This window comes from Quercus lobata, unplaced genomic scaffold (genome assembly GCF_001633185.2).
Source record: "Quercus lobata isolate SW786 unplaced genomic scaffold, ValleyOak3.0 Primary Assembly Scq3eQI_310, whole genome shotgun sequence".
In the NCBI taxonomy this organism is placed as follows: domain Eukaryota; kingdom Viridiplantae; phylum Streptophyta; class Magnoliopsida; order Fagales; family Fagaceae; genus Quercus; species Quercus lobata.
The window spans coordinates 1-72089 of record NW_022154778.1 but is presented as its reverse complement, the minus strand read 5'-3'; the positions used below and the strand labels follow the sequence as shown (position 1 = coordinate 72089).

The 72089-nt window shown below is 36.7% G+C and overlaps 5 protein-coding genes and 1 pseudogene across 5 annotated transcripts; 3 read left to right on the top strand and 3 right to left on the bottom strand.

The window, feature by feature from the left end:
* Positions 1–1768: 1768 nt before the first annotated feature.
* Positions 1769–5763, bottom strand: LOC115973344 (pentatricopeptide repeat-containing protein At1g79490, mitochondrial-like). Its single transcript, XM_031093605.1, has 2 exons — positions 3005–5763; positions 1769–1823 (listed from the first exon to the last, which is right to left on the bottom strand). Exon 1 carries the CDS (start codon positions 5553–5555, stop codon positions 3051–3053), a length of 2505 nt encoding a protein of 834 aa, XP_030949465.1. The 5' UTR covers positions 5556–5763; the 3' UTR covers positions 1769–1823; positions 3005–3050.
* Positions 5764–16343: 10580 nt separating this feature from the next.
* On the top strand, positions 16344–19840 carry LOC115973347 (extensin-like). Its single transcript, XM_031093607.1, has 3 exons — positions 16344–16790; positions 18045–18965; positions 19517–19840. Exons 1-3 carry the CDS (start codon positions 16709–16711, stop codon positions 19546–19548), a joined length of 1035 nt encoding a protein of 344 aa, XP_030949467.1. The 5' UTR covers positions 16344–16708; the 3' UTR covers positions 19549–19840.
* A 6951-nt stretch (positions 19841–26791) lies between these two features.
* On the top strand, positions 26792–28326 carry LOC115973346 (annotated as a pseudogene).
* A 12229-nt stretch (positions 28327–40555) lies between these two features.
* Positions 40556–43421, top strand: LOC115973345 (receptor-like protein EIX2). Its single transcript, XM_031093606.1, has 2 exons — positions 40556–43259; positions 43345–43421. Exons 1-2 carry the CDS (start codon positions 40556–40558, stop codon positions 43419–43421), a joined length of 2781 nt encoding a protein of 926 aa, XP_030949466.1.
* Positions 43422–60938: 17517 nt separating this feature from the next.
* Positions 60939–66491, bottom strand: LOC115973343 (COBRA-like protein 6). The gene is made up of 6 exons (XM_031093604.1): positions 66127–66491; positions 65929–66008; positions 63630–64089; positions 62918–63071; positions 61980–62257; positions 60939–61429 (listed from the first exon to the last, which is right to left on the bottom strand). Exons 1-6 carry the CDS (start codon positions 66182–66184, stop codon positions 61146–61148), a joined length of 1314 nt encoding a protein of 437 aa, XP_030949464.1. The 5' UTR covers positions 66185–66491; the 3' UTR covers positions 60939–61145.
* A 2576-nt stretch (positions 66492–69067) lies between these two features.
* On the bottom strand, positions 69068–71429 carry LOC115973348 (cx9C motif-containing protein 4-like). Its single transcript, XM_031093608.1, has 2 exons — positions 71306–71429; positions 69068–69448 (listed from the first exon to the last, which is right to left on the bottom strand). Exons 1-2 carry the CDS (start codon positions 71389–71391, stop codon positions 69343–69345), a joined length of 192 nt encoding a protein of 63 aa, XP_030949468.1. The 5' UTR covers positions 71392–71429; the 3' UTR covers positions 69068–69342.
* Positions 71430–72089: the final 660 nt, after the last annotated feature.

Here is a 72089-nt window from a genome sequence, read left to right as displayed (position 1 = left end):
TTGTTACACGTGCCAACCTTTGACCCTGCTATAATAAAAATTTCAAGAAAATGCCAGTTCATGATATAAAGATAGTTGAAAATGGTATGAATTTATTAATCTTCAAAGTGACTATCACACCATAATTGGTGCAATCACCTAAAAATGACATTACCTGTATATTTGTCTTTGTATGGTTGACAGTCTTGAAAGGTTGTGAATTGATCTGCATTTCAGGAAGGAGGTCAAAAATGTATTGGATGAAACATACAGGTAATATATATATATATATATATATATATATATATATATTTCAGAGAAATAGAAAATGTAACTAAATATACATAGCAAACTATAGACAAGTGTGGAGGGAGGAACCTGCATTTCCAAACTTATTGAGTGCCTGGAAGGTAACTAAGACAACCAGAATTTTTAAGGTGAGTAAAAGCAGCTGCTGTTGTGAATGACAAATTAAACAGTGACCATTTCAAGAACATTTCCCAGTCCTGTGACTTCCCTAGTCTGTCCGAAACTTACGCTAAGTAGGAACTCTCTTTCCAAGTTGCTTCCATAACCACTAAAATTAGACATGGAATAGAGATGGTTTTGTTAGATGAATTTAGGGGCATCATTCATAACTAAACCGTTCCATTCTAGTTTTACTATTATTCCAGAGCCTTTAAGAAGAGCATATTTTATCTATGAACAATTTTTTATAATTAGAGGAAATAATTTTTTTCCACACCTGATTCAAACTACCATTTGATTATTCTAACAAACCAACCAAGCTAAATGGGAGGCTTAACCACACTAGCTTCACATCCCAAGCCAATCAAATTTCAGCAAAGGTAGCTCAGCTTGATGAGCTTAGTACTCAGTTGACTGGGCTAGCTTTACATCCCAAGTATGAGATTGGATAATCTTTGTCATGTCCATTCTTCTCAAGGACATTACTCAAACGCAAGAACAAAAAATTAAATTCACTAAAAATAAAGCTGAACATAAACCAAAACTGAATTCCTACTGTACCTTTTAAGCTCCAACTCTCTCTTGTGGAACAAAGCATCTAAATTTGTTGCCCCTACAGGGATATTCAAATCCAAATTTTTGGCATACTCAATCATATCAGGAAATATTGTCAAATCCAATAGGAGTAACTTGCTTATCGTCAGTAGCTGCAGCTATATTTGACTCAATAAAGAACAGGCCTGCAAAAAAAAAAAAACTATCATTTGGAACTTAATGCAGGTAAGTTAAGTAAGAACAGATTACCAACATCTCATTTTTCTTTTCTTTTTTCTTTTTTTGAGGAGGTGGGGGGTGGGGGGGAGTTCTATGGCTGATAACTGTTATTTACTTATTTCAAAATCTAAAGACTTCGAAACAAAAGAGCATTTGCTTAATCAACACTGGAAGCTAAGCATAAACCAGGTCACCTTTGGCAGTCTTGAGTGCAGAGAAAAAGTTGTCAACTTCACTCTTGAACAGAGTAACAGAAGAAAAAGAACACAGACTTTGGAAGTTGTGGGGCAGGCCAATTTAGTGTCATGGGCCAAGCAACAAACAGAAAGATATGCATCTTGATATAAAGCAGCTGAGGCACAATGAGTCAAATGCCACCTTATGAGGTAAGGCATCCAGGAGAAGCAGATTTCATTTGTATTCCCCTCTTTCAAAAATTTAATTGGGGCTGGGGGAGAGTTTTGACCTGCAGTTGTCACAACTTCCCAGCCTGCCTTGACCTGTTTTACAGATAGAATAGATTTGATAAAAAGATAGTTTCAGGATTCAAAATTTCTTATCTGCTTTAAAAAATAAGCCACACGCAGACAGCATGCTCCTATCTGCATGTAGTCATACACAAAAAATCTCAAACAAACATTTCAAATGCAATATCAAAGCTAAAATGATAATTTTTGCCAAAAAAAAAATAAAAACATATTTTGAATATGAATGAGAAAAATACTACACATATCACTTTTATCCAAAATTAACAGATTAATCATTTTCGGCTATAAACTCAAAAAGCTCCTCATTTGCCACCGTTTGACAAATTGTCATGCCTCTCAAATAATGTACATTGAATATCACTTGGTCATGTGGTCACATCAATATAAATATTGAACAAATTCTGTGCAGATAAAACATTGAAATCAGTCTAGGATAAAAGCATATCAACAACAACTAAAATTTCCAATAGCCAATATGACATTGTTATGTGAATTTATATTATAAATGTAATGGCATGGTGCTTCATTTGTAAAAAAATGTGGTAAGGATGTGATTCATTGTTTCTTCACTGTGCAGTGGCATCAGATATGTGAGGTATGGTATACTCCTTGTTTGGTGTGTCATGGGTAATGCCCCTTTCGGTCAGGGAGATGATCAAGGGTTGGAAGGGGTGCTTTGGTAGGCATGGGAATGGGGCTGTGTGGCAAGCAGCTCCATTGTATCTCATGTGGTCCATTTGGAATGAAAGTAATGCCAGTTACCATGACCAAGCTGAAATATACATTCCTCAAGTCCTTGTATGAGTGGATATAGCCGCCTACATCATTTTTGATTGCAGGGTTCCTAGATTATTTGGCCTCCTTGAGATTTTCATAGTTGTTTCTTTTACATATTTCTTTTGTTCTTTTCTTTGTATGTCCTGTTGTATACAGCTAGTGTATTGGGAGCACATTTTTTTCAGATTTCAATAAAATTATTTACTTATCTAAAAAAAAAAAATTATAAGATTGGAAGCTACTAAAAGCGAAGTTCAAGTTTCATAGATATTAGAACAATCTGAGTTTCAGAAATAACATGGATTTTCAAAATACAACTCAATGTGTAAACGTTTGTCAATTGTGAGATTAACACCTTTTCTTCTTTGAATTTTTATCATTTGTTATTTATTTCTTAATTAAAAATTTTATTTTGCCAATACTTCCACTTCTTTTTTGGCCTATATGCATGTCTCATCAATATGAAATAAGAGACCCAAGGTAGAAAGAAGACACCACTGAAACATATAATAACTTACAGTTTTATTTCACAAATACAAGGCCTATAACTGATATCAGATATGTTTACATTGCTCTCCTTGCAATTAGAGGCTTGGGAGGAGACAGAGATCTAATTTCAGGTGCTGAACTGGGAAAAAGTGTGTTCAGCTTGTGCAGGAGGATATCAGACCTTGATGGAATCTCATTTAGAAGAAATTGTTGAACAATTGGTTTCTTAAACCACTCCATGACAGAATCTCCAGGGGCTCTTAGAACCACCTTACTGACCTCAAAAGGAGATTCTACTGAACTCAACATCTGTGCGACCACAATCTTCAAGGTAGGTCCAGTAACCAATTTAATGCGTCTTGGGACAGCACCGTAATACAACATGCGTTTTCTGAATCTATGGAGGGTGTGTGCAACTGCTATAAGAGCAGCTCCCACTGACAAGTTTCTAACATCAAGGGACCAAGCAATATGTTGATCGAAGACTATTGCCTTTGGGAAAAGCTTATTCTCATAGGCAACCTTCCAAACACATCGAGCTCGGTTTATCTGCCCCATAAGAACAAGATAGTTGAGAAGAACATTGACAAAGTACCTTGCAGCCCCCTCTTCCAACTCATAATCGATGCTCTGAAAGAATTCCCTCACAAAAGATAAAACCGGTTGTTTCCTCTGCTCCGGGCCTGTGAAGAGTCCACACATGAAAGAGTGTGCCCTATGTTTGGTAGCACTAAGAATAGACATCAAATGCTTCTCATTCTCCTCTTCCTGGCATCTCACAAGATGCGCTAAAATTGATGTGTATAGTATGAGATCAACTTTTGCAGCAGAGCTCACATATGTTTCAAGGAGAGGTTTGGCTGACTCATACAAACCATTCTTCATACATGACTCAAACAATTGTCTGATTATAAAATTATTTGTTCTAATAGCTGATGAACCCATGAAGCGTAACCATCTCAAAGCAAGATCAACAGCACCATCCTTGATATACACCATCAAAACATCACTAGCACTCACATCAACAGAATACCCCATGGCCTTCATTTCAAGTAAAATTTTGGCAGCCACATCCACAAGCTTCTTGTTAGCCAAAAGCGTCAATAGGGCAGTATAAGTACTTAAACCTGGTCTCAGACCTGCATTCGTCATCGAGTTATAGAGCTTCATGCAAGAATCTACTTGTCCAGTGGCTGCATGCATTTCCAAGAGACAAGAATATGTAGATGGGGTTGGTAAAAATCCAGCCTTCTCCATATCTTTAAAGGCAGACATAGCAATATCAAGCTTCCCTGATTTTGCGTGCGACTCAACAATCAATGTGTACAGCCCAAAGTTAGGCCTGAACCCTGCTTTCTTCATCTCATCCCAAAGCCTAAGAGCAGCATCTAACTTCCCGGCCTTCACATATGACTCAATCAAAGAAACATACATAGTAGCAGATGATCGGAGCCCATAACCCTGCATTTCCATGTACACCTTCATTGAGGTGTCCAATCTCCCAGCTTTGCCCATTGAATCAACAAGTGATGAGAAGACACTGAAGCCAGGCCGAAAATTCCTCTCTTTCATCTCCTGGAAGAGCTTGAAAGCGGCATCAAGACGGCCTGATTTCGCCAGACTTGGTATCATCAACTCATAAGTTGACCCATCCAACAAACACCCTGCTGCTTCCATGCTTCCATATATCTCAAATGCCTTATAAGGCAAACCCTTATTCAAAAACAATGTAATAAGAGAGTTATATGTTTGGACATCAATTTTACAACCTGAATCCTGAACCTTCTTAAAACAACAAAATGACACCTCCAATTTCTCAGCTTTAGCCAAATACTGAATTACCCGATTATACGCAGTAAATGATGAAATCCCATTATTACTAGAATCACCAACCATTTCATCAAACAACAATTGGATTCCATCAAAATCTCTATTTTGGTTTAACCCATCAAACAGCATCGCATAACACTCATCATTTGGCAAATACCATGGCTGCCTCCTAGCCCATCTAAACAAACTCAAACAAGCATCACTATCCTTAACAACCTTCAAGGCTTGAGTAATGTGAGTCATTGTTGGTACAAATTGTAGTTTATCCAACTGGGTCTCCAACTCAGGTCCCCATTTCCACCTCTTCACAACCTCAACAATCTTAGCAACAGCAGAAGCATTCAAAAATGGCTTCTTTATCCCACCCACCATCACATGGTCATCAACACCAGGCTCAACTGACCTCACACCTTTCCCACTGTAAATAACACTCCCTGATTCATCCAAATATTCTATCTCCTCAGTCCACTCACCATTCCCACCATCACTGTTCTTCACAGAGCAGTAATTTCTACTAAAACTAGGGCTGACAAAATTAGGGTCTTTTGGTAGAGAAAGCCTTTGGGAAATTGAATTGAGACCCATTATGGAGCTCAAAAAACTGAAGCTTTTGCAACATGAATACAGTTCAACTGTGTACAAATTAGGGGTTTTTGAATTGAAAGAGTGAAATGAAGAGGTATAACTAGAACTAGGGTTTCTGGTGAGTGAATTGAGAGTTCTAGGGTTCAATTTCCTACAATTAATCATTGAAATTTTCGTAAGAAAACAGAGAAATTTAGAAATGTAAGGAAGAAAAAATTTCAGGGTTTTTGGGTATTGGAAATGCTTACCCGGCTAAAACCCTTTGCATTGATGGGCCGGTCGATCCGAGTCCGATTCAGATTATTTATGGGTTTCGGTGTTCATGGGTCGGATCATGAGGGGGGAATCGTAAGATAGATGATGAGATTTCTGAAATTGACTTGAGAGTCAGCAGACAGGTTCGGATTGGGTTCTTCGGGCTTCCAATTTTGGGCCACAGTTATGAAGAAATTTTCAGGCCATTCTTGTGTTACAATTATAGAGATTAACATGATTTTTTTTTTTAATGAGGCCTGGGTCCAAACGACCGGTTTGTTGGATTAGGCCCTATCAAACTTTGTTGGATTAGGTAATATTTATTATTCAGAGTTTGCCTCGATACCACGGCCTGCATTAAAACGGTACTTTACCCCTAGCTGTCCAGTCAACTGCTACGCCTTAGCGCCTTTCAAGAAAAACCAGCTAGCTCTCGGTTTGAGTGGCATTTCACCCCTAACTACAACTCATTCACTGAATCTTCATATATATATATATATATATATATTTGAATATAGATTGGTTGATTATTTTCAAGAATAGTTATTTCACCACTCTTTTTTTGAGGAAATCATTGGCATTAATAATGGGTTGGATTAAAAAGTTTTGATTTCTTTTTTTTAGAAACAAACACACATGTTTGGGGACATTTTTATAGTGACCCTTCAGTCTATTAATATTACTAACATAGTCAATGCCTCATTAACCCTTACATCATGTTAAGCTACAAAATTGGTTATAGTCTAAGACTACCACTTTATTCAATAAAATAAACATTACTACATATTTTGAAAATCTAACTGTTGAATTGCATGTTCTTTACGCTCTTAATACAAATGTCAAATTTTGTGTCAATCAAATATTATTTACTATATAATCTATAAGCTTATATTTTATGTATAATTTTAAATTACAAAAACTTGCAATTTAAACTATTTATTTATGACATAGTTATTGATCTTTAATTTTCTAGAAATTTTGCAAGTATGAAGGATATAAGAAAAATATGTAATCTAACAGTGAATTTGTCAAAATTCACTTCCAAAAAAAAGATATTGAGTAAGATTGTAGCCTAAGGCTACAACCAATTTTGTACCTAAAATTTGTCCATTATTTAATCCAAATTGGCAATTTAGAAGGAGAAAAAAATCCTCATCAACACTATATTTTATTATAAAATTAAAAATTAATTAATTAAATAATTTTTTTTTTCTTCCCCACCAATAGCTATAGCCCAAGGGACAATTAAGGTGGGTTTGATATTCAATCTCTTTACTTAGTAGAGATGCTTCAAAGAAACATAGTGGAGGAGAAGGAGGTGGAGGGGAAACCTAATTGATTTGGTTAGCCCTCTGTTTCTTCCTTATTCTTATAATCTCTACCTATATTAAGGTTGTTGCAGGATTGACATTCATCCATAATAGGACCCACACTTCAAGGAATCCCACTTAACATTCTTCTAAAAGAGTCTTCTCATTTCTCCATCGAGAAGACCTATTGTGCTAAAACCATTAAATTATTTTCAATGCTGTCCATATATTAAATTTCAATACCTATTCCTTGGTGAATTTCTAAATGAATAAGTGAATATGGAACACCAAATTCCTTCTTTTACAAGGGATTTTTTTTTTTCCTGCCATATGAAATTTCAAACTAAATCAAAAAATAGGAATTTGAGACCATTTTAACAGATTTCCACCTTCACTCAAAGTCCATTAAGCAGTCTACATTCTTTTTACGAAAACTTCACCTTAATCCAAGCAAGTCTTTTGAATAAGTTGATCAAATTTTGCACAAGTGAAGTGAAACTAAATTTGCGTGCATCTATCTCAAATCAATTTTGAAGGTACACTAAATATAATATTTTCTCGAGAGTCTGTTTGCTTGAGATGATAGTAAAATGGGAGGATAAAAAATAGAGGGAGTATAAAAAATTAGGAGGAAAGAAAAAAAAAATTGATTTCTTTCATGTGTATCTAGTTGAAGGGATGGAACAATCTAAGGATAGAAAGTGGGTGCACCTTTTCTTCTTTATTTGATTGAGAGGAAAAACTAAAAACTAAAAAATAAGTTGATACTTTCTAAATTGATATTAATCTATATATTCTATATATAAAACCGAAGCCTCTGAAACTCCCACAATTTTCCACGTCACCACTATTTTTCTTTTTCTTTTTATTCTTTTTATTTTAGGTTTTATAGTCAGACTGGTGGGCCCTTATGATGTTGAGCTTGGCCCATTTGAATCTGTAAAGTCGGTTCCGTTCTTCATCTTCAACTATAACTCTGTTTCGTATATAAAGCTTTTATTTTACAACATAGTCATGTGTGTTAAACAGAGCTGGTATCAAAGAAAAACAGTTCACTTTGCTGCTTCATTATAGGTATGATCTCTCTCTCTAGCCTAAAATACTTTTGGATAATTTTCTTTTCTGGGTTTATTTTTTTAGTGAATGATATAGACATATAATATATTGCTCAATACTTGGTTTCGTTCAAGGAAAAAAGGAAAAGAAAAGAAAAGTTCACAAATTAAAAACTGATATATATTAATCTACTGATGTGATTACAATACTCTTGCAAGGAATTGTTACAGTAGTTTTGTGTTTTTTTTTTTTTGGCCGAGTGCAAGAGCAGTTTTTTTTTTTTTTTTTTTTTTTTTTAGCTGAGTGCAAGAATAGTTTGGTGTAATTTGTACTACTATGTATTTTATATATAAAACCCTCATATGATCTTGCAAAACCACTCTATAAAAAAAATTGTCATCAATAACAAGAAGAAGAGCTTATTCCTGACCATCAAAACCACAATTTTCCTGTCATCAATAATCAATTTTATATTAATGTTGTGATATAGTCCATAGTCTTTTTTATAATTAATTTTAAGGAGAAGTACAGTCCATATGGGAATGGTTTAGATGTTTCCTATTGGATTTTGGAATCTTAGATTGATTAGTAGAATAATATGGAGTAAGGATGTATATTATTCATATTAAAAGTGGCAATTCACATTGATAAGAAACTAAACAAGGACGTGTGATAACCTCTATACATATGGTGGTAGTGTAGCGTTGGTGCATGTGGGAGTTAGAAGACAAAATTTTGTCTTTTTTATTTATTTAAAATATGTATCCTACTTTGTCGATACCTATGGGAAACTATTCAAATTTTACAACAATTTATTTGTTCATATACTATCATTTTTTTTTTTTTTTGGGATAAATAATAAAACAAAAGCAGCCACTTATTTATTTATTTAAATAATGCATCATTCTTGATTAATACCCATACAATACCTATGGGAAACTATTTTAAATTATAAAATAATTTTTCTATTCAATGTTTTTTTTTAAATATATGTAATTTTAAATTTAACTATTCTGTGCATCGCACGGGTTAGCGACTAGTTACTATTATACGTATACCCCTATTAAATAAGAAATAATATTTTATTAATTTTCATTTGACCTATAATAGCATTGTATTAACAAATTAATATTAAGATGGATGCACATCATTCATTACGGGCTAATGATTCTTTTAAAATATAAAATTATCAAAAGACATTCTCAAAAAAAAAAAAAAAATCAAAAGACAATGATTCCATCATAATAAATTTCTTAATTAAGTACATATAAATAAAAATAAAAATAATTTCAAATAATTAACTATGTTGCAACAATATATTTATAAAAAATTATATAATGTTGCAATTAAAAAAAAAAAATTATGTCTGAAAGAGTCAGAAGGAAAATAGTGCACCTTCAACAAGCCCCCCAAAAAAAAAGTCTAGAAGAATTCATTGAATGGGTCACCTTCTTCAAAGAAACCCATAAATAACTCCTTGGCTCACATTGTTCACATGAATGATGTAATGGGACAATACATATATGAAGAAGACATCAACCAGCAAACGAAGGACAATCGTGTCTCGAATGGAACTTCAAGGGGTAAATTTGTAATTTTCCTTTAGACTCTTATTTTTACTTCCCATTTCTATCTCCATTTTGGACAAATGAAAACTGTTAGCCTAGGTGGAAAATCCCCAACCACACCACTTTTTTTCCTCCTAATAAATCAATAAAGTCTAAAGGGATTTCTTTCCCCTTCAAGTTTATCTACTATGATAGGGGGAAAGTAGAAGTGTTCACCAAATTGCAAAAATTGCACCAAAACCGCCAGCAAAATAGTATAACTTCACCACACCGCAATTAACAGTGCACCGCACCACACCCTCACCATATATTAATATATTTATTTTTTTTAATATTAAATATATTATTAATAGTTTAATAATCCTAATTTTCAAAAAAAAAAAAAAAAAGGGGGGGGGGGGTTAATAACCCTAGCAAGTTTTGATTAGGAAAGCTACCCCAAAATAAAGAAAAACTAGCTCAATAGTTTAAAACTTGGCCCAAAACAAAGGGAAAAATTAGTTTTGGGCTAGGTAGGAAAAACCCAAAATTTGAAAAATATATCAGCTTCAAACCACATCTTATACACTACACTGCACATGTGATTGCAAAAATAAGGCATGATATAGTTATGGTTTTGGCTAAATTCTAAATCGCACCCACCTACCATACATGTGACCGCAAAAATGAGGTATAGCGCGGTTATGATTTTGGCTAAAGTGTACCACAAAGCGCGGTGCTAAAAATGGCCCAAAACCACACTGCACCATGAACACTCTTGGGGGAAAGGGTTAAGGATTTACCCGATGTGAAATATTACATTGTTCAAGGAACCCTAGATGTTGTTTGAGTAAAGGATCTCCTCAGTCCACTCACTAGACCCACCATCACCATTCTTCACAGAGCAGTAATTTCTACTAAAAATAAGGCTGACAAAATTAGGGTCTTTTGATAGAGAGCCTTTGGGAAATTGTATTGAGACCCATTATAGAGCTCAAAAAACTGAAGCTTTTGCAACATGAATACAGTTCAATTGTGTACAAATTAGGGGTTTTTGAATTGAAAGAGTGAAATGAAGAGGTATAACTAGAACTAGGGTTTCTGGTGAGTGAATTGAGAGTTCTAGGGTTCAATTTCCTACAATTAATCATTGAAATTTTCGTAAGAAAGCAGAGAAATTTAGAAATGTAAAGAAGAAAAAATTTCAGGGTTTTTGGGAATTGGAAATGCTTACCTGGCTAAAACCCTTTGCATTGATGGGCCGGTCGATCCGAGTCCGATTCAGATTATTTATGGGTTTCGGTATTCATGGGTCGGATCATGAGGGGGGAATCGTAAGATAGATGATGAAATTTTTGAAATTGACTTGAGAGTCAGCTGACTGGTTCGGATTAGGTTCTTCGGGCTTCCAATTTTGGGCCACAGTTATGAAGAAATTTTCAGGCCATTCTTGTGTTACAATTATAGCGATTAACATTTTTTTTTTTTTTAATGAGGCTTGGGTCCAAATGACCAGTTTGTTGGATTAGGCCCTATCAAACTTTGTTGTATTAGGTAATATTTAGTGTTAAGAGTTTGCCTCGATTTGGTATCGCTCTTACGGCCTGTATTGAAACAGTACTTTACCCCTAGATGTCTAGTCAACTGTTGCACCTTTCAAGAAGAACTAGCTAGCTCTAGGTTTGAGTGGCATTTCACCCCTAACTACAATTCATTCACTGAATCTTCATATATATATATATATATATATATATAAATATATATTTGAATATAGATTGGTTGATTATTTTCAAGAATAGTTATTTCACCACTCTTTTTTCGAGGAAATCATGGCATTAATAATGGGTTGGATTAAATAGTTTTGATTTTCTTTTTTAGAAACAAACACACACATGTTGGGGGATATTTTTATAGTGACCCTTCAGTCTATTAATATTACTAACATAGCCAATGCCTCATTAACCCTTACATCATTTTAAGCTACAAAATTGGTTATAGTCTAAGACTACCACTTTATTTAATAAAATAAATATTACTACATATTTTGAAAATCTAACCATTAAATCGCATGTTCTTTACGCTCTTAATACACATGTCAAATTTTGTGTCAATCAAATATTATTTATTATATAATCTATAAGCTTATATTTTATGCATAATTTTAAACTACAAAAGCTTGTAATTTAAACTATTTATTTATGACATAGCTATTGATCTTTAATTTTCTAGAAATTTTGCAAGTATGAAGGATATAAGAAAAATATGTAATCTAACAGTTAATTTGTCAAAATTCACTTCCAAAAAAAAGATATTGAGTAAGATTGTAGCCTAAGGTTACAACCAATTTTGTACCTAAAATTTGTCCATTATTTAATCCAAATCAGCAATTTAGAAGGAGAAAAAATCCTCATCAACACTATATTTTATTATAAAATTAAAAATTAATTAATTAAATAATATATTTTTTTTCCTTCCCCACCAATAGCTATAGCCCAAGGGACAATTAAGGTGGGTTTGATATTCAATCTCTTTACTTAGTAGAGATGCTTCAAAAAAACATAGTGGAGGAGAAGGAGGTGGAGGGGAAACCTAATTGATTTGGTTAGCCCTCTGTTTCTTCCTTATTCTTATAATCTCTACCTATATTAAGGTTGTTGCAGGATTGACATTCATCCATAATAGGACCCACACTTCAAGGAATCCCACTTAACATTCTTCTAAAAGAGTCTCCTCATTTCTCCATCGAGAAGACCTATTGTGCTAAAACCATTAAATTATTTTCAATGTTGTCCATATATTAAATTTCAATACCTATTCCTTGGTGAATTTCTAAATGAATAAGTGAATATGGAACACCAAATTCCTTCTTTTACAAGGGATTTTTTTTTTTCCCTGCCATATGAAATTTCAAACTAAATCAAAAAATAGGAATTTGAGACCATTTTAACAGATTTCCACCTTCACTCAAAGTCCATTAAGCAATCTACATTCTTTTTACGAAAACTCCACCTTAATCCAAGCAAGTCTTTTGAATAAGTTGATCAAATGTTGCACAAGTGAAGTGAAACTAAATTTGCGTGCATCTATCTCAAATCAATTTTGAAGGTACACTAAATATTTTCTTGAGAGCCTGTTTGCTTGAGATGATAGCAAAATGGGAGGATAAAAAATAGAGGGAGGAAAAAAAATAGAGGGAGTATAAAAAATTAGAAGGAAAGAAAAAAAAATTGATTTCTTTCATGTGTATCTAGTTGAAGGGATGGAACAATCTAAGGATAGAAAGTGGGTGCACCTTTTCTTCTTTATTTGATGGAGAGAAAAACTAAAAACTAAAAAATAAGTTGATACTTTCTAAATTGATATTAATTACTATTATACGTATACCCCTATTAAATAAGAAATAATATTTTATTAATTTTCATTTGACCTATAATGGCATTGTATTAACAAATTAATATTAAGATGGATGCACATCATTCATTACGGGCTAATGATTCTTTTAAAATATAAAATTATCAAAAGACATTCTCAAAAAAAAAAAAAAAAAAAAATCAAAAGACAATGATTCCATCATAATAAATTTCTTAATTAAGTACATATAAATAAAAATAAAAATAATTTCAAATAATTAACTATGTTGCAACAATATATTTATATAAAATTATATAATGTTGCAATTAGAAATGAAAAAAAAAAAAACAAAACACACAAAACATAAAAAATTATGTCTGAAAGAGTCAGAAGGAAAATAGGGCACCTTCAACAAGCCCCCCCAAAAAAAAGTCTAGAAGAATACATTGAATGGGTCAACTTCTTCAAAGAAACCCATAAATAACTCCTTGGCTCACATTGTTCACATGAATGATGTAATGGGAGACGTTAACAACAAAGCAGAGTCATCTTCGGGAGTGGAGGATAAGAGGTAGAGTATGCTAGACATTAGGGAGGGTGATGATCATAAAATTGACAATACATATTTGAAGAAGACATCAACCAGCAAACGAAGGACAATCGTGTCTCAAATGGAACTTCAAGGGGTAAATTTGTAATTTTCCTTTAGACTCTTATTTTTACTTCCCATTTCTATCTCCATTTTGGACAAATGAAAACTGTTAGCCTAGGTGGAAAATCCCCAACCACACCACTTTTTTTCCTCCTAATAAATCAATAAAGTCTAAAGGGATTTCTTTCCCCTTCAAGTTTATCTACTATGATAGGGGGAAAGTAGAAGTGTTCACCAAACTGAAAAAACCGCACCAAAACCACCAGCAAAATAGCATAACCTCACCACACCGCAATTAACTGTGCACCGCACCACACCCTCACCATATATTAATATATTTATTTTTTTTAATATTAAATATATTATTAATAGTTTAATAATCCTAATTTTCAAAAAAAAAAGGGGGGGGGGGGTTAATAACCCTAGCAAGTTTTGATTAGAAAAGCTAGCCCAAAATAAAGAAAAAACTAGCTCAATAGTTTAAAACTTGGCCCAAAACAAAGGGAAAAATTAGTTTTGGGCTAGGTAGAAAAAACCCAAAATATGAAAAATATACCAGTTTCAAACCACATCTTATACATTACACTGCACATGTGATCGCAAAAATAAGACGTGGTATGGTTATGGTTTTGGCTAAATTCTAAACCGCACCCACTGTACCATACATGTGACCGCAAAAATGAGGTATAGCGCGATTATGATTTTGGCTAAAGTGCACCGCAAAGCATGGTAATAAAAATGGCCCAAAACCACACTGCACCATGAACACTCCTAGGGGAAAGGGTTAAGGATTTACCCGATGTGAAATATTACATTGTTCAAGGAACCCTAGATGTTGTTGGAGTAAAGGATCGCCAGAGCAATGAACCTATTTGAAATGGCTCATTTCGTACTAGAAAAACCCACGTATGAACAAGGATTAATTTTACTTCCCCACCTAGTTGCTCTAGGTTGGGGGGTAGGTCATAGTGGGGAAGTTATAGATATATTTCCATACTCTGTGTCTAGAGTACTTCATTTAATTTTTTCTTTAGCCAAAATTAGGAAAATGTTAATCCATGCTCCATTTTCATTCCTTTTTTTTTTTTTTTTTCCTATACTTTCCCTTTTCACTCTAACCAAATGCAACCTTAAATAGTTAAACTTAACCAAGATCAAAACCTTTAGATCTACTAACACCTTGTTTTAATTTTGGGCTACTAGAAGCACATTCATTCGGACAAGTAATAAAAATATCTATACAAGACAATAATATTTAATTTAGTTAGCCAACTTCATGTCTACATCTATGAGAAATATCAATCAAAATCTACCGTCAATGATATAGATTACAACCACACTCAACAAAACTTCACAGACAAACTAAACACTTTCGCAAACAATATTCACAAGCCTTATAAGAACAAACTAACCCAAATCTAATTACACCAAAAACAATCTCTTAATATCAACTAACAAACTCATAAACAAGATACTCATAATCAAAAAACTGTGAATACACCCAATGGTGCTTCACATTTACAAAATAAACAAACTTTCAACTCATACACACTGACATCTTTCAATCCTAAAAAAATTGTTAAACTACTTTTCAAAGAAACTCATTCCACATACTTCTAAGAGTATTCCTCTTTCCCTAATGGGAAGATCTCACTATCAAATTGCTTCCTCTACAAGGAAAAGAATTTCCACCCTAAGAAAACTTTTTTTTGGAGGGGGGGGGGGGAGAGGAAAGATAGTGACACTCTAAGAAAACTCAATCCAAATTAAAATAGGAATTTGAGGTCATTTTCTAACAAAATAAAAGCACATCGTGTGCATTCTTGGGTCAAAGTGGCGAAATATAAAAGATCTCGAGGATATACAACCATGGGCATAATTGCAAAGAAAATGAACAGGTCTAAAAGTAGCTTGCACTTTCCATAACCAATTCTAATTGAAATTATTCAAAGGATGATAGTTCGATGTAGAAAGTAATTTGTAAGATGAGGTTCTATTCACATTCTTTGCATTTTTACGTACTATCTCTATTTCTAGAATCAACCTCAACTTTGGAGGGGAGAAAAATGGTGCTTTGCCTTGGTATAGGCCGCTAGGAATGTCACTAATTGCCTAAAGATATCTCAAGTGGCAATGGTCATTTCATTGGTTTGAGTCGATTGAAATGTGTGCAGCATGAAACACTTTTGAATATCCTCAAAAATCAATAAACTTAGTAACACAAAAATATTCACAATTGTTAAGGTGATATGTGATTAATATACAATAAAAGTGAGGTTAATAATGGATCATATTACATGTCTTTTCTCTAAATAAAAAGAAAATAATGATCATATTAAAGTAATGCTAGTCTAATCCTAACTTATCCCCTCAACAAGTTATAAAATAAATAAAAATAAAAATAATAAAAAATTGTAAAGTTTGGTGCCTCTAGATTGCTCTTTTGAATATGGGACTGACACCAAGGCTACAGCTATAGTGTAAAACTTGTGAAAAGGAATTTCCTAGTCAGCAAATATAATTAGAATAAAATATATGCTATGACATAAAATATACATAGTAATATACCTTGTACACAAAGAGCGATAGTGGAATAAAAAAAATGTATAGAGAAGAGCACTAGAGCCATACGACAAGGATCTTGGGCATGGTCCTCCTCCGACATGAGAGAGAGAGAGAGAGAGAGAGAGAGAGAGAGAGAGAGAGAGAGAGCTTTGAGTAGAAAGCAAGCAAAACCAAAAGTAACAGAAAAAAACCGAGCTTTCATTTTTCTCTATACCAAGCAAGCATATATGCCAACTGCTTATAAAAATTCTTTAGGCAAAAAGATGATACAGAAGCAGAGGTGAGAACAACTGCTTAACATAAAATACACCTTCTCTTAGACCCTTTTTTTATATCCTTCTTTTGTGTTCCTTCATTTTCACATCATTAAGCAAAGTGACTGTATGACAAAGTTGGGCTGCTAAAGAATCAATCTCTATAGCCACTTGTCCCCCCATGCTCTTACTTTGTCCGCTTCTAGGGCCGTCCTACTCTGATCTCTATATAAAGCTCTTATGCTTGGCTTGAGATTTTGAGTGTTGTGGAGTTGGTTTGTAAAAAGCTAGCTAGCTAGTTTGGAAGTTCTGGGCATTGCAGAAAGCCATGGAAACAAGCAAAGGTTACAAGAGATTCTGCATTCTTCTTCTCTATGTAACTATGGCAGCCATCTTCTTTAACCAATGTGGTAAGCCATTTGTGTCCAGGTGTTGTGTTTTGCTTATGAGTGAATAGATAGAATTTATTTATCTGATTGATTTACTAGAAACTGATTTAGTGTAAATATATAGAATTTACTTATCTAATTTATTTTACTATAAACTACTATTTAGACTATCATATCAATTGCCTATTCTTCATCCTTAAGCAAACAAAAAATGCACCAAAGCCACGTCATAGCAGAATATATAATTGCTTGATACGATAAGATTACGAGTAACATTAGCTATATGCATGAGTGGGGTTACTTTTGATTTTTGAAGTTGCTTTAGTTTCAATAATTTTAAGCTATAGTACAAGAAAGCATAGCTCTCCCATGACTTAATTTTTGGTAAATATTATATCACTTAATAAATTTTTATTATATTGAATTATATACTTTTCTTATTAATATCCTTTAAGCTTACAAAATTTCAAGATAATTAAATATTAATAACTCTCATTTTCTCAATAATCAAATATCAATTACTATCTTATGTATAAAGCTATTAAAATTAAAATTTTATATAATTTAAAATTATGTACAAGAAATGAGTTTTTTAATTGAATGGAAAATATCTTATTAATACTCATTTAGTGTGTTAAGAAGAACAAGAACGTGTTTAGTTTAATGGTGGGAATTTTAAAACAGTAATTCAATAAGAAATTATTAAGTGATGATAGAAGACTATAGATGCATGTAGAAATTCTGGTTTTTTTATTAAAAAATAATAATAATAATAATTAAGCTGGCTGTTGTAGTAGTGTTCTAGAAGTAGAACCTACTCCTCCCGACTGAATCATAAAATGTAGCTGTGTTGTGCACAATGGAATATGCCTCAGTAAACTCTTATATTATTATTGTTATTTATTTATTTATTAATGCTACTTGCTTACGAAAAAAAGTTTATATGAACTTAAGTTTCTCTTGAAATGATACTCATCTTTTTTTCTTTTTTAAAATATACTCTTCAAATGATACTTAACTTGGCTCTGCAACAACAAGCTTTTATACAACTTGTACAGAAATTGGACACATTTTAATAACCAACATAGAGATAATCACAGCACTAATTCTTCAAAATCTTAAAAACAATTTAGAATTACCATTCTCATTAACAAACTTTAATTCAATAATAAAGGCAGTAAATTGTGCATTTCAAATTTACAAAAATTGAAAGTTAAACCAATATCGCAAAGTCATATATTAGTTGACTTGGTTTTTCTATGTTTTATTGAGCAGATGCTAGAAGATCAATGCAACCATTCAAGCATCCAAGACATCTCAGAAGTTCAGTCATCAAAACCACAAAAAAGTTGAAAGTTACAAAGCACTTAGACATTGATCCAATGTTGGATTCATCAAATGTCCAACCCTACAGTTTGAGTTCACCATTTTCTTTACCACCATTTGAGTCACTAGGTCCAATGCCCTTGCCTGAAAACACACCTCCATTTTGTACTTATCCACCTAATACCCCACAACCTCCCACTACATCCATTCCAACTCCCACTGTTCCATCACCATTTTACTATCTCCCACCAGTTCTTCCAGCCCTAAGCCCACCGCCAAGCCCAACTGGCACATTACCCGGCCCGCCCACAACAAATCCCCCCGAAATTCTTCCAAGCCCACCTACCACAAACCCACCAGAAATTTTTCCAAGCCCACCTACCACAAACCCACCAGAAATTGTTCCAAGCCCACCAAGTAGTGTACCAAGTCCCACTACCTATGTTCCAAGCCCACTAGGGCCCATATTAAGCCCACCTTATATTGAGCCCAGCCCACCAGGCTACGTCCCAGGCACACCTACATATACACCAGCCCCCACTGTTTTTGTTCCAAGCCCACCATTGTTTCAACCACCAGTGGTGTACCCACCACCAACAGTGCCGCCACCACCAAACACTCCTCCAAACAGAGCCCTTTGGTGTGTGGCTAAGCCATCAGTGCCTGACCCAATTGTTCAAGAAGCCATGGACTATGCTTGTTGGTCTGGAGCTGATTGCGATTCAATTGAGCCTGATGGGTCTTGCTTTCAGCCCAACACTTTGTTTGCACACGCTTCATATGCTTTCAATAGCTTTTGGCAGAAGACCAAAGCGGCTGGTGGCACGTGCGAGTTTGGAGGCTCAGCCATTCTTGTCACAGTTGATCCAAGTGAGTCACCCCTCTAATTTTCACCAGTTCTTAATTTAATCTTTTAAGTTTTTTTTTTTTTTTTTTTTTTAATTTAATCCTTTGAACTCTAATATGTTTTCCATTAATTCATTTAGTCTAAGTTTGTTCAATTTCATTATTAGTTTTAGTATTTTTCACTTTCTAAAACGATATTGTAGACTTAACACTATGAATTGAACAAAGGTAGATGAAATGACTATATTAGAAATGAATGGAAGTTAAAAAGACCTAAATTTTATTTATAAAAAAATAAAAAAAATAAAAAATAAAAAAAAGGAAGAAGAAGAGTAGGACTGAATTTAAAATGTTTTAAATTTGAAATTTGTTTAACTCATAATCTTTTGATAAAGTACAAAGTCCAGTTGAAAACAATTTTGTATGGGATCTTTGTTCTCTGTTTTTTTTTTTTTTTTTTTTTTTGGGGGGGTGTGGGGGGTCAAAAGGGCAAAACATGTACATTTTGTTTACATATGCTACTGTATATTACTAATCCTACTTCTTTTTTTTTTTTTTTTGATGTGTGTTCACAGGCTATGATGGGTGCCACTTTGAGTACTATTAGCTTGAAGATGCAAGACCCACTTTTGAAAACTAGAAGACAGATTTGGCCCTCTTTTGTCTCAGGCTCTCTCCCATATATATTTCAAATAATCAATATATGTTATAGACTTACAGTGAATTCAACATGAATTTTGTAAGTAATATTTATAGATTTTGATAGGTTGGTCCCTTGTCAGTTTAGGGTTTTAAGATTTTTGGTTTTAGGTTCTTATCTTGAAAATTTTCCTTTTGTACATGGGATCTACCTTTAATCTCTTTGCATAAGATGTATAAACTGCATGCATTGCAGTATTCTGATCATATGAAAATAATAAAATTTGGATGATGAATGAACAAAATATATATGTGTGTGTTGGTGCAATACAATAAAAATTTAAGGGAGAAACAAAATTAATTAAAATATTACAATTTTTTTCCTGAAAAATCTCAACACCATTAGACTGAGGTGAGGTTTTCACTCTTTTTAAGAAGATTTTAGTCCTCTAGGTTGGCAAAGCCCAAGATTGGGGCAACAAACCTTTTCTAACTTGCCTCATCTATCTCATCTCTTCATTCTCCCCCTATGCACGTATGTGACCCAATTCATTTGAGGCATATTAAAAATCACACTTATAAATAAATAAGGAGTCTCTCTTTTTCTTTTTCTTTTCTTTTTTCTTTTTCCTTTTTCTTTTGAGGAACAGGAGTCTCTCTTTTAACAATGTGATCTACATATTTTTTGAGTTAGTTTAAAAACACTAATACCTAAACCCCACCCCCAAGGCTTAAACTAGTGAGTTAATGGAAAAACCCCCAGCCCTCATGGCAAGGGGAGGTTCCACTTTGCCCAACATGGGCAAGAACTCCTAGCAGTCTAGCACTAACTCAAGGATAGAACTATTCTTGAACCTTGGAGGGCAATTCCCCCCCCCCCCCTCTCAATACTATTGTGTGTGTGCAAATTTTAGCAATTTGGTTCAATAAAATTATATTTGGCCCCCCTTAATAATATTATTGATCATTTTAAATGCCATAAAAGATTTTATAGATCTAAATCCTAAAACAAAATTAAAAAACCCAACAACATAAATTATCAATAGTAAAGCTAAAAAAATAAATTAGTCCAATCAACCAATTTTACCTAAAAAAACTAAACCCTTTTAAAAATATTAAACAAAATAATTTGGCCCTTACTCAGCAACAAACGCAAGCATCATAGATGCACATTGAGTTCTTTTTTCATAAATAATTATGTAGGGGTAACAGACCTGGGAGTCCATACCAATGTATATGTTGGGCCAAGGGCCCAGTCCAAGGAAGAACTCCTTCTCGGCCAGGCAAGGCCGAGGACAAAGGGAACAGCCTACCATTGAGAGTAACACTCCGGACCATTCCATGAAAGAGGATAAGTATTAAGAAAGAAAAGGACAAAGGAAGGCATGAAAATATCTAAGAGAAAGCTGCTACTATTGTATTAAATGCTCTGCAACTAACTAAACCATATTTTTCAGCCTTTACAACCACTCCCAACGACTTCGGGGAGGGGCTGATGGGACAAGTATCAGCACTATCAATCTAAATCTATACGTGGACGGTGGAAATGAAAGGAAAATAGTATAAAATAGAAGAGAATGGGAGAACAAAGGGGAGGACGAGACTGATAACAAAGTATGAAGAACAATATATTAAGAATCAACTTCCTCGGATAAAATCCGAGGATGTCTCTCCCTGGTAAACCAATGTTATCTTTCTTTCTTTATCATTTATACCTGTTAGTCAATCGTCTGATTCGTTAAGGTCCAAGTTTCCAACTCATTCTCTACAAATTCATAGTATTGGACTCATTCGACCAAGACTCTATACATTTTGGGCTTGGGCTCCAAATTGTGACCCTACAATTGGCGCCGTCTATGGGAAACTGGTGTTTTAGTGAGTTGAACGCTCAACATACTGAGGCGATGCAACAATATATCGACCATTGGTGGAGGAGACCATTTTGGCTGTGCCGTATGCTACGCAGAGGATTGCTCCTTACGGAACAATATTGGGGACTTTCAATATCAAATATGTATCTCGTGCCTCCGTCAAGGGTCAGGTTCTCACGGACCTGGCAGCCTAGACTGCTGAACCCTTGCTAGGTGAAATGATAGAAACACAGCACATAGATGGAAAATTAGTTGGCACGGTCTCGCTACATGGAATCCTTTGTCCAGAATGGTGCATGTTGATAGCACTACAAATCAAAGATGATTCGAAATGGGGCTAGTTCTAACATCTCTATAAAGTGCTTAAACAGAACCCAAGGCATGCCTGAGTCCTCGGACCAAATGCTTGGGGGAAATTAACGCTATACCATCTCTATAAAGTGCTTAAACAGAACCTAAGACATGCCTGAGTCCTCGGACCAGATGCTTGGAGGAAATTAACGCTATAACATCATCATAAATGTTGAATAGAACCTTAGTACACAATGGTCCCCTCGGATCACTTACTTTAAATTCCACATTCTTTGATGGTTGCACTATTCGTAGTATAGAGCACACAATTATTTTCTTAATTATTTCTACATGGTTAACTTATTTAAAGTTAGCGGTCGGGTGCCACTGTTAGTTTTGGTAAAGTCAGGGTGACAACTTTTCGTTACCATCAACAGCATCAATTCTAAGTCCTATTTGAGGGGAAAATACCAACACACCCATTCATGAAACAATTATTGCAAAAAAGGAAAGATTCATAAAGTAAAAGTGCAGTTTTCTTTTTATTAAATAAAAGAAAAGTACATCATATACAAAATGGCTTAGGCAAGCCTGTTTCAAAAGCTAACTATAAAAGAGAAAACTCATAGGAATGGTAGATTCACAATCTTGTTCTAGCAGCAATCGAGCTAGTATAGATGGTACCGGTGACGAAAAAGAAGAAGAAACGGAAACGCTAGATCCACAATCTTGTTCTAGTAGCAATCGAGCCAGTATGGATAGTACTGGCGATGAGAAAGAAGAAGAGGCGAGAACGCTGGATGGACTCCTTTTCTCCTAACTACAAGATGTTCTGCTATCAAAGCTGAGAAACAGGAAACCTGTCCATCCATGTCATTGTTGTTTTGCTTGATCAACCTTGGGTCATCTTCACATTTGCGCACACATGATATATGTCGCCAGTGGAGACCCAAATTTTGTCGCACCAAAAATCTGATGCGATCTACACCCGCTTTAGGTCTTGGCTGAAAGAGGAGGGACTTCTTTCTTGCCCGGTTGAAAGGAAGAAATGTCTTTGACCTCAGCTTCCCTTGCCTTAACTATGTCATCCTGGATCTTGGCGGCATCCTTGGTTTCTGAGGAGGGCTTGGTTTCCTTGCCCTCACCTTTATCCTTGGCCACCTCATTTCCTAGATTTCGATCACCATCTTGGCAGGGTCCCTGGGAATGCCTGAAGAGTTAAGAACTTAAGATCCCCGCAAAACTCAAGGATCTTTAAATGAGGAAGAACGATTCCCCCAAAGGTGTCTTATATAGAAGGCAAAATTTAGTGGAAATTAATTTGTCCGAATCTTAAAGAAAGAGTTACTAGTGAGATAAATCCTGCTTAATTTCCAAAGAAGTCTTCAATCGTTGGGTCTGTGTCACTTCGTAAAGACCTTAATGAAGGCGCGTCTCGTGTACCGAAACGTCAGGAACGTGACTTGGATAAACTAAAAAATATCTTGCAATCAGAGATGGTGTAAAATGGGCGCAAAGGAGCTGTTATCATATCGAGATCCTCCTTTCCTCCCATGGAGAAGAAAAGAAGAATCTCGAGGGGCTATTGTGGGGGTAACAGACCTGGGAGCCCATATCAATGTATATGTTGGGCCAAGGGCCCAGTCCAAGGAAGAACTCCTCCTCGGCCAAGCAAGGCCGAGGACAAAGGGAACGGCCTACCATTGAGAGTGACACTCCGAACCATTCCATGGAAGAGGATAAGTATTAAGAAAGAAAAGGACAAAGGAAGGCATGAAAATATCTAAAAGAAAACTGCTACTATTGCATTAAGTGCTCTGCAACTAACTGAACCATACTTTTCAGCCTTTACAACCACTCTCAACGACTTCAGGGAGGGGCTGATGGAACAAGTATCAGTACTATCAATCTAAATCTATACGTGGACGGTGGAAATGAGAGGAAAATAGTATAAAATAGAAGAGAAGGAGAGAACAAAGAGGGGGACGAGACTGGTAACAAAGTATAAAGAACAATATATTAAGAATCAACTTCCTTGGATAAAATCCGAGGACGTCTCTCCCTGGTAAACCTATGTTATCTTTCTTTCTTTATCATTTATACCTGTTGGTTGATCGTCTGATTCGCTAAGGTCCAAATTTCCAACCCATTCTCTACAAATTCATTGTATTGGGCTCATTGGACCAAGACTCCATACATTTTGGGCTTGAGCTCCAAATTGTGACCCTACAAATTACATTGTAATGTATTAGGAAACAATAATTTTGTGTTTGTGTCTTTGTTGACAATTAGTGAATGCTAAATGCTAAATAAATACTTATTTAGAATTTCATAATGATTTTTTTATTTTTTATTTATTTTTTATACTTCAACCCCCCTAACTCTAAGCTCAGTCCCCACACTAACTCCTCATTTGACTATAGTACTAATTCCTCATCTACCACATTATTTCTCATATCTTTACATTTAATTTTTCTAACTTATTATTCATAAAAATATTAGAGTTAATCGTTTAGTATTAAAATGCTACAGCTATATATATGGCTTTGAAAAATGTTCGTCAACAGGTTTGAATTGTTTGATACTCACATCTTAATCATGAACTGAGTATCTCGGTAAAATAAATAAATAAATAAAAGAATCAAAATTCTAAGTGATGATTCAAAACCCATTGTTTACGTTTAGCATAAAAAATCAAACAAACAAAATTCTAAGTAATGAGTCAATGTCCATTGTTTACGTTTAGCAAACATAAGACATATCCGTGTGGAAAATGCTTGGAGAAAGTCTAGAGACAAAAAATTTGACACATGTTGTATAGCAGATTATTAGTAGCAAATAAAAAAAAGTAATATTAGCGATAGACCCATATAAAAACTAGTGCAAGTTTGTCAATTCAACAAATGTAAAAAAGGTTATCAATTTTTTTTTTATATATTTAGCATCAAAGGGTAATAATTAGTGCGCACTCACTATTTTACACTATACACATGCATGATTTTGTACTGAACTTGTGACTTTATGTCACAATTTCTAAGTATCAAGATAATAACTAGTGTACACACTATTATAATTAAAAAATGTGACTTCACAGTTCACATTGATAGATATTCTAACCAGACCAATCTACGATGACTTCATGCTTCACTGTTCACACTAATAGATATTCATCATGCAGCATTGGCTTTTTACTTCTTATAAATCACTACACATCTTTAGCAGTTTCATTACCAGTTACAACATAAACTATTATAACTCCAAATATGGCTAATCTTAATCTTAATTTTGTTGAAACTCTCTCAAAATTTTAAAAATTGTTTCTTCAAAATAAAAAAAAAAAGTTGCTACGAAGTATAAATCATATGTGGAGTGAAAGTGGAAGTACAAATCATGTGGAAAAACTGACTCCACTAATTTCTCCCTGAATACCATATGGAAAAAATTTTCAATGCGCTATTATTTTTTTTGACCAGACCAATCTACGGTGACTTCATGCTTCACAATTCACACTAATAGATATTCTGACGAGATCAATTTACGGTGACTTCATGCTTCACAGTTCACACTAATAGATATTCATCATGCAGTATTGGCTTTTTGCTTCCTATAAATCACTACACATCTTTAGCGGTTTCATTACCAGTTACAACATAAACTATTATAACTCCATATATGGCTAATCTTAATCTTAACTTTATTCTTGTATTTCTTCTTTTTTCCTTGTTTGGATGACCTTTGGGGATATTCAAACCCAGTTCATGCAGTGAAGATCAGAGTCGGGCTAAAATCAAATGCGTCTACACTGAAAGAGAAGCACTTCTCAGCTTCAAGAAAGGTGTAACTGATCATTCGAGTAGGCTTTCTTCATGGGTTGGTGAAGATTGCTGCCAATGGAGAGGCGTGGAGTGCAACAACCAATCAGGTCATGTTACCAAGCTCGATCTAAGCTGTGAAAGGAAGACATATATCCTTTCGTGCTCGTTTGCAGAGATAAGCTTTTCTTTGATTCACTTGAAATATTTAAATTACTTGGATCTAAGCTGGAATAATACTGCTCACATTCGTATTCCTGGAGTTTTTGGTATGCTAGAGAACCTGATGTATCTCTCTCTCTCTTCCGCATCCTTTCCTGCGGAAATTCTTCCTCATCTTGGAAATTTGTGGAGCCTGATGCATCTTGACCTTCATCATAGCAACAACGTCAACATACAAGACGAAAATTTCAATTGGCTGCCAAGGCTCTCTTCTTTGAAGTACCTAGATATGGGGGGACGAAATCTCGCAGGAGCAAATTGGCTGCATGCAGTTAATATGCTTCCTTCCCTTCATGAGTTACATTTATCTGAGTGTGAGCTTGACCGCCTACCACCTTCTCTTCCATTTGTCAATTTCACATCTCTTTTTGTCCTTGATTTATCAAAAAACCAATTTAACTCTTCCATACCTCAGTGGCTGTTTAATCTTACAAGCCTCACAATTCTTGATCTCAGCTCTAATTCTTTACAAGGTACCATTCCATACAATTTTGTGAACCTAAGAAATCTTGAGCACCTTGATTTGAGTGAAAATCCAAACATCAAAAGTATTTTGCCAAGCGTTTTTGGAAATCTTTGTAAATTGAAGACTTTATCTCTTAAATCGACCAATATTGGCGGCAATATTGATGGATTTTTAGATAATTTCTCAACTTGCCTGAACAATAGCCTGGAGTCCCTAGATTTGAGTCTCAATAAGTTGGTGGGAAACATTCCCGATTGACTGGGGAGACTTGAGAGCTTGAGATACCTCAATCTCAATCGCAACTCTTTTTGGGGTTCAATTCCACCTTCTATTGGCAACTTGTCATCCTTACAGCATTTGGACCTCTCTTTTAATGAGATGAATGAAACCATTCCTGCAAGTCTTGGACAACTCTCAGAACTAGTCATCATGGATCTCAGTGCAAATTCCTGGAGAGGTGTCATCACGGAAACCCAATTGACGAATCTCACAAGGTTAGAAGATTTTGTATTAACAACTTACACAGTCCACTCTTTAGTTTTTAACGTGATGTACAACTGGGTTCCTCCTTTTAGGCTCAAATCTCTTGAACTAGAAAACTGTCTCATTGGCCCCAAATTTCCTGTATGGCTTTAAGTTCAAAATGAGCTTACGATTGTCAATCTTAAAAACGTTAGAATCACAGACACTATACCTGAGGAATGGTTCTCTATGATCTCTCAACTCGTTGACTTGGATCTATCCAACAATCAGATCACAAGGAAGTTGTTACAACAATTTGTACATCCAAATGTAAAATTTATTGATCTAAGTCATAACTACTTGCAAATATTGGTGATCTAATGCCTAGCTTGCAAATTTTAGACCTCTCAGAGAATCTCCTCAGTGGTAAAATTCCATTATCCATACGAAAAATGGAAGATCTTAGCATACTTGACCTCAAGAGCAATCAACTTTCAGGGGAGCTCCCCAATTATTGGAATGAGTTACAAAAATTGAAGGTTGTGGATATTTCATATAACCACCTGCATGGAAAAATTCCAAGATCAATGGGTTTCTTGAGTTCCCTTTCTATATTAGTGTTGAGCAACAACCATCTTTATGGAGAAATTCCTTCTACTTTACATTATTGTCCTCTTTGGAGCCTTGATCTTGGTGGGAATCATTTATCAGGGAACCTTCCATCATGGATAGGACCAGATATCTTAATTCTACGTTTACGTTCAAATCTATTCCATGGAATCATCCCTCGAGAATGGTGCGTTTTTTCATTTCTCCATATCCTAGATATTGCACAAAACAATCTTTTTGGAGACATTCCAAACTGTTTAAATAATTTGACTAATTTGGTTTATAGCAACAACATTGATCAATACAACTCTTTGGACTTGATATATATTGAAAAAGCAATCATAGTGACAAAAGGAAGAGAGTTGCAATATGATACTACTCTCAAATATGTTAACACCATTGATCTTTCAGGGAACAATTTGATAGGAATAATTCCTAATGAAATAACAAGTCTCAAGGGATTAGGTACGTTAAACTTGTCAATGAATCATCTAACTGGAAAGATTCCCGATGATATTGGGAACTTGCGGTGGCTAGAAACGCTAGATCTCTCAAACAACAATATTTCTGGACCTATTCTTAAAAGCATGTCTTCTTTGACCTCCTTGGCACATTTGAACTTGTCTTTCAACAACTTGGCTGGAAGAATCCCATCTGGCAATCAGCTCCAAACACTAAATGATGCATCCATCTATGAGGGCAACCCTTCGTTGTGTGGCTCTCCTCTTCTAACCAAGTGCCCAGGAGATGAAACATCTGATGAGCCAAATTTTATTGGTGGCAGTTCTGAAGACAAGTATGGTGGAGATGATTTTGAAAGGCTATGGTTCTATGTTTGCGTTGGATTTGGGTTTGTTGTAGGCTTCTGGAGTGTTTGTGGCACCTTGCTGGTGAAGAAGTCATGGAGGCATTGGTATTTTCGTTTTTGTGATGATATCAAAGATAGGATAGCACTAATAATTGCTTCGAAAGTGGTTCGTTGGAAAAGGAAATTGGGGCTGGAAAAAAATTGAAGTTTGAAGATGGAAAATTCAGCCATTTGGGTCTTCATTTGAGGTTTGTAAGATTTTCGTTACCTGTCGTTCTGTTTCGGTTTTTGGCTGTTAAAAATGTTTTTTGTTTTTTTTTTTAATGTAATTTCCGTGTGTTTGATGATATTCCTATGCTCTTTTTCTTTTTAGTTTTCGTGTTTTAAAGAACTGATGATTTAGATATATGGGTATTGGATTATTTGAAGTTTATATGCGCATTTAGGATCGATGAAGAATATTATTTTGAATCTTTGATTGTGTTTGAGTTATTCTCTGTTTGGGTTCTGGAATCTTTTCATTGTGTAGCTAATATGTTTGATAATTTATATTGTCAACTTCTATTTCAGATTTTTTTTCTTTTTCTTTTTCTTTTCCAAATTCTTTTGGGTAATTTTTCTTTTTCTATATTTTGTTTTACAATTATTTAAATTGACAAAATTTATGTACAGTACCTTAGGTGCTGTTCCTTAGGTTTCTCTCTTAAAATTTAGCCATTTGGTTACTTAATTAGACAATATATTTCTATCTCATTAAAAAAAATCCACATGACAGAATTTTAAAATGGAAACCTAAGGAACAACACCTAAATACTGTACAGTGTGATTTTGGGGTGTCAAAAAGTATGAATTTGTGCCTATTTGGTTCATATACCCTTAAAATCTTGCAAGCAATTTTCTGTGTGTAATAAAGTTCAACCAAATGGCTTGTCCTAAAACGAGACTTGGTGTTAATCATGGTTGAAGCGGTTGGCTTGTGTTTCCTATTCCCAACCCTGAGTTTGAGTTCACCATTTTCATTACCCCCATTCGAGTCACTATGTCCAACATGGTTTTCAGAACTGGACCAGACTGGGAGGTCAGACCGTGAAAACCGGTTTTTTAAGCCTAAAGAACTGGATTTTTTGTTAATTCCGTGAACCCCTAAAACCGGGGTTGGACCGTACAAACCGGTGAGAACCGTACGGTCCAACCCCTTAGCAATTTTTTTTAAAAAAAAAACAACTTAACACAATTTTATTCTACTTAATTAAATTATCTATCTCTTACAAAGAATAAAAAAAATTATAATTAAAATCCTTCAAAGATATTCAACTTTACTTCAAAAATTAATCATAAATTTTAATGTTTTCATGGTTATTATTTTATTTTATTAACTTTCTTTTTTAATTATTAAATATATGCTTGAAAATCATTAAATTTCCCTCACATATATAGATATATTGTCAATTTTGCTAATTTTATAAATTTAATATCTATATTTAGGTTTTAATTAATTATTAAATTAATTATGACGTCATCACGGTTCGATCCCGGTTCGATTTCAGTTCGACATCAAAAATCTTAAACCTCTCCCTTTTACAGTTCAATGAATGGTCCGGGTTTGAAAACCTTAATGTCCAATGCCCTTGCCTGAAAATACACCTCCATATTTTACTTTTCAACAGTACCATCACCATTTTCCCACCAATTCTCACAATCCTAAGCCCACCTCCAAGCCCAACTGGCACGATCCCTGGCCCGCCAACTACAAATCCCCACGAAATTTTTTCAGGCCCACCTAGAAGTGTACCATTTCCAACTACTTATGTTCCAAGCCCACCTTATTTTGAGCCCAGCCCATGAGGCTATGTCCCAAGCCCACCTACATATATACCAGCCCCCACTATATTTGTTCCAAGCCCACCATTGTTTGAGCCACCTGTGGTGTATTCTTAAAATGTCTTCTTTCATTCTTGTCCTTTTAACTTTAATAGTGTAAAAAAACTATATTTCAAATATTTCAAATTTAAATAGTGTAATTTGTAAATAGGGCAAAGCATGTACATTCTGTTTTCAAACATTGTGTATGTACGTATCTGCTACTGTGATTTACTAATCCTACTCTTTTTTTTTTTTGGGTGTCCACAGGTTATGATGGGTGCTACTTTGAGTACTATTAGCTTGAAAATGCAAGACCCACTTTTGAAAACTAGAAGACAGATTTGGCCCTCTTTTTTTCTCAGGCTCTCTCCCATATATATTTTAAATAATCAATATATGTTATAGACTTACAGTGAATTCAACATGAATTTTGTAAGTAATATTTATAGATTTTGATAGGTGGGTGTGGGTCCCTTGTTAGTTTAGGGTTTTAAGATTTTTGGTTTTAGGTTCTTGTCTTGAAAATTTTCTTTTTGTACGTGGGATCTACCTTTAATCTCTTTGCATGAGATGTATAAACTGCATGCATTGCAGTATTCTGAACATATGAAATTAATAAAATTTGGATGATGAATGAACAAAATATATATGTGTGTTGGTGCAATACAATAAAAATATAAGGGAGAAACAAAATTAAAATATTACAATTTTTTTTTTTTTTTGAAAAATCTAAATACCATTAGACTGAGGTGAGGTTTTCACTCTTTTTAAGAAGATTTAAGTCCTCTTGGTTGGCAAAGCCCAAGATTGGGGCAACAAACCTTTTCTAACTTGCCTCATCCATCTCATCTCTTCACTCTCCCCCTATGTACATATGTGACCCAATTCATTTGAGGCATATTAAACACCACACTTATAACTAAATAAGGAGTCTCTCTTTTTCTTTTTCTTTTTTCTTTTGAGGAATAGGAGTCTCTCTTTTAACAATGTGAAATTCTACATATATTTTGAGTTAGTTTAAAAACTCTAATACCTAAAACCCACCCCCAAGGCTCAAACTAGTGAGTCAATGGAAAAACCCCAAACCTTTGTGGTAAGGGGAGGTACCACTTTGCCCAACATGGGCAAGAACTCCTAGCAGTCTAGCACTAACTCAAGGATAGAATTATTCTTGGACCTTGGGGGACAATTCCCCTCCCCCCACCCTCCCCTCAATACTAGTATGTATATGTGTGTGCACATGCGCAAATTTTAGCAATTTGGTTCAATAAAATTATACATGACCCCCCTTAACAATATTATTGATCATTTTAAAGGCCATAAAAGATTTTATAGATCTAAATCCTAAAACAAAATTAGAAAGCCCAACAACATAAATTATCAATAGTAAAACTAAAAAAATAAATTAGTCCAATCAACCAATTTTACCTTAAAAAAAAAAAAAAAAAAAAAACTTGGCCCTTTTAAAAATTTTAAACAAAATAATTTGGCCCTTACTCAGCAATAAACGCAAGCATCATAGATGCACACCGAGTTATCTTTTCATAAATAATTATATTGTAATGTATTGTGAAACAATGATTTTGTATTTGTGTTTTTGTTGACAATTAGTGAATGCTAAGTAAATGCTTATTTAGAATTTCATAATGAATTTTTTTTTTTTTTTTTTTAAATACTTCAACCCCCTAACACCAAGCTCAGTCCCCACACTAACTTCTCATTTGACTATAGTACTAACTCCTCATCTACCGCATTATTTTTAATATCTTTACATTTAATTTTTCTAAACTTATTATTCATAAAAATATTAGAGCTAATCGTTTAATATTAAAATGCTACAAACTATTGTTCTCGGTCTAGGGTTAGGGTTCCCGCCGCATCCCCAAACCTAGGCTGTAGTAGTGCTGTTACCTTTCTCTTTGAGAAAGACGTGGTATTTTCCCTATAGTACTCTGCTACTAATAGGGCTGGTTGTTTCCCTGTAGTACTCTGTTGCTAGCAGGGTTTGGTTCTGTTCTCTTTCTACGTTGACTGGAGTTTCAGTGGTGTGACGGATAATGGAAGACCTTATGGCTAAGTGTGATAACTTATCACTCTCGGAATGGGAAGGGAAGAAAGTAGTGTTGTCGAAGAAAAACCAGAGGCCGGAGTGTGTCTTAGCAGCAAAATTCTTTACGAAGAGGGCTCTAAATATTGATGCAGTGGCACGCACGTTTCGACCTATTTGGCGCACAAAGGCGAGCTTCCATATTACTAATGTGGGAGAGAATATACTGCTATTTACGTTTAAACAGGAGGTGGATGTTGTAAAAGCTTTGCTGGGGGAACCGTGGTCTTATGATCGTCATTTAGTAGTGCTAAAACGGTTTGAAGGTACTAAACCGATAAAGGAGGTTGTGTTTAACAGGGTGAAATTTTGGATCCAACTTCATGATTTGCCATACAAGTTTATGACCCCGGAGACAGCCATTGAAATCGGTGAATCAATTGGAGAGGTGGTTATGTCGCGAGACGATTCCGAGATGAGGGGAGGAACTTTCATGCGAGTTAGAGTTTGGGTTGATGTATCTCGCCCCTTATGCAGAGGAAGAAAGGTAAACTTTGAGGATAATCTAGAAGGTTGGGTCTCTTTTCAGTATGAGAGATTACCCAATATATGTTTCTGGTGTGGGATGTTGTCACATGATGATAAGGAATGCGAACTATGGCTGAAAAGCAATGGTACTCTGCCGTTGGACCGTCAACAATATGGACATTGGATTAAAGCTTCGATATTCAGTCCAGCCAGGAGACAGGTAGTTGAAGTGAAGGGGTATGACTCAGAACCGGTCAGAGGCATGGATAAACAGGCCGATAGGGGTGGAATGGAGGTTTCAAGTGGGTTTGTTCTTCACCCTGTAGCGCCATTGCTTCAGGGAACCCAAGTGGAATGTGTGGGCCTTGGTAAGTCAAGCATGTTGACCGAGCAACCCAGGAATGACAATGTGATAAGGGAGGTGGCTGGTGTACCGTCCGAGTTGCCTGGTGTATCAATTATTCCACATAATGCAGCAGATTTTGAAACGGTGATTGAGGAATTAGATAGGGAGTTAGCCGATAATGTCTCTCCTTCGAATGATTTGGTTGCAGAGGTCATCCGTGGCATTAAAGGAAAGGAAGGGGAGGTGGTGGGGCCGGAGGGGATGCATGGATCCGGGGAGTTGGCAAGGGAGTCCGAAATAGTGGGGCATGAAATTGTCCCCACTAACATGCAGCCTAGTTTAGGCAACATGGAGTTTTCTATGGGATGGACTGAAAGGTCGGAGAAGAAACCAAAGGTGAAATCAGTTCATGGTAAACAAGCCACCAAAGGGTCAACTGTTGCAGCCAGGGGTGTTGGAACTGACCTTACTACAGGGAATAAAAAAGGTACGTGGACTAAGCTCCCTTGTAAGCACAATAATAACCAGATGCAGTTGGAGAATGTGGTGACTTTAGGCCCAAAAAGAAAAGCTGAGGAGGGAGGTAGTACGGAGGAGGATGTGGTTGAAATTGAAAAGAAGCAGAAAGTGGATGATGAGACAAAAAGGCTCAGTGTCTTATTTGCTACACACTTGGGATCGGCGGAGGTTGCTGGGCAACCCCGCTGGGTCCAATGAGTTTCCTAAGTTGGAACTGTCGAGGGCTTGGGAACCCTCAGACAGTTAATGCCTTGAAAAAGGTTATTAGGTTAGAAGATCCCAATCTGGTGTTCTTGATGGAAACAAAGTTGAATGAAGAGTGGGTAAAAATTGTTCGTAATCAATGTGGTTTTAAAGATAGTTTTATTGTTCCTAGTGATGGTTTGAAGGGAGGGTTAGCTTTATTTTGGAAATCTGATATCAAAGTGGATGTTCTGGATTCTTCGCTATCCTTTATTGATGCTTTGATTGAGGGGGGTGAAAGAATTGGATGTTGGCATTTGTCAGGTTTCTATGGTCATCCTGAGACTACACTAAGGATGGATTCATGGAGATTGCTTAATTCCTTAAGGGATAGCTCACAGTTGCCATGGCTTGTGATTGGAGATTTCAATGAAATCAGGTGTCAAGCAGAGAAGGAGGGAGGGGCTTCTAGGCCAGTACAGCAAATGGCCAGGTTTAATGCTTCTATTAACTTTTGTGGGCTAAAGGAGGTGGGCTTTGTGGGTCCTAAATTCACTTGGCTGTATCAAAAAAGGGATGGCACTCAGATCAGGGAACGGTTGGATAGGGACTTAGCTTCTACAGATTGGCATTCTCTTTTCCCTAATGCTAAGCTTCATCATAAGTCATCTTCTGCCTCTGATCATAATCCTCTTTTGCTGCATCTATTCTCAAAGAAAAAATATCAGAAGCACAAGAAATTATTTAGATTTGAGTCTATGTGGTTGAAAGATGAGAGATGTGAGAAAGTGGTGACTGAGGCATGGGAGGAAGGGATGTGCATGGCTTCTAATTTTCCTATTTTATCTTGTATGGAATCATGCAGAAACAAGTTGGAGGTGTGGAATGTGAGTGAGTATGGGCATGTGGGAAAGAAGATAGCTGGTTTACAAAAACGCCTAGAAGGGTTGGAGATGCAAGCTTCATCACCTTCGATTATAAAAGACTTAAGAGATACTAGAGTGGAATTGAATTGTTGGCTTGACAAAGAAGATGCCATGTGGAAACAGAGGGCTCGGCTGAACTGGTTTCAGGAGGGTGACAGAAATACCCGCTTCTTTCATGCTAAGGCCTCAGCAAGGTTTCAAAAGAACTTAATTGAGGGGGTTTTCGATGCTAATGAGGTGTGGCAGGTTGACCAAGGGGAGATTGAGAAGGCGTTTATTGACTACTACTCTGAGTTGTTCACCTCCTCAGCACCATCAGATTTCACTGAAATCCTGGAGGCCATTCAACCTAGAGTAACTCATTCAATGAATTCCATGCTGGTGAAGGAGTTCCAGGCAGGTGAAGTGCACAAAGCCCTAAAACAGATGTATCCTTTAAAAGCCCCAGGTCCGGATGGTATGCCCCCTCTTTTTTTCCAAAAATTCTGGTCTACTGTAGGTGGTGTAGTAACTAAGACAGTATTGGATTTCCTTAATTTAGGCATTACCTCGCCAAAATTTAATGAAACACATATTGTTTTGGTTCCTAAAACTGAATCACCTAAAAGAGTTACTGAGTATAGACCAATCAGTCTCTGTAATGTTATTTACAAACTGGCATCTAAAACTCTAGCCAACAGACTTAAAAAAATCCTCCCATCTATTATCAGTGATACCCAGAGTGCTTTTGTGAATGGTAGATTGATTACTGATAAGGGACAACCTCACTTTTAGTCCCTACATTTTGACGTTTTTCCATTTTAGTCCCTACATTTTATTTTTTCCACTTTTAGTCCCTAAAACCAATTTACGCTTTCCGTTTTAGTCCTTGAAACACTGTTCTGTCACCAAATTAATGAAAAGACTGACGGATTAATAAAATATTATTAAAAAAATTATTTAACATTTTTTATATGCCAAAATTAAAAAAAAATAATAATTACTCAATTTTAATTTAGAACAAAAAACAAAAAAAAATTATTTTCTTTCAAACAAAAATTTTACTTTCTTTCAATTAAAATGAATTTTTTTAATTCCAATCTTCTTTTTTTTTTTTTCCAGAAGATCACCACCGAATCAAACCCAAGCAAAAGAATAACAACCTAGCAAAGCAAAAGAATAGCAACCCAGCAAAAGAACATTATTACTTAAACCCAGATCAAACCCAGCAACCAAGAACACAAATCTAGCAACCAAAAACTCAAACCTAGATCACAACAACACAAACGAAAAAAAAGAAAAGAAACAGAGACCAAACACAAACATAGACCCAAAGTTCTTCGTGTTCTTCCCAGATTAAACCCAGCAACCGAGAACACAAATCCAAGTTCATCGTGTTCTTCCCAGATCAAACCCATCAACCGAGAGCAACCAAAAACTCAAACCTAGATCACAACAACACAAAAAAACAAAAAGAAAAGAAACAGAGACCAAACACAAACACAGACCCAGATCACAAATAGAGATTAAACACAAACGAAACCCAAATCACAACCCAAGCCAAAATCATCAGCAGACCCAACCACCGATCCATGTTCACAACACCCACATGCAAGCCTCCAAATTTTTCCCATTGTTTTCACGCCATCAAGACCCCACGGCCTCCATGATCAAATACCAAATCGGGCTCGTCGCTGGTCGCCGCTGGTCAATATCAGGCTCCAATACCGAATCGATGACTGGGTTTTGTACAACAGAGCCATAATTACACAGAAATAAACTATGGGTTTTCTTTCTAGGGTTTCATACACCTAATCAACGGACCTTCTTGATGGGTTCGATGGGTCGATGGCAACGGAAACGGCAACGGCAACGGAGACCTTCTGGGGTTTCTTTCTTCTATGGCAATGGTGACCTCATCATTGAGTCTTGAACGAGTTCGACGACGGCGACCTCATCACTGAGTCTTGAAAGAGATCAGAGAGAGTTTGGGTCAGTCAAATTTTGAATCAGATCGGGGTGAGGAGAAAGAGAGTTTGAGAATAGAGAGAGAAAAGGGTTTAAAAGTTCTTCTGAACAAAAAAAAAAAGAAGAAGATTGGAATAAAAAAAAAATCATTTTAATTAAAAAAAAGTAAAATTTTTGTTTGAAAGAAAATAATTTTTTTTTTTGTTTTTTGTTCTAAATTAAAATTGAGTAATTATTTTTTTTTTTTAATTTTGGCATATAAAAAATGTTAAATAATTTTTTTAATAATATTTTATTAATCCGTCAGTCTTTCCGTTAATTTGGTGACAGAACAGTGTTTCAAGGACTAAAACGGAAAGCGTAAATTGGTTTTAGGGACTAAAAGTGGAAAAAATAAAATGTAGGGACTAAAATGGAAAAACGTCAAAATGTAGGGACTAAAAGTGAGGTTGTCCCTTACTGATAATGTTTTAGTAGCTTTTGAGGCAATGCACCAGATTAATTTGAAGAAATCAGGAACTAAAGGTGAGATGGCTCTCAAGCTAGACATGAGCAAGGCATATGACAGGGTGGAATGGGCATGCCTAGAGAAGATAATGGAGAAATTGGGGTTTCATTCAAGATGGAGGAGCCTGATGATGCAATGCATCTCTTCAGTCACCTATGCTGTACGGGTCAATGGTAAACCTAGTGGCCATATTATTCCCTCTAGAGGACTCCGCCAAGGTGATCCACTCTCCCCATATTTATTTTTGATTTGTGCAGAAGGCCTTTCTGCGTTGATTAAAAAAGCTACAGTTGATGGTTTGCTGGAAGGTGTTTCTGTATGTAGGGGTGGCCCTTGTCTATCTCATTTATTTTTTGCAGATGATAGTTTAATTTTTTGCAAAGCCACTATTGAAGAATGTGAAGCCCTTCAGAAAGTACTGAGAACGTATGAGCAAGCTTCTGGCCAACAGCTGAACCGTGCCAAAACTTCTCTGTTTTTCAGTCCTAACACAGTACAGGAGATCCAGGAAGAGATTAAAGTGCGATTTGGTGCTCAAGTCATTCGGCAGCATGAGAAGTATCTGGGCCTCCCTTCTTTGGTAGGAAGAAATAAGAAGAATACTTTCAAGGAAGTCAAAACAAAACTGGCCAAAAAATTGGCTGGGTGGAAGGAAAAGCTATTGTCTAAAGCTGGGAAGGAAGTTTTGATAAAAGCGGTAGCACAAGCTATTCCGACGTATACTATGAGCTGCTTTAAAATTCCTGATTCCCTTTGTGATGAGATGACAAGTATTATTAGGAATTTTTGGTGGGGGCAATGTAAGGAGGAGAGGAAAATGGCATGGATTAGTTGGGAGAAACTTTGTGCTCCAAAGGCTTGTGGGGGTATGGGTTTCAAACAACTGAAGGAATTTAATTTGGCCATGTTAGCTAAACAAGGGTGGCGACTCCAGTCTGGGAGTGATTCTCTATTATATAGAGTATTTAAGGCCAAATATTTTCCAAGGTGTGAATTTGTGGATGCATGTCTTGGAAAAAATCCTTCATTTATTTGGAGGAGTATTTTGGCGGCTCAAGCAATTGTCCAAAATGGCAAAAGGTGGCTGGTGGGGAATGGTCATAGCATAAGGATTTGGAATGATAAATGGGTGCCATCCCCCTCAACTTATAAGGTTTTTTCTCCTGTCTCAAGACTACCTGAGGACTCTCGGGTTGCAACCCTTATTGATGAAGCTTCTGGTGCATGGAATAATGACTTGGTGCGGCAAATTTTCCTTCCTCATGAAGCTGACTTGATCTGTAGCATTGCTCTAAGCGTAAATCTGCCAGAGGATAAGCAAGTCTGGGCTTTAACGCACAACGGACTCTTTAGTGTCCGTAGTGCATATAAGTTGGCCATGGAGATGAGCTTAAAGGGACCGGTGGGTGGTGTGTCTGATGGTAGTCAGTTAAGAAGGTTTTGGAAGCAGCTATGGAGTTGTAATGTTCCACACAAGATTCGCCACTTCGCTTGGAGGGCCTGCAAAGATGTTCTACCCACGAAGGAGAATCTGGTCAGGCGCAAAGTGCTGTTGGACAGTGTCTGTGATGAGTGTCGCATGGAGGAAGAGTCTTCAGCCCATCTGTTCTGGCGGTGTCAACGTGCTGCTGAAATATGGCACAATTCCGCTCTGTTTCAGGGCTCTAGGAGTTGCCATTTTGGGTCGTTCATGGACGTGCTCTGGTATGTGGTGATGATAGCTCAGTGGGATCACAGAAGGGTGGAAAAACTGATTGTGATAGCCTGGGCATTGTGGTCGAACCGGAATGAATGCAGGAATGGTGGTGCGAAAAAGTCAAGTCAGTCCTTAGTGCATGATGCGTTGGAGTATTTATGTGCTTACCATGCTTGTATACAGGTCACGGATTCGAAGCAGCTAGCTGGAGCAGCAGTGTGGACGCCTCCCTCTCCAGCTCGTTACAAAATAAATGTAGATGGGGCTGTGTTCAAAGAGCAGAAATCGGCAGGGGTGGGGATTATCATTCGAGATGATGCTGGTCAGCTGATCGGAGCCTACAGTAAAAAAATTAAAGCTCCTCTGGGTGCCATTGAGGTTGAAGCTAAGGCGGTTGAGATGGGTCTTCAATTTGCCAAAGATATGTCTATCCAGGACTTCACGCTAGAGACTGATTCTTTGTCACTGGCTAATGCTCTAAGGGACTCTTCTCCTCCCCCTTTATCTGTGGCTGCTCTGGTCTATAGTTCCATAAGTGTTGCTCATAGTTTCCGTAGTGTAAACTTTGCCCATGTTGGTCGTAAGGGCAATAGACCAGCACATTTACTAGCTAGACATGCTTTAGGCATTAATGATTTTTCTGTTTGGGTTGAAGAGATTCCTTGTTTCCTTGAACAAGCTCTCAACCAAGATGTATTGGCCAATTCTCTTGATTAATAAAGTTTTAGCTGTGTTTCACATCAAAAAAAAAAATATTAAAATGCTACAGCTATATGTATGGCTTTGAACAATGTTCGTCAACAGGTTTGAATTGTTTGATACTCACATCTTAATCATGAACTGAGTATCTCGGTAAAAAATAAAAAATCAAAATCAAAATTCTTAGTAATGAGTCAAAGCCCATTGTTTACGTTTAGTATAAAAAAACAAACAAACAAAATTCTAAGTAATGAGTCAAAGTCCATTGTTTACGTTTAGCAAACATAAGACATATCCGTGTGGAAAACGCTAGGAGGAGGTCTAGAGACAAAAAATTTGACACATATTGTATAGCAAATTGTCAGTAGTGGATTAAAAGTAATATTAGTGGTAGACCCATATAAAAACTAGTGAAAGCTTATCAACTCAACAAATATAAAAGAAAGTTATCAAAATTTTTGTATTGTCTATTTGGAAATAGCTTATTTAACTGAAACTGAAAACTTTTTTCTAAAAATATTGTAACTAAAACTAAAAGGTAGCTGAAATAGTATAGTGGAACCTATAAATAATACAAAAAAAATTCAATGAGACTCATGAATAATAGAAAAAATAAACTGTATAGTAAAAAAAACTAACTTTTTAAACCAATATCAAATGCACACTTAGCATCAAAGGGTAATAACTAGTGCGCACGTACTATTTTACACTATACACATGCACAATTTTGTACTCAACTTGTGACTTGATGTCACAATTTCTAAGTATCAAGGTAATAACTAGTGTACACATTATTATAATTGAAAAAATGTGACTTCAAATCACGAGTGCAATGTGCAAATGCAAAATCGCAATTGTGTACTATACGTGGAATAATGTGTCTGTGAAATAAACATCATTCACACTCAAATGATAATGTGTATGCACGACCTGCAACTAAGGTTTCTTCCACGGTCGGTTACCACAAGCCATGTGGAAAAACTTTCACTCCGCTAATTTCTCCTCCAATCCATATGGAAAAAACAACAAAGGTCAATATAATTTATAGACTAGACCAATCTACGGTGACTTCACTCTTGACACTGATAATTGATAATTATCAATCATGTAGCATGGCTTTTTTTGCTTCCTATAAATCATTATTCACTTACAACACTAACTATTAGAACTCTATGGCTAATCTTAATTTTGTTGTTGTATTTCTTCTTTTGTCCTTGTTTGGATCCTCACCTTTGGGGATATTCAAACCCAGTTCATGCAGTGAAGATCAGAGTCGGGCTAATATCAAATGCATCTACACTGAAAGACAAGCACTTCTCAGCTTCAAGAAAGGTGTAACTGATCATTTGGGTAGGCTTTCTTCTTGGGTTGGTGAGGATTGCTGCCAATGGAGAGGCGTGGAATGCAACAATCAATCAGGTCATGTTACCAAACTCGATCTAAGCTGTAAAAAGAAGAGATATCGCCAGTTGTGCTCGTTTGGAAAGATAAGTTCTTCTTTGGTTCACTTGAAATATTTAAATTACTTGGATCTAAGCTGGAATAATATTGCTTACCTTCATAATCCTGGAGTTTTTGGTATGCTAGAGAACCTGATGTATCTGTCTCTCTTTCATGCACAATTTCCTAAGGAAATTCTTCCTCATCTTGGAAATTTGTCGAGCCTGATGCATCTTGACCTTCATAGAGACAGCTTCAACATGGAAGTCCCTGACCTTCATAGCAACAGCTTCAACATGGAAGCCGAAAATTTGGATTGGCTGCCAAGTCTCTCTTCTTTGAGGTACCTAGATATGGGGGGACGAAATCTCACAGGAGCAAATTGGCTGCATGCAGTTAATATGTTTCCTTCCCTTCACGAGTTACATTTATCTGAGTGTGAGTTTGACTGCCTACCACCTTCTCTTCCATTTGTCAATTTCACATCTCTTTTTGTCCTTGATTTATCAAAAAACCAATTTAACTCTTCCATACCTCAGTGGCTGTTTAATCTTACAAGCCTCACAATTCTTGATCTCAGCTTTAATTCTTTACAAGGTACCATTCCATACAATTTTGTGAACCTAAGAAATCTTGAGCACCTTGATTTGAGTGAAAATCCATACATCACGGGTAATTTGCCAAGCCTTTTAGGAAATTTTTGTAAATTGAAGACTTTATCTCTTAAATCGACCAATATTGATGGATTTTTAGATAATTTCTCAACTTGCCTGAACAATAGCCTGGAGTCCCTAGATTTGAGTCTCAATAAGTTGTCGGGAAACATTCCTGATTCATTGGGGAGACTTCAGAGCTTGGGGTACCTCAATCTCTATTGCAACTCTTTTTGGGGTTCAATTCCACCTTCTATTGGCAACTTGTCATCCTTGCAGCAGTTGGACCTCTCTTTTAATGAGATTAATGGAACCATTCCCGAAAGTTTTGGCCAACTCTCAAAACTTGTCACCTTGGATCTCAGTGTGAATTCTTGGAAAGGTGTCATCACAGAAACCCAATTGAAAAATCTATCAAGACTAGAAGATTTTATACTAACAACTTATACCAACCACTCTCTAGTTTTCAATGTGACTTATAACTGGGTTCCTCCTTTTAGGCTCAAAACTCTGGAACTAGAAAGCTGTCTCGTTGGCCCCAAATTTCCTCTATGGCTTCAAGTTCAAAATGAGCTCGTGTATGTCAACCTTAAAAATGTTAGAATCGCAGACACTATACCTGATGAATGGTTCTCTAGGATATCTTCTCGACTCACTGACTTGGATCTATCCAACAATCAAATCACAGGGATGTTGCCACACCAATTAGTATATCCAAATTTAAATATTATTGATCTAAGTTATAATTGCTTCAAGGGTCCTATCCCACTCTGGTTTACTAATGCGACCCAACTATATTTAAAAAGCAATTTTTTTTCAGGCCCTATCCCATCAGATATTGGTGATCTAATGCCATGCTTGCAAATTTTAGATTTGTCGGAGAACCATCTCAATGGTAAAATTCCATCATCCATACAAAAAATGGTCTATCTTAAAATACTTTACCTCAAGAGCAATCAACTTTCAGGGGAGCTCCCTAATCATTGGAGTGAGTTACAAAGTTTGCAGGTTATGGATATTTCATATAACCACCTGCATGGAAAAATTCCGAGATCAATGGGTTTCTTGAGTTCCCTTTCTATATTAGTGCTGAGCAACAACCATCTTTATGGAGAAATTCCTTCTACTTTACAAAAATGTTCTCTTTTGAGCATTGATCTTGGTGGGAATCGTTTATCAGAGAACCTTCCATCATGGATAGGACCAAATATCTTAATTCTACGTTTACGGTCAAATCTATTCAGTGGAATCATCCCTCAAGAATGGTGCAATCTTTCATTCCTTCACATCCTAGATATTGCACAAAACAATCTTTTTGGAGGCATTCCAGACTGTTTAAATAATTTGACTACTTTGGTTTACAGCAACAACATTGATCAATACAACTCTTTGGATCCAGACTTGATATATATTGAAAAAGCAATCATAGTGACAAAAGGAAGAGAGTTGCAATATGATACTACTCTCAAATTTGTTAACACCATTGATCTTTCAGCGAACAATTTGACAGGAATAATTCCTGATGAAATAACAAGTCTCAAGGGATTAGGTACGTTAAACTTGTCAATGAATCATCTAATTGGAAAGATTCCCGATAATATTGGGAACTTGCGGTGGCTAGAAACGCTAGATCTCTCAAACAACAATATTTCTGGACCTATTCCTGAAAGCTTGTCTTCTTTGACCTCCTTGGCACATTTGAACTTGTCTTTCAACAACTTGGCTGGAAGAATCCCATCTGGCAATCAGCTCCAAACACTAAATGATGCATCCATCTATGAGGGCAACCCTTCGTTGTGTGGCTCTCCTCTTCTAACCAAGTGCCCAGGAGATGAAACATCTGATGAGCCAAATTTTATTGGTGGCAGTTCTGAAGACAAGTATGGTGGAGATGATTTTGAAAGGCTATGGTTCTATGTTTGCGTTGGATTTGGGTTTGTTGTAGGCTTCTGGAGTGTTTGTGGCACCTTGCTGGTGAAGAAATCATGGAGGCATTGTTATTTTCGTTTTTGTGACGATATCAAAGATAGGATGGCACTAATAATTGCTTTGAAAGTGGTTCGTTGGAAAAGGAAATTGGGGCTGGAAAAAAATTGAAGTTTGAAGATGGAAAATTCAGCCTTTTGGGTCTTCGTTTGAGGTATGTAAGATTTTCGTTATCTATCGTTCTGTTTCGGTTTTTGGTTGTTATAAGTGTTTTTTTTTTTTTTTTTTTTTTTTTTTTTTTAATGTAATTTCCGTGTGTTTGATGATATCCCTATGCTCTTTTTCTTTTTAGTTTTCGTGTTTTAAAGAACTGATGATTTAGATATATGGGTTTTGGCTTATTTGATGGGCATTTAGGATCGATGTAGAATATTATTTTGAATCTTTGATTGTGTTTTGAGTTATTCTCTGTTTGGGTTCTGGAATCTTTTCATTTTGTAGCTAATATGTTTGATCATTTTATATTGTCAACTTCTATTTCAGATTTTTTTTTTCTTTTCCAAATTCTTTTGGGTAATTTTTCTTTTTCTATATCTTGTTTTACAATTATTTAAATTCTGGTTGATATGTCTGGCGGTGTGATTTTGGGGTGTCAAAAAGTATGAATTTGTGCCAATGTGGTTCATATACCCTTAAAATCTTGCAAGCAATTTTCTGTGTAATAAAGTTCAACCAAATGGCTTGTCCTAAAACGAGTCTTGGCGTTACTCATGGTTGAAGCAGTTTGCTTGTGTTTCCTATGCCCAGCCCTGAGTTTGAGTTCACCATTTTCTTTACCACCATTTGAGTCACTAGGTCCAATGCCCTTGCCTGAATATGCACCTCCATATAGTACTTATCCACAGTAGCATCACCATTTTACTGTCTCCCACCAATTCTTCCAGTCCTAAGCCCACCTCCAAGCCCAACCAGCACGATCTCTGGCCTGCCAACCACAAATCCCCCAGAAAATTTTCCAAGCCCACCTAGTAGTGTACCATTTCCAGCTACCTATGTTCCAAGCCCACTGGGGCCTATATTTAAGCCCACCTTATATTGAGCCCAGCCCATATATGAAGCTATGTTCCAAGCCCAACTACAGATATACCAGCCCCCACTATATTTGTTCCAAGCCCACCATTGTTTGAGCCACCTGTGGTGTATTCTTAAATTGTTTTTTTCATTCTTGTCCTTTAACTTTAATATGTTTTTACTTTAGTCATTTTGTCTAATTTTGTTTCAATCTTGTCATTAGTTTTAGTATTTCCCACTTTCTAAACAACGTTGTTGACATAACGGTGCAGATTGAATGGATGTGTACAACATGACTACATTAAAAACGATTGAAAGTTAAAAGGACCTAAATTAATAGTGTAAAAGAACTAAATTTAAAATATTTCAAATTTAAATAGTGCAATTTGTAAATAGGGCAAAGCATGTACATTCTGTTATCATACAATGTGTATGTACGTATCTGCTACTGTAATTTACTAATCCTACTTCTTCTTTTTCTTTTCTTTTTCTTTTTGGGGTGTGTCCACAGGTTATGATGGGTGCCACTTTGAGTACTATTAGCTTGAAGATGCAAGACCCACTCTTGAAAACTAGAAGACAGATTTGGCCCTCTTTTTTCTCAGGCTCTCTCCCATATATATTTTGAATAATCAATATATATTATAGACTTACAGTGAATTCAACATGAATTTTGTAAGTAATATTTAAAGATTTTGATTGGTGGGTCCCTTAATAAGTATAGGGTTTTAAGATTTTTGGTTTTAGATTCTTGTGTTGAAAATTTTCTTTTTGTACGTGGGATCTACCTTTAATCTCTTTGCATGAGATGTATAAACTGCATGCATTGCAGTATTCTGAACCTATGAAATTATAATAAAATTTGGATGATGAATGAACATCAACATATATTTGAAAAATGTTTGCCAACAAGTTTGAATTGTTTGATTCTGACATCTTGATCATGAAACCTAATACTATCTAGTCAATTTTGTTAACTCCCATATTGTATCAATCCTTAATTACTTATTGTACCGCTGAGATTAAGAAACGGATACTCTATAATTCCACAATTTATTTAATACGGATATATCAAGAAGACAAGAATACTCTTTAATATATGTTCATGGAGCAAAATTTAAGTATAATACTTAAATGTTGTTCCTTAAGTTCACCTTTTAAGATTATGTCATGTGGATTTTTTCTTATGGGAAGGAAGTATATTTTCTAATTAAGTAGCCAGATAGCTGAATTTTAAAAAAGAAACCTAAGAAATAATACCTAAGGTACTGTATCTAAGTTTTGTTCATATTCTTAATATATTGGAAGGAAAAAAGCATAATTTTTTTTTTTTTGTAAAAAAAATCATTTGTTAAATTAGATATTTTGATTATTCTGTATTTTAGAAACTTAAACAAACATGATAAAAAAAAAAAAAATCAAAATCAAAATTGTCATATTTCTGTGTCTAGTGTCATATCATGTCAATGTTCATGTCGTGCTCTATATCCTTCTTACAGTTGTAGCCCCAACAGATTCCATCGAAAATCATCACCATACATAGAGAACCCAAGTTTTGTTTGTAAACGAAACCTTCTTTTCGATAAAGTAAAGAAAAGTTGTGTACAAACAGACACAGAGTGAGCTTTGGGAGGTGGTGCTTCCTTGTCTAATCCATGCACAATTGCCTACATTTTGCTTTCCTTTTGGTTTTGGTATTAAAAAAATGAGTCTGAACTTAATAAAGATGAGAGGTAAAATTTATATTTTACATCATCTAATAAAATATTGACATATCAACTATTTACTTAAAATTTAATACATTTTACCACATATAATAATATTTCAATAAACTCACAATTAAGTTAAATTTTTAAATGGATATTAGAATGGATTGAGTGTAGTTGTACTTATTCTATAATATGTAATATGATAATGAGACATGAGATTGGAGGGATAAAACTTGAGTTTTACACCATATCCTTATAGAATTTAATCTCTTACAAAATATTTAGGTTTGCCCTCACATTGTTATATATTCTAAAAAGTATAAATTTAACCATGTAATTATGATTGTTTTTAATTGTATTTGTGCAACCCCGTACATATACATAAAATTACAAATTAGTAATTAATAAAAACCATGTCTTTTGCATATATGATGGCAGTGATAAAACCTAAAGGAATGTCCAGAAATTATAATATCACTGGTCTTGTGGGTTTTCAACAAAGTACAGTTAGGAAAACATACCAAAAAAGAATAAAAGAAATCAAAACATTCCCAAAAAAAAGATTTTTGGATGAAACATAATAGGTAAACAACACTTTTTATTTGGGACAAAATTTAAGTACAACCCTTAGGTGTAATATATTTAATTCCCTAAATGTATTCAAATATATGATTATGTTGTAATGAAGTATAAATAGTATTATCTTTTTCAATGACAGTTACATCCAAAGCAGCTATTTGAATTTAATCAAGAAACTTAATATATTAATTGTAACTAAATTTATTCCTTATTTCAGAACCACATAGACATGGATGATGAAACTACGCAAATGCAAAGATCATTTATAAGAAGGATTTGAAGTAGGAGCTAATCAGCCCATTAGGCTTATAATGTGCATTAAAAGTGTGTTTGAGAATAGCTTGTTCATGAATTCCTTACCTCTTTGTTCTAAGGTTCATATACTCCACTGTATTAAATTTGAGAGAAATGTCTAATGTACAGACACAAACTTTCTTCATCTGTAATATCTCTCCTTTTAATGGATGTATTACAAGGTTTCTGTTTGCTTCTTTCACTAGTTTGTCCATTAAATATTTTCCACTACTCATGTCCTTTCTAGAGGAGGAGCGGCCTCTCTCACTTCTCCTATTACTTGATTTTTGAGGTTCTAAATTAGGTTAAAATTTAGATTATGTGAATTGATTGATTTCATAAAGGAAAGATACAAGGGTAGAATTAACATTTACTTTCATTTTATTCTTATGCTAAATTGCAAACTACACCCTAAAGTTTAAGAGTGTTTGAATTTTACAACTTGAAATTTTGTTCATATTTTCTATTAAGTGTCATTTAAATTTGTCACAAATGTTTAATTTGTCCAATAAAATGATGTCACATAATTTTTTAGACTAAAAAAATAAAAAATGACAAAACATAATAAAAATGATGTTGCATCATTTTATTGGAGGAACTATACATTTGTGGCTAGCTTACATGACGCTTAACGGAAAATATGAACAAAGAGGTTGCTAATGCAAACGAAATAAAATTTAAGGGGTAAAATTCAAATTATAAAACTTTAGGGTATAAAATCCAAACATTTTCAAATTTTAAAGATGTAATTTTGCAATTTAACCTTATCTTTATATATACTTTGAACAATAAATTGTTTTTACTACTTTTTATATATATATATATATATATATATATTAAAACTTTACTTTCTTCCCTTGATATTATATGTGTATATATATATATATATATATATATATATATATATTCAAACTTTACTTTCTTCCCTTGATATTATATGAAACTTCCTCATTTGCTCATCTGTTAATAAAACTTTGTTAACTTACTTGACTAAAACATTCCAAATACATTGGGACTCATTTTAGTTTTAAAAATTTGTTGAAGTGTTTTCTTTGAATAACCTTGGCTAATTTAGTTATGTTTTTTAAGCTATGTATGACTGAAAGTACGTAGTAGCTAGATAGCTCACATTGGCAAAGAGATTGGCATAGATAGCTCACATTGCTATTTATCTATAACGTTTCTCTTTATTTGTTGTCAAAATTAAAATGTGCTCTCTTTTAAGTTTTAAGTGTGCAATGCAGAGTAAATTTAACTAGTGATTTGTAACATCTGCAATAGCTTGAATTCTCTTTTACCAAATTCAATAGCTTTCCGACATCATTTAGTAGTTGCAATTTAAATATCTTTTTATAGGGTAGTACTTTTGGTTGAATAAATTGCCTTCTAACAATGGGAATGTTATTCATACGCATTATCTAAAAACTATTCTGACAAATACTCTGAAAAAAAATGCCTCTATAAATAGGTAAATTGGCTAGTTCCCATACATTTATTAACTGATGATGTTGAAAATTTGTCACCAATGGGTCACACCGTGCTCGCGACTCAAAATCGAACCTGCACGACAAAAGCGATCGAGAGAAAACCTTTAGAGAGCACCGGTATGGGGCCGGCCTAACACTCTCCGAAGGTCAAGTCAGAATTCGTCCTTCCACTTTCTAAAGCGTTAGAGAGGGGTCAATTAATCTTACCTCGATTTGTGAGAATGTCGGCCCTTTTATAGTGGTGGAGAGGTGGCTCTTTACCTCCAGATCTTTCCAATGTGGGACTATAGTGGTGGAGAGTAGGCTTTTCTTCTAGAACTCCATATCTTTCCAATGTGGGACTCTGATACCAATCTTTTCAGGGCTTTACTTGGTCATTTCGGATTATGGGCCCTCAGCGATGGGCCTCCAAGGCGCGCAGGATCACCTCTACATAGGCCCAACAGTTTATATCCGTCAGGCCCATTAAGGTAGGCCCGTCAGGACTCATATTTCATCATCTTCAGTTGCCCCCTTCACCCCAATGATCCATCCGCTTCTAGGTCAGAGGATCAATGGGGTGACGATCACAAAGTACGAGCATGACGGGTATTTTAATGACGGAATGAGATCCGTGAGGCTAAGAAAGTTTACACTAATTGTCGGATTCATAAAAGATAAGATGACGGTTCCAGACGGATCAACCCGTCAGGAGAAGACTCATCAAGTTGATGGTTACATGAAGGGTTCAATTTGTTGAAGTGTACTGATAGGTTATCAGCATTTATTGAGCATGACACGTGTCAATCTCTAAGTGGCCGTTGTATAGGATCGAAGCGTCGCTTCGTCTTCCGTGCATCTCCTATATATATATAAGGCGCCTTACTACCATTTTCACAATTTTTACCCTGAAAACGACTGTCAAAGCGAAACCGTCAACCTTGTCAGAGCACCCCGTCGTGGTCGAGAATCTACCGATTATAACAACCGTCACCCCTAATCCGCCAAGTGTGGTAAGTACTTCAATACATTATCAAGTACATTTCCGTCCATGCATTGTTGTTAGGCTTATTATACCCGTCAGTGATTACAAACCCGTCAGTCTTAGGTTTTATCGTCAATTGTAGGAAATGTCTAGTGCGTCAAGTAACCAGTCGGTGGTTCGTGACGGGACGGAATACGAGAGTGTATACCCGTCTGGTCATAAGGACCAAGAGAGTCCCGGCGAAGATAGGAGTCCGTCCGCCTCCTCTTCGTCCTCTACAGATGAGGATGTGGAGATAGTTGAAGTAGATGGTTCTGATGACGACGGGAATCAGGCACTGGAGTCCGTTGTAGGTGCTGATGGACTGAGGAAGTTCATCATGTTGCCAGAGTGGACAGTGCATAAGTTCACATCCGTCATCAGGGAGAAACATTTCAGCACTTTTAGAATTAACTTCCAAATACCGGACTACGTTTCCATCCGTCTGCCCCATGTGTCGGAGAAGTGTTACTATGAAGGGGTAGAGGGTGTCGGGATTTACGAGCAGGCGTTGAAGGCAGGACTCCGGTTCCCGCTCTCTACACTTCATAGGGAACTTTTGCATTACCTAGGGCTGTCCGTCACACAGATATCCCCTAACGCCTGGAGAGTCTTCATAGCCATGGAGATTCTTTATGGTGCATGGTCGAACGGAGAGAGGAGACTGACGGTACGTGAATTTCTTCACAACTACCGTCCAGATGAGATCTCTGGGTCAAGGGGGATGTATAGCTTTGCTAGTCGGAGCCCCTTGTTGAAGGTGATCTTTGAGACCCCAGACTCAAATAGAGACTGGAAGAGTCGTTACTTCTTCCTGGAGGGTAGCAGATGGATGAACCATCCAGGGGAGACGGAGTACCTGCCCGTTGACACAACCTGGGCAGTGATAAACCAATTGCGTATGCACCCGTCTTAGTTTTGTTCTGCTTTTCATATCCGTCCATTTTTATGTGTATATTCTGATCGTCTTTCTTTGTAGGTAGACGGCGCCCGCAAGTTAGCCTTGAGGAGTTCAGTTTCCTTGAAGAGATTTGCAGAAAAACTAAGCCGGAAGAAAGGACCTGGGCCAAGTTAGTGAATCCAAAAATAATACATTGGTATTGTGACGGTCCAGAACCTACTCGCGAGGCCATTGCATACGACGAAAGAATACACAAACGTGAGTCCGTCAACTTTCACTCTTGAACTTAGCTTTTAATGAGTAAAAATCTTAATCCGTCCTGTATTTGCAGAAATGGACGACGCCAAGAGAAGGGCGATGATAAAATCACTAGCCTTCGAGCAAAAGAAGACGGGTGAAGTTGTTGTTCCTAAGATGCCGGGGTCGTCGGCTAAGAGGAAGCAGCCGCCAAAGTCTGACCGTCCATACAAGCAGCCAAAGGTTTCCTTGGAACCTGTTGTGGGCTTGATGGCTGAAGGTGTTAAGACCGTCACCCAAGCCAAACATGGAACCGGTAAGGGCTTAATGCATGCCCCACCCGTCAACGAGGAGAAGCCCCCTTCCCTTCTCCGTGACGACTCGAAATATGCCTTGGAGAAACTTTCGTCGATAATTTCCGCAGAGGATTATGAGGATCTGGGGAATCATTCGACGGAGGCAATGGGGGAGACGGGTTTATTCGCTGTTGGACAGGTAACTGTTTTTTCTTACCAGTTTACATCCGTCATTGTATGCCCGTCCACTCTTTGCTCTCAATCTAACACTTTGACTTTGCCTATTTCAGTCCTTAGTTATGATGAAGGGTTTGATGGATCGCTGCCTCAACCGTGAAGCGGCTCTGGAGCGTGTACGGACAAAGGCTGGGCAGACGGAGGAGGAGCTTAGCCAACTGTACAAGTGGAAGTCCAAAATGGAGCAGAAGTTTGAACTGTCTGAGAAGACCAGGCAAGAGTTCGAACAGAGGACGGAAGAAGCTGAGAAGGCCTTGAGGGGAAAGGAAGATGAAGTGAAGGACCTGAAGAAGAAGCTCTGTCAGGCCAAGGAAGATGCCGTCAACGAGTATCGCGACTCAGAGGCATTGTTGAAGGAGCTCGGGGGATCATTCCTTCAAGGCTTCGACGATGCACTCCGTCAGATAAAGAAGGCCTACCCAGAGCTGGACGTCTCCATGATATCCGTCAGCGACCAAGATCAGACATCTGCTTTGCCCGTCGCTTCAGACAACACGGAGGACCTCTTTGGAGACGAAGCAGCTCAGGGTGACGGAGAGTCCGCTATGCCGAAGGAGGTTCCTGTTGCCGACGCCAAGAAAGTTGATTAAACCCTTGTAACTGTTGAGGAGGATCCATCCCCTTTTTAAATATTTTTAGTACTTTGTAAACGGTTTGTTTTAAGTTTGCTATTGTATTGAACAATGTTTTTCTTTCATAATATGCTTCTTCATTATTTGTATCCGTTTAGGGATTTTCTCTCCGTCTCCTTGCATATTAAGGGTTAATTTGGACAAACTGTTCTGTTTATCCGTCCACTCAAAAAGTTTTCCTCAACTTTAATCGGACCCGTCTATGACGTATACGATATACTATCCGTCCATTTTTATGGATAGTTTTTTATCAAGTCGATGGTCCGTTCACCTTGTGGTGGTTATACCGTCCACTTTATGGACTTATTAAATTATTCACCGTTTAGGTGATCCGTCCACTTTGTGGAGGCTATACCGTCCACCTTATGGACTTGTATAATTCTCTCCGTTTTGGTGATCCGTCCACTTTGTGGAGGCAATACCGTCCACATTATGAACTTGTAGAATTACTCACCGTTTTGGTGATCCGTCCACTTTGTGGAGGCTATACCGTCCACTTTATGAACTTGTAGAATTACTCACCGTTTTGGTGATCCGTACACTTTGTGGAGGCTATACCTTCCACTTTATGGACTTGTATAATTCTCACCGTTTTGGTGATCCGTCCACTTTGTGGAGGCTATACCGTCCACTTTATGAACTTGTAGAATTACTCACCGTTTTGGTGATCCGTCCACTTTGTGGAGGCTATACCGTCCACTTTATGAACTTGTAGAATTACTCACCGTTTTGGTGATCCGTTCACTTTGTGGAGGCTATACCGTCCACTTTATGGACTTGTATAATTCTCACCGTTTTGGTGATCCGTCCACTTTGTGGAGGCTATACCGTCCACTTTATGAACTTGTAGGAATTACTCACCGTTTTGGTGATCCGTCCACTTTGTGGAGGCAATACCGTCCACTTTATGGACTTGTATAATTCTCACCGTCCCGTCCACTTTGTGGAGGCTATACCGTCCACTTTATGGACTTTTAACTAGCATTCGTTAACTTTGAGGACAATTGTAATGACATCCAAATAGAAGAAGATCATAATTATATCTAATTATAGGGATGCGTAAAGGAAAAGTGCCTGCCCCCTTGGGCTTAAAAAAGGCACGACAAGATTGTAGCAAGAGAAGCACAGTTTAAAGAAAAAAAAACTTATAAATAGTTAATAAAGGCCAAATGGAAAATTGGTTGTCGTTCGCCGTGTTACTGTCACTGGTAGTATCTCCTCAAATGCTCAGCATTCCATGGATGCGGTAGCTTCTCCCCCTCTGTAGTCTCCAGGTGGTATGTTCCTTTCCTTTTCCATGCCGTGACTCTGTAAGGTCCTTCCCAGTTGGGGCCGAGTTTTCCCTGTACAGGGTCTCTAGCTGCACCCATGACCCTCCTGAGTACCAGGTCTCCTACTTGGAAGTCTCTGTGTCGGACCCGGGAGTTGTAATGTCTGGCCATGCGATCCTGGTATCTTGCGATCCTTTGCTCCGCCGCCGACCTTACCTCATCTATCAGGTCCAGCTGTAGCCTCATAGATTCGTCGTTCCTGCCTTCGTCATGGTTGTGAACCCTGTAACTTGTGAGGCCAACCTCTGCGGGGATGACCGCCTCACTCCCGTATGTCAGTCTGAATGGCGTCTCTCCTGTCGGAGTCCTCGCCGTTGTCCTGTATGCCCATAGTATGCTCGGTAATTCTTCGGGCCATATTCCTTTTGCCCCCTCGAGCCGAGTCTTGATAATCTTTAGCAGGGATCGGTTCGTGACTTCAACCTGGCCATTGGCCTGAGGATGGGCGGGCGATGAGTAGTGGTTTTTTATTCCTAGTTGTGTGCAGAAATCCCGGAAGTGGCCGTTGTCGAACTGCCTCCCGTTATCCGAGACAAGGACTCTAGGAATACCAAACCTGCATACGATGCACCGCCAAACAAAACTTCTAATGTTCTTTTCTGTAATGGTGGCCAAGGCTTCCGCTTCTACCCATTTTGTGAAGTAGTCAATACCCACTACCAAAAACTTTAGCTGCCTTACCGCCGTTGGGAAAGGTCCCATGATATCCAGTCCCCACTGAGCGAACGGCCATGGAGCCGTCATAGGGGTCAGCTCCTCGGCTGGCTGTCCGATAAAATTGCTGAACCTCTGGCATTTGTCGCAGCTTTTAACGTAAGACTCGGCATCCTTCTGCATGGTTGGCCAGTAATACCCAGCCCGTACCAGTTTGTGCACCAACGATCGCGATCCAGAGTGGTTCCCGCATATTCCTTCGTGTACTTCCCTCATTACGTAGTCTGCCTCCTCAACCCCGAGGCACCTTAGGTAAGGGCGGGAGAAACCTCTCTTGTAAAGAATGTCTTTTATCAGGACGAATCTTGCCGCTTGGACTTTCAGCTTCCTCGCTGCCTCCTTCTCTTGTGGCAGTAACCCGTCCCTCAAGTATGAAGTTATCTGGGTGGCCCAGTTTCTTTCAGAGCGAATCTCCTGCACATCGTCGGGGTCTATTAGTGGAGAGAGTTGAGCAAAAGAAAGTACATTACCCGGTGTCGTCACATGTTCTGCTGAGGCGGCTTTGGCTAGCCGGTCGGCGAGCTCATTTTCTCCCCTGGGGATTTGGACGACCGTCGCTTTTAGCCCGTTGACTCTTGTCCTCACTTGATCAAGATATCTCTTCAACCTTTCCCCCTTGCATTCGTAGTCTCCGTTTACTTGATTGGTCACGACCTGAGAGTCGCAATGGACGGCCACACTTTCCGCTCCGGCAGCCTTGGCTAGGTCTAGTCCTGCCGCCACTGCTTCGTATTCTGCTTCATTGTTGGTGATGGGGAAGTCTAGACGGACCATACATTCGATCTTGTCTCCTTCGGGTGACCGCAACACTATGCCGGCCCCTCCAATTCGCCGATTGGATGACCCGTCGGTGTAGATGCTCCACTTGGGGGGTTCCTCTGCCCCATTGTTCTCGTCACGCGTAAACTCTGCTATGAAGTCGGCTACAACTTGTCCTTTAATGGCCACACGCGGACTATACTTGATATCAAACTCACTCAATTCTATTGCCCACAGCGTCAGTCGACCTGCGGCTTTAGGATTACTCAGTGCCCTTCGCAAGGGCTTGTCGGTCATTACGTTCACGGTATGGGCTTGAAAGTAAGGTTTGAGCTTGCGAGCCGCCGTGACCAATGCGAAAGCGAGTTTCTCCATAGGTTGGTATCTTTCTTCGGCACCGCGGAGTGCCCGGCTGGTGTAGTATACAGGCTTCTGTGCATTACCCTCTTCTCTAATCAAGGCCGCGCTGACGGCGACAGGGGAGACAGCCAAGTAGAGGAAAAGTTCTTCACCGGGTTGCGAGGGGCTCAATAGTGGTGGTGAAGATAGGTATGTCTTTAATTCCTCGAACGCTCGCTGACACTCCTCCGTCCACTCGAAGGATTTCTTTAATGTGCGAAAGAATGGCAAGCACTTGTCCGTGGCTCTCGACACGAATCTATTTAACGCCGCTATCTTGCCGTTAAGGCTTTGTATCTCCTTCACATTTCTCGGGGGGGCCATCTCTACTATGGCTCGGATTTTGTCCGGGTTAGCCTCAATCCCCCTTTGGGATACCATGAACCCTAGGAATTTACCTGCCGTTACGCCGAATGCGCACTTTCCCGGATTGAGTTTCATGTTGTAGGATCGAAGCGTACCGAACGTTTCCTTTAGATCTTCCAGGTGGTCTTCCTCCTTCCGGCTCTTTACCAGCATATCGTCGACATAGACTTGAACATTCCTCCCGATTTGCTGCGCGAACATCTTGTTCATTAGCCTTTGGTATGTTGCCCCTGCATTCTTCAGGCCGAATGGCATTACTTTGTAACAGAATAGTCCTTGGCTGGTCACAAACGAAGTCTTTTCCTGATCGGCCTCGTGCATGCGGATCTGGTTATAACCCGAGTAAGCGTCCATGAAGCTTAATAATTGGTGTTGAGCCGTCGAGTCTACCAGGACGTCGACTCTTGGAAGGGGATAGCTGTCTTTAGGGCACGCTTTGTTGAGATCGGTGAAATCCACGCACATCCGCCACTTGCCGCTCGCTTTCTTCACCATTACCACATTCGCCAGCCAATCGGGATAGTAGACTTCCCTGATGAAGCTTGCCTCTTGGAGTTTGCGGACCTCTTCCGCTATTGCTTGGTCCCGTTCCGGTGCGAACACTCTCTTCTTTTGTCGGACGGGTGGAAATGTGGGCAATACATTTAATTTGTGTACCATGACCGAGGGATCGATTCCTGGCATATCGTCATGGCTCCAGGCGAACACATCCTTATTGCTCCTCAAGAAAGCTACGAGTTCTTGACGAATTGCGGGTTTGGCATGCATTCCGATCTTGGTTGTTCTGTCCGGATTGGAACTGTCAAGAGTTATCTCCTCCAGCTTCTCTGTGGGTTCCGCCACCGTTCGGTGCTCTTCTATGTTCAAAGCCTGGATTTGGTCTTGCATCTCCATCATAGCTACGTAGCATTCTCGTGCGGCAACTTGACTTCCGCGTAGCTCTCCTACCCCATATTCCGTTGGGAACCTGATCATTAGGTGGTAAGTTGACGTTGCCGCCTTCCACGAGTTGAGCGTAGGCCGTCCAAGAATAGCATTGTAAGCGAACGAGCAATCGACCACCAAGAATGTCACGTTCCTAGTTATCTGTTGGGGGTAATCTCCTACTGTCACCGGTAATGTTACCGAGCCCAAAGGGAATACCCTACTCCCTCCAAAACCAACGAGCGGGGCGTCTGTCGGTATTAGCAGCTCCCTGTCAATCTTCATTTGCTGGAATGCTGGATAGTACAAGATGTCGGCCGAGCTTCCGTTGTCGATCAGCACTCGGTGCACGTTGTAGTCTCCTGTCCGCATGCTGACGACGAGGGCATCGTCGTGTGGATGATGTAGGCGCTGTGCATCATCTTCCGTGAACCCGACAATAGGGACTTCTCTGTCTACTATCCTTGGCACTCTGCCCGTCAACTGGACATTCTGTACCATCCGAAGGTATGTTTTGCGAGCCTTCTTTGACGATCCGGTCGCAGTAGTCCCTCCGATTATCATTCTTATGTCTCCTATTGGGGGTCTTGGTCGCTCGTTTTCTCGGCGGAGTTGTTGCTCCTGCGGGGGTTGATCCGTTCTCCCCTTGTTGACGAACTTCTGTAGCTTTCCTTGTCGGATAAGGGCCTCGATTTGCTGCTTCAAGTCGTAGCAATCGGCCGTGTCGTGGCCGTGGTCACGATGAAAGCGGCAATATTTGTCTCTGGACCTTTTGCTGGGGTCACTCTTCAGCTTTCCTGGGAACGTCAGGGACCCTTCATCCTTAATCTGCATTAGGACTTGGTCAATCGGCGCGTTTAGCGGGGTGAAACTTGCGAACCTTCCGCCCATGGGTTTTGGACGTCTGTCCTCCCTTCGGTCTCCCATCCTTCCTTTCTTCCGCCCCTGGTCCTGTTGAGAATCCTCCTGTCTGTCTCTTTTCTTGGGTCTATCTTCTCGCGATAATAGTGCGTCCTCAGCGTTCATATATTTGGTGGCCCGGTAAAGCACCTCCGACATGGTCTTGGGGTCGTTTTTGTATAGGGAGAACAAAAACTTACCCCCCTTCAGCCCATTCGTGAATGCTGCTACCAATATCTTGTCGTCGGCTTCGTCGATCGAGAGCGCTTCCTTATTGAAGCGTGATATGTAGGCCCGCAGCGTCTCCTCCTCTCGCTGCTTGATGTTCATTAAACAAGCCGTGGATTTTCTATACCGATGTCCTCCGATGAAGTGCGTAGTAAATTGAGCACTTAGTTCCTTGAAGGTGCTGATGGTGTTGGGTGCTAGTCGGCTGAACCAAATCCTTGCTGCGCCCTTTAGGGTTGTAGGGAAGGCCCTGCACATAATCGCGCCTGCCACTCCCTGAAGGTGCATCAGGGTCTTGAAGGTCTCTAGGTGATCTAGGGGGTCCTTGACTCCGTCATAACTGTCCATACTCGGCATGCGGAACTTATTCGGCAGGGGGAAGGAGTTGACGGCTGTTGTGAAGGGCGAGTCAGTCCTGTTGACAAGGTCGTCAAGATCACTTGACACTCGACCCTTGAGAGCGTTCATCATTACATCCATCTGTTCCTTAATCGCCTGCATCTCCACGATGATGGATTGGGGAGTCGTATCCGTCAGGGTAGGGATGTTAACGTCCCGTCGCACTGGTCTGCTCGGGGCGTTACTCTCCTGTTGTCCGTCCTGATCTCTCCTTTCAGCGCTGGTCCCCTCCTGATCCGCTCCTTGGTTATTGACCGCCGCAGTCTTTTGGTTCAGTTGCTCTTCTAGGTCGTGGTTTTGTGGTTTTGTTTGGTTAGGCGCTCCACTGCTGCGGCGAGCGTCCTGACTTGTTTCTCGAGGGCAGTCGTAGGGGTTTCTTCTTGGACGTCATGCGTGGTTGCCATTGAGCGCGTGAGTACCATGTAACTCTTTTGTCTAGGAAGCGATGAAGTGCCACACCGATTTCCCACAGACGGCGCCAACTGATGATGTTGAAAATTTGTCACCAATGGGTCACACCGTGCTCGCGACTCAAAATCGAACCTGCACGACAAAAGCGATCGAGAGAAAACCTTTAGAGAGCACCGGTATGGGGCCAGCCTAACACTCTCCGAAGGTCAAGTCAGAATTCGTCCTTCCACTTTCTAAAGCGTTAGGGAGGGGTCAATTCATCTTACCTCGATTTGTGAGAATGTCGGCCCCTTTTATAGTGGTGGAGAGGTGGCTCTTTACCTCCAGATCTTTCCAATGTGGGACTATAGTGGTGGAGAGTAGGCTTTTCTTCTAGAACTCCATATCTTTCCAATGTGGGACTCTGATACCAATCTTTTCAGGGCTTTACTTGGTCATTTCGGATTATGGGCCCTCAGCGATGGGCCTCCAAGGCGCGCAGGATCACCTCTACATAGGCCCAACAGTTTATATCCGTCAGGCCCATTAAGGTAGGCCCGTCAGGACTCATATTTCATCATCTTCAATATATATAAATATATATATCTGGGATACTAATTTTTTTTAAAACCTTAATTATATTAATTGTTATTTATATTATTGAAAGAGGGTACTACAGGCAGATGAGACAGAATTCCTAGGGTGAATGATATAAGATATGGGGGTTGTTGGGAAATAACATATGATGTCGGTTGAGCAGGTGACAAAACTCAAAAGTCTTGGTCCTAAATGCTATATACTTAATGCAGTGCTGGGTCTGGGTGGCATCCACTACATCACCATTAATATATATGGAGAAATTTTTTAATGTCCCCAACATATCCTTGCTGGCCGATTTTCCTAACTATTTATGATGCCAATGCATTTATAAAGTCAGCTTGTGAATTATTTTATTTTCTTCTTTCTTTCTTTTTTTCTTTTTTTTTTTTTTTTTTTGAGGAGAAAAAAAAAGTCAAATTCAATTTGTAGCAAATTATTTGACACGTCCTGATAAATGTTGAAGCTTTGTATGATCGTATGCCCTACGAAAATAATGGCTTTAATGGATTAGTAGAACAGTTAATTGTATAAGTTTTAACTTCAGCATCATAGTATTGTAACTTAATTGGCACAGTTCAAATTTTCATAACTTAACTATCAAATTATTTGAAGAGGAAATGGCTAAATAGGCTCAATTTTTAAACTATGTAACCAAATAGTTCTCATTTCAAACTATCTAGCAAAATACCACTCTTTTGGAATTCGACATTGTTAATGTTGAGTTTTGATTGAAACTCGACATTAGCAATGTCGAGTCTATGCATATTTTTAAGTGGAATTCCACATTAGCAATGTTGAGTTCTAAGCAAAATTTAAAATTAAAAAAAAAAAAAAAATTAAGTGTCAAAATACGCATAAAACTCGATACTTTTAATGTCGAGTTCGGCTTGAAACTTGACATCAGTAATGTTTAATATCGAGTTTCAAAACAATGGTATTTTGCTACATAGATTGAAAAATAGATTGTTTAACTATATATATATAGTTTAAAAATTAAAACTATTTAGCCACTTTTGCCATTATTTCAGCATCATTTTTTTTTGTATGTATCTTCTTTAACTTTGTTGATTGATTTTAATGCTTGGAATATGCTCGCTTTGCTTTGCCTTACTCCGAATCTAATATTTAAAGACAACCACAACTACAAAGATGGACGATAAAAAATTGAAAAGTCCCTTCAACTTTCTCTTTTCTTTTAGAGCAATAAGCATATACCTTTTTCACTTGTCTTAATCTGCAATAGTTTTCGATGAAAAAGAAAATGTTGAACGCTATCTAAATCGTCAAAAACGAATATAGGAGTCTATGGAGTGGAGGACACTGTAATGGTTTTGGAAAATTGCTCTTGTAGTGCCATTCCTTTTTACCCACTTTATCAACTATTATCTATTGTATTGGTTGGCAAATCATTATTTTAAAAGGTCTTATTAATGAGCGTTTTTTGAAAATTGTTAATAAACAATTTAAAAAAAGTTTTGATACAATTTTCATGAAAAATATAAAAAGCCGTTAAAACATCAATTGTTTTTTTTTTCCTTTTTTATAAAAAATTTTTAAAAATATTTCATAAACCAATATTTTTAAGACATCTGTAAATTTTTCCCTATTTTAAATGGTGATTATCCACCACCCACTTGTTAGACAGGATGTACTTCCTAAAGCCTTAGAAATTAGAACCCTTTTAGGGGTGGGGGATCGGGTTCGAGTAGTAGTGTAGGATTTTTTAGCATAACTAAAAAAAATCATTATTTAAATGGTTTGGTCGCATTAAAATCTGGTTTTGAATATATTTAAGCAGTGAATGCCTTACAGGACTTACCATGTTTTACTCCACTTAGGAAATTTGCTAGTGTTTAAAACTTTGAATTCGCCACCACTTTTCTGTTTTTGTCCAAGATTAGTAACCTAATTCACCCACCTTTAAACAGCAGCAATCATGTCAGGAACATTCTAAAGTAATTTACTAATTTGTACTCCATCCTAGAAAACTAGAATTATCTTTTAAGGAGTAAATGTAAATGAAAATCACTCATACAGTTCAGAGAATTCTGTGTTGTTTCCAAGAGGACAAGTGGAATGGTGAATCAGAAATCTACTTGTATACAATATAATAAAAAACTAATTATGTCTACTTGTTAATACTGCTATTCTTCAATGATAAATCATACCATGTCTACTTGATCTCATATTTTTGGTTTCAAAATTATGAGCTAAAGTGATACATTAGGAAATGAATATATATATTTATAATTATAAGTCCTAATCTCTAATGCAAGACACCTATTGTTCAAAGCACCAGTACTATAAGCAAAAACAAAGAGAAGAAAATTAGGGAAGGCTTTTCTGTGACACTATGACCACTGTTAGGGAGCCTAGGGTATTCATCTGGAGGAGGCATGACACATTCATCACCATTAAAAGAAATTTTTCTTGGGAAAGTCCATCCTTCTCTGAAAGTAAAAATACTTGGATCTTTGTTTAGTAGCATCTCAGTTTGTACATTTCCACTTGGTCCTGATTGAAGTAACATGTCATTGTAGTACTTAATCCCCCAAAACATCCCTGTGTCATCTGAAAAATATACCAAAAGACTTCATTATGGTAAGGGAAGAGGGGGGGAAGAAAAGAAAATAAAACAAATACAATAACTGGGTCACTAAATCTTAACTTCATTACACTATACTAAGTAGTACTACTAAATCTTGACTGCTTAAAAGCCTCAATGAAGCTCATGTAGTAGTATTAGTTATTAAATATAATGTTGGTTCCTAAACTTTAGCATATGAATAATTTTAGTCCTCAAAGTTTAAAGTGATGGCTTTTAGTTTTAGTCCTTAACAAAATTAAAAGTGATCGTGCTTTTAGTCCCTAACAAACTTCAAATGATTAAAGGAATCATTTTTAGTCTATAACAAACTTAAAGTGATCCATTTTAGTCCCTATTGTATTTAATAGAGTGATCACACATCATTTTTTTTAGTTTGACAACGTCATCTAAGGGACTAAAAGTGATCACTTTAAACTTCAAGAACTAAAATCGCTCATGGCTTAAAGTTTAGGGACCATATGTATTTAAGATATAATAATAAATTAATAATGGCATGGTTTTGGTTTGACTTACTAATGCTTCCATACGGATTAAGGGGCAGATAGTTGAAGCTGAAAACTTCAGTGACATTTCTCAAGTTGGGGTGTAGCACCACCAAGTTCCACTGGGAATAGTTTTTAACATAATTAAGATTTGTGATAGTGATTTTGACTCGCCAGTACTCTCTGTAACTTTCTTTCACATGCCAGTGCACCTTTATGGGGCACATGTGGTTAGAACACCTCACCAAAGGTTGTGGTTCTTCATCATTTGCATGTGGTAGCTCCAACAAGGGAGGAGTTTTATCAGACCTGCAAGTCGGGACAAAATGGAAACGGGTACTTTGAAAATGAAGGAAGAGAAGGTGGTATAATAAAAGTCATAAGAAATTAAGGTGCTTGGAAGCAACTTGAAGAAAAGACACTTGGAAAGTTGAAATGGTCATTGAACAATCATGTCTCACATGTCCAAATTGACAATATAACTACTAGACAAAAAAAGGAGGGGAAGAAAAAAAAACTATTGCACTTTACCCCCGACCCCCTAAACTATGGAGTCCAGTTCAATTCACCACAAACACAATAAAATCAAGCAACCAACCCTGATTGATTGATAATAAGTAAAATGCCCCTACCCTTAACAATTTTCGTTAAAATTTTGAAATTTACGAAAACTGTTAATAACCAGAGGTATTTTGCTTATTACCAATTATTAGGGGTGACAATGCTTGACTTCATAGTTTAGAGGGGGATTAAATTTGACCCCATAGTTTAGGGAGGGGTGGGAAAATTGCAATTAGCCCAAAGAACTATTTGAATCTCTTCCCCTTCTCTTAATCAGATTGCTTAGGAACTATATTACCAAAATAATATAAAGTTAATACAAATATGTTAGTTTTGCCTTGTTAAACTTCTATAGATGTTGTTTCCAAGCACAACAAGAAATATATTAGAAAGAGAAGGAGGGCTTACTTTACACATTTTGTTCCACCTAGTCCTTCGCAATTACAGCTGCACTGGGGGCAAGGAATAATGGTACTATTGTAGAATGCAGATAAGGAAACACAACATTTTGGAGTAAGTGATGCTTGAAATTGCGAGTAAATACAGGTTACATTCCAAGTCTCTAGCATAAACCCAAAAAATTATGTCATGAACAAGTAGAGCATCATTAAACCATACAATATAATCTCAAATAATATAGCAATTTCAGAAATTACTTATCAATGATAGTACCTACACATCCTTCAATCAACATACTTGAATTCTATTTGTTTTGACTGACAAAGAAAGGAAAGGGAAGATTGGTATTGGATGTTGCAGTCTTGCAGATACCATTATCATAGTGTATTGTAAAGAAGATGTACAAGACAACAAGCCTATAAATTTAAAAAAAATAAAAAAAGACTCGGTTTTATCTGGAAAATATTTTCCAGGATTAATAGATATGGTATTCAATAGAAATTATTTTCCCAGGATTCAATAACTGATTGGAGTAGAATGTGATTGTCATTTTCACCAAAGGCAATGAAAATGATGTGCCTATTTGGTAAAACAGTTTCAAACTACAATTTTTTTAAGTGCAATTTTTTAAAACTTCATTTTTTTCTACATACAACTTTTTCAATCAACCTAACTTGCAAAAAAAGTTATAAGAAATTTTTTTAGAAACTTCAATACTTACCAAGAGCTTGTGTTGATCGACGGCTTCCATCTGCCTTGAACTTGCTTGGTGGAACTTGAAATGGATCTCCACAAGTATATCCAGGAACACCTAGGTTGAAATTTAAAGGCATGGAGAAGCGATTGCCTGTATTGTTAATAGTAGCTTTATTAACATTCATCCTAAAAGCAGCACCATACATAGTTTGGTCTTGTGTCATAGAGGTTAGTACCCCTCCCTTGCAACAATTGTTAAACTGCTTGTTATATGGTGCTCCTGGCATGAGATCAACAATCACTGGCTGCTTCTCACAACAATGTGGAAGTACTCCACCCTTAAATCTAGAGCAATTTCCTTGCTCTGTGGCCTCTGCTCCCCATATATCCCATATTGCCTCGTCGCTTATCCACGTCCAACTCAATTTCCAACCAGGCCGGTCCACATGCCGGAATAATTGGAAGTTGTAGAGTGATACCCTTACCTACAAATGTGGAAAATAAATTGTTACATATGAGCCAATTACCTCTCTTAAACTCCATAAAAATGGGAGCTTAGTGCACTAGGCATGACCTTTTATATATGAGACAAAAAAGAATGATGTTTCGGTGCACATTATGTTGATGCAGGAGCAAAATTTGAGAAATATGCAGTATGCTTTTCAAATACTAGTTAATCAACATCTTAGCAAAGCAAAGATTCTATCACATACAACATCAAATAAAAGCTAGGACAAATAACAAAACAACCAAATATATAATCTACGTGGCTGATATATAGTGTGATGACATTATAGATATGGTATTCACATTCTCCTCCAATCACATAATTCAACAACTAGTTAAGGCCTATTAAAAAAATTTTAAGTTAAGTTCATGCACTTTTTGGAGTAAAAGAGGAAGAAATGGTTTAAGGTGAAGCCTTAGCATGGCTAGAAACCACTAAAATGGTGTCAACAATCCTAATGGCTCAACAAGTTTGAATTACCACTTGTCCCTAAACAAAGCTCGCAATTGGAAATGTCCTTTAGTCCAAGTTCTTGAATGTTGATGTAGATTGGATGATCAAGCATACTATAATTTTTAATAGTTTATGTAATTTTCAGAATTCTAGATTTTAATGTTTTCCTACTCAAATTAGAGTGCAAATATAGTAAGATATCAATGAAAATCTCTTCTTATTTTTATGAGAATTGCTAGTGTCACAAAACGTTTCACAATTTTTGCCATGTAAGTGGTGGAGAATTATTAGTGGGTCTATGGGGGTCCACATCTCCACCACTCACAATTCGCCACATGACAAATTATGATAAAAGTTATGAAACTTTTTGTGGCACTGGTATTTCTCTATTTTTATTTGGTAATCAAGTTTATGTTACCTTTATACTATAGCATGAAATGAACTTTTTTGGTTGAATTTTATAAAATACTTAATATGGAATTTTCTTCTCCCTTGTCTACTAGCCTGAAGTAAGTATTTGATAAAATACTCATGGCATGTCGATTTACGAAAATAGCCTAATGAAATCCCTTAAAAGTTAAAACCCTCAACATTAAAACTAAATTATATATTCAAATTCAAAAATAATTTCAATTTCAAATTCAAAACAAAATCTTAAAAATAAATTTAGTTTTAATGCTCCCTTCAACACTTCAGCTCCCACGTGCCATAATATAACTTGACAAAAAAATAATCATATAATTTTCCTTTTAATAATAATAATAATAATATTGCTCAGTTTGTTTGCTGTGATTTGATCTAAAAAAAAAAAAAGAGATTGGAGCAACGAGCAAGATGAAACGTGCACAATGTTTTGGGGCCTCTATTATCTCACCAAACATGCCTCTATTAATAGGTCTGAATACATCCAAAAAAAAAAAGAAGGTCTGAACTCTAAAAGACTGTATAATGCCCTAAGTGATATGATGTGGCGCACAGTGATTGGACAGAAAATCAACAGCAAAGAGTAAACTACTATGGTTATGCCTCAGCTGATCATTTCCAAGCAGACAAAAAGACAACAAAGTACTATCACAAATCACATGAAGGCCAAGTCAAAGATATTGCTCATATCAAAAACAAAATTATTTATTAAAAAATAAAAAAAATTGTTATGGGAATGGGGATGGGACAAGAAAACCAGCAAAGTACAAAGAATGAAAGAATAACATCTAATCTTTCTGCTGCCTAAACCTAAATAATGGCTCTCTATCAAGTCTTAACAATCAAAAAACACAAAGAATGCACAAATAAGTGAAATGAAATAAAAGAGAATATATGATAGTAAATCATTAAAATAAAATATAATTGAAAAAAAACTTACATCATATGTTGCATCATTTTGAAGCATGAGATCCCATGTAATGGTTATATTGGCATGAGGATCTAATGGATCATACCCATCTGTACCTCAATCAAATTTGAAAAAAATTAAAACTTAACAAAGAATCTCATTTCATTGATAAAACAAACAAATAAATATAAAAACAGGAAAAGAGAAAAAGAAAATTCAGGTACTTACAAGAAGGTGAGATGGAGATAATGAGAAAGAAGAAACTCAAAATAAAGACAGTACCCATTGACCTTTGATAAGCAAACAAAAATGGGTTCCTTTCCAAAACCCAAAACAAAGTTTTTAATTCTCCTTAGAATTCAGTGCCAAATCATAAAGGTGGTGACACATATATAAAGAAACTCTTCAGTCCTCAGTCTTCATACATGCATGTTTGTTTGTCACTATATCACTCTTATCACTAATGAAAAGAAAGTGAGAGAAATTAAAGGAGGTGACAGAAAGAAACTGAAGTAATGTAGGGTGTGACTGTGGACTGTTTATGTCAGTATCACACTGTTTTATTTTCTCTCTCTAAAACAAATTAGGGAGTAAATTACAATTAATGCTGCCAGAATTGGAAGCTTAATAGAGTAATTAAAATTACGTATGTCAATAGTTGAATGAGTGTTTACGCATTCAAAGTTCACGCGTTTTGTCATCCGCGGCATTTTTGCCCGTTTGACTCTCTCCCTCCCTCTCTCATGCAGTTTTGTTTGTGTGTGTGTTTTTTGTATTTATAATTTTATATTCTCAATAATATTATAATAGTCTGACATTTTTTCTCTTAAAATAATTGTATCTGCTATTTTTCCTCTTCTTTCGTTTTTCTTTTACTAGACTTTTTTTCTACTAGACTTGATGATAAATGGGTGTGACACATTAAAATTTCTAATTAATGTTATAATATATATATATATATATATTTATATATTATGTCTGTTTGCTACTCAAACTAAAATCTAGAACTGGCAATACTTGAAGACCAGACCAGAGGCGCCATGGTCCATGGGGCTCATGCTTAATGCCTTCCACGATTTTTTTTTTATAATTTTAAAAAATGATTATCACGTATAAATTTAGAAAATGTGAAAACTCCTCCCAAAATGAAATCCAGTTCTACTAACGCAATAAAAATAAATCTCAAACTTGATTGTGTTTGTTTTCACTATTTAAGGTCAAGTCACCAGCTTTTAAAAAAAAAAAAAAAAGTAAAATTCAAATTCAAATAATTCTGTGCATGACTAATAGTCTAATACTATGACATTTTTATTTATTTATTTAATATATACAAATGACTTATAATTCTCGATAACAAAAAACCGTGTTCTTCTTTGCCATTTGGATGAACTGGAAACACAGGAATAATGTCGTGTTTCAAAACCGGCCTATGGCAGGTAGTGGAGGCATAGTTCGAAATGAGGTAGGAGGATGGATTGGTGGATATTCCAGAAACATTGGGATCTCTACTAGTTTTCCTGCAGAGCTGTGGGCCCTAAAGGATGGGTTTATTATGTGCAAAAATTTTCAGTTAACAACTGTAGATATAGAGCTTGATGCTAAATCTATCGTTGGTCTTCTTGCTAATCCTCGTTATTCTAACAATGTTGCCTTCCCCATTGTGGATGACTGCAAGCAGTTGATTTCCCATATTCCCCTAGTCTAGATCAGTCACTGCTATTGTAAAGCTAATAATAGGTGTGCCAATGTTTTGGCTAGATTGGGTGCAAGACATGATAGGGACTTTATTTTATATGATAGTCCGCCTGTTGATATTTTAAAGCTTATGAGCTCAGATTCTATTGGTCTGTATTATGACAAGCTTCGTCTTGAACCTGTTGTTGCTTCTTAGTTGCTGTTAATGCATTCCCTTTTTCATCCAAAAAATAAAATAAAAAATAAGATTGGGATTCCATCTAAGGACTGGAAAAGCAATAATCTACCAACTTATTTATAGTACCCAAAAAAACTAAGTTTTGAAATAAAATGGAAGATATTTTCTAATGGACTCTTTGATTCGATGATTAATGAAAATTAAATAAAGATTGTGTGACCTTATCTCTTTGAATCCACCAATCTGACATGGGTTTTGGGAAGGCTAACGACCTGTTTTGCATTTGATTGTCATCTTGGTGTCGATTAATAGTTGAAAATACAAATTCCGAAAACAAGATAAAGCTGTTGAAATGCTGAAGGCAAAAGTATACTTGTTTAGTTAGTTTTTATTTTTTTTAATGAGCAAAGTACATTAGTTAATACTTAAAAATTAAAATACGTGAAATAAAATACATTTAACATTTTTTTTCTTTTTTGAGAAACTTAATTACTTGTTAAATTTGATTAAGGAAAATGGAGAAAATTTGTTGCAACCTTGTATGTAGCAATTGTTGCATTTAAGGTAAGGTGACAGTCAAAGAAAAGTGACAAGTGTCCAAGAGTCATGCTTATCCTAATTATGGGATAAGCATGACTCTTGGACACTTATTAAGTTCCAAGGATATTAAATGAGAAGATGTCTTGTTAGCGTGGTATGACCATAAAAGGGTGTGAATTTGTTAAGTTCCAAGGATATTAAATGGGAAGACATCTTGGTATTGACTGGGCATGTTAATTCTAGTCCTTTAGCTATTTTGACTGCCTTTGGAAGTCCTAGAAAACTAAAAAACGTGGGAACTTGATTATATTAATTTTTGTGTTGTTTTTGAAGTTGTAATTATGATTTTTACCTATTCTTGGAGGGTTGTTCCAAGTATATATCTGGTAGTACGAATTTTAAAGAAAACAGATTGGTATTCAGAAAATTATTCTCCTTGTGAGTCCTATGATCCTCTTGGTTCTTAAAAGAACTCTTGAACTTATCAAGTTAATATTGTGGCGTTCAAACAACCAAACTTATCACCTTTGATTCTTGAGAGATTCTTAGGAATTCTTGGTGTGGCATTTCAATTCTATCGTAGTCTTGGTTTTCATCTGGTTAGGTGACGGGTCAAGGCTCAACAAATCTTGTCTACACGATCTTGGGGTTCCAAACCATCATTGTTATTGGGTTTCATCACAATTGTTGGTGAAGTTCATATCACTTATTATAAGAGATATATTTAAAAAATTGGGGGAAGGAAAAAAACCCAAGTTCTAAAATGATGCATATTTCAATAGTTAGTAATACTAATCCCCATCTCATAATTTCACTAGGTTTGTTGAAATGAGAGAATTATGCTACTGTTTTCTTCGCCTCTCCAATCAAGCACTGCATTTAGTTTGGAATCAGCTTCTCCAATGAGCAATGCTAACTCCAAAATTTCAATAACTGCATCCAGTGTTTTCATTCTGCAGCATTTGCCCAAAACATGGCAGAACAAAGAGCTATATTAGCCATTATTGTCTAAACTTGTCTGGTAAGAACTTTTACTTGGGCTTCTGCTTCAAAAGTCCAGAGACAGAAGCACAATGTGTTGATTTGTATTCACATTTCTCGCAACAGGACTGCAGCAATTCAATGACTTTAAGGCACCTACACCATTTGAAAACACTGCTTAAATAAACAATTCTTAAAAAGGAAAGAAAATATTGCAATGGCATCAACATTACGCAGATTGAGATTTCAACTGAAGCTTTAACATCTCCTTACATAAAACCACCTAGAATGGAATCTAGAGGTTTAAGGGACGCTCTTGACATATAAAAGAAAACCAACAGTAATTGCTGATACATTGTATATAGTGTCAAAGATAACTCTCAAAGTTATAGAAAATGGTTACAGTGCAAAGTATTAACAAATGATAACAAAGATGGATGCAGGTCTAAGATTTGTTGGAATGAGTTGTGCTAAAGGCCATGAGTCTTCTTTTATTAGTATTATTCTTTTCCTATTTTTCTGTAAAAGCTTCCTACTTGGTTTGAAGTTCTTTTAATAAGATTTCTATTATATTGAGGAACCCCAGTCTTCGTAGAAAAAGGATTGGGAATATCCAATATAAATGTATTCTTTCAGAATTTGAAGAGAGATGAGTTCAATGAATGCCCAGTAACTTTAAAGGTGTAAATTGCCTTTTCGTTCCTATGTGGCATGGTTGTTTAAGGAAACCTAGGTATGATGGCCTAGGCTGTTTCTTTGTTCTTCAATTCATTGTTTAATACCAAACAGCCATCAAATTATTTTAAGATTCAATTTTTTTTTTTTTTTATAATCTAACCATCCCTAAGTCCTTAAACATCAGACCTCATTCAAGAAGCCTTGATGAACTTATCAAGAAACCTACTTTAGTGCCAAATTCCCAAAGATCCTACATCAAATTGGTATTAGAATTTAGAGCCTGCAACGATTTCTGCTCTACATTACAACTCAAAAACATCTGCAATCCAAAATAACTGTGAAGGTTTAGAAACACAAACCCCACATATTGCATTACCTCATACATAAAGCAGAAACAGAGTCAAGCCAATAAGAGAGTTGCAAGAGTGTTTTGACTTCAGAATAGAATCAATCATGATGGATTTATGTGACCCCAATTGTGCAATATGCCGGCATATCATGAGAGGAGACTTCAATTATGGATAAGCACACAAATCAATTATAGTAAACCCCATTTTGCCCATTTGTGGTATAGGACAAGTTTGGTCTGCTAATGGTTTAGAAAGTAATCAATTAATCATAAGATATCATCAGATAGAAAACCCGTGCCTAAAGTTGCCACCTTTCTAAATCACAGATTATAAAGTGTCGAATTTTTTTGAAGCACATGTTTACTTGATCCTCAAGCAATGAATCACATTTAGACAAGCAAGCCAAGTGACCAACCATGGGTAAAGCTAAGGAACAGCCTCACCACATTTTAAGTTGGTTGCAACATTTAAGTTGCAAAAGCCCATCGACTATCGAAGCAACTCTACCCCCAATACAATTACCCTTCACAACTCCATCTTAAGGATTTCCTTGTGTATCACGAACATCAAATTTGATTTTAGTTAGAACTGATTTAACATCTGGTCTAAATATCACAGACAATCTCTAGTCTTTCCAAAATAGTAATAACATAAATCATCAAAGCACAGAAAGATTCAACCATTGAAATCAATATAAATCATCAAAAATTTTCAAAGCAATTGAATCAATATTGTAAGCCATAATTGCCTAAATCATCAGAATCCACCAATTCATCACTAAAAGAATTTTCATATTAAAAAAAAAAAAAAAAAAAAACAGCTACAAGTTAGGAACAAAAACCCACCAAAAAACCGAGTTATCAAAACAGGACAATTTTTTTATTTCTCAAAAAAAAAAACTTAAATTTCTCGCATACTTTCTCAGCAACCAAACAGAGGTTGACGAATACATAAATATAAAAATAAAAATAAAAAGAGAGCGTACTTTTGAGGGAGGAAGTTGTTCTTGGTGAGACAAGCTTGGATGTCGCAAGCTTCTTTCTTGCAAGGCTCTTTGGTTGCCTGTGCCATTCTCTCTCTCTCTCTCTCAATCTTTCTCGGGTCGTTTACGCTATTTAGAATAACAGAGTCTAAGATATAATAGTTTGACACAACAGGCGAATACGGTTTGCCGTTTTTTGACATATCCATTTTTTTTTTTTTCCGTTAAATCAAGATACTAATTAATTTTTTTTAGACGCAAATAAAAATTGTTTTGCTTGCTCATAAGTCATTAGTCATTGTTTTGTTTGGTCATTACTAATTGATTAAGGGATTTGGAGTTCAATTTTCGCTTACACCAAAAACTGATTGATATCTTGATATAATGATAAAAAGTAAAATTATCAGAAATAGATTGAAACTCTATTAATAATTTCAAACAAATTATTGCACACTTAGTATTTTTTTGGAAAAATATAATATTATTTTTATTTTATTGGCCAATATAATCATATGCAAAATTTAATTATAAAGCCTAATATATTGCACATTTGCTTTGCACCCAAAGTTCAAGGATGGAGCCACACTAGGGCCCATGGGCCTGGCCCCCAAAAGTTGTAGGACAAAATAAATATTTGTTGATATATTAAGGCCTAATTTGAATTAAGCCGAAGGAAAATAAAATTTGACCCCCTTCCACAAATTAACCTAAACAACCACGATCACGTCAAAAAAATTAAGTTTCTCTCTAAAAAAAAAAAAAAAAGGAAAAAAAAAATTTAACAAAA

Coding starts and splice junctions, on each gene's coding strand:
- LOC115973344 (XM_031093605.1), bottom strand. CDS start 5,555: ATGATTAATTGTAGGAAATTGAACCCTAGAACTCTCAATTCACTCACC.
- LOC115973347 (XM_031093607.1), top strand. CDS start 16,709: ATGGAAACAAGCAAAGGTTACAAGAGATTCTGCATTCTTCTTCTCTAT. Junction 16,791..18,044: donor CATCTTCTTTAACCAATGTG/GTAAGCCATTTG, acceptor TTTATTGAGCAG/ATGCTAGAAGATCAATGCAA. Junction 18,966..19,516: donor TCTTGTCACAGTTGATCCAA/GTGAGTCACCCC, acceptor GTGTGTTCACAG/GCTATGATGGGTGCCACTTT.
- LOC115973345 (XM_031093606.1), top strand. CDS start 40,556: ATGGCTAATCTTAATTTTGTTGTTGTATTTCTTCTTTTGTCCTTGTTT. Junction 43,260..43,344: donor TGATGCATCCATCTATGAGG/GCAACCCTTCGT, acceptor TATTGGTGGCAG/TTCTGAAGACAAGTATGGTG.
- LOC115973343 (XM_031093604.1), bottom strand. CDS start 66,184: ATGGGTACTGTCTTTATTTTGAGTTTCTTCTTTCTCATTATCTCCATC. Junction 63,072..63,629: donor TCGATCAACACAAGCTCTTG/GTAAGTATTGAA, acceptor GGTTTATGCTAG/AGACTTGGAATGTAACCTGT. Junction 61,430..61,979: donor TAATCCGTATGGAAGCATTA/GTAAGTCAAACC, acceptor TATATTTTTCAG/ATGACACAGGGATGTTTTGG.
- LOC115973348 (XM_031093608.1), bottom strand. CDS start 71,391: ATGGCACAGGCAACCAAAGAGCCTTGCAAGAAAGAAGCTTGCGACATC. Junction 69,449..71,305: donor AACAACTTCCTCCCTCAAAA/GTACGCTCTCTT, acceptor CAAATGGTGTAG/GTGCCTTAAAGTCATTGAAT.